Genomic DNA, 62,902 nt, shown 5'->3' with positions numbered 1-62,902 from the left:
GTGGATATCAAAGCTAAGTTTCCACCATGTTTGTAGTCTGTACTGGGACTCATGGAGCATCTCTCTATGAGCACTCAGTGCTTTAAACAGTGAGTCCCAGTTTAACCAGCAGCCTTCACACCACACATCACACAGACATGGAAACTTCAAACCTCAGACTGAAGACACCATCAGAAATAAACAGATTGTGATGAAGATGAAGAACTGGACCAGTTTGCTGTGGTTTCTTCTGTTCCTGTCAGAAATAAGAGTCTGGCAGCACTTTGCTCTCCTTCCACATGTTTAAGGAGGAAGTGAAGAAGAGCGAGTGAGTCGTCTTCCTCTGTGGGCCCAACATCAGGCAGCAGCCACGTATTTTTAAAAACCCAGCACACTGCTTCAGAAACACTGAGTCCAGGTGACCAGAGTCATGTGATCAGTGAGGTCTTCACTCAGGACGTCACTGCTTCAGGACCTGATTCAGAGGTTTATAAGGATCATTGGTGCTGATGTTGTGTGAGAGCTGGTGAACCATGGGGAACATAAATAACAACCAGGCCATCAGCAGTTCTACCCCCAGCTCTAACACCTACATAATACACTATACATATAGTTATTGTTAAGGTTCAAATATTGAGGAAGGAGAGTACAAACAACCAGGTCCAGAAGAGCTTGGTCAAACAATTGATTTTAATGAACACAGGCGTGGGGGGACCAGCGCCGTACGCAGACAGCGCTGATCTCCGACTAATCAAAGCATAAACAGATATTTTATACCATCGGGGTTTGAATTTAATGACGCCCCTTCAACGTCACACAGATACATACATACATACGTCAAATCAAAACCACAATGACTTTTAACACAGTTTGAAAAGAACATTATCTCTATCTTCATGGCAGATGTTTCCTGTCAACCTTTTGACTGCCGCTTCTCCAAAACCACAGACCATGCTCTGCAGTAAGATACCACTTCTGCACGCCCGCAGTTGCAAGCAAACATGATTAACCTCTCACCTATAACTGAATGTATCTACTATGTGTGTGTGTGTGTGTCACGACCTCACTTGGCACTCTGTGCCACCTCTCACCTACTAACGCTCGCAGTAAAACAGAGGCCACTCTCAAATGTGTTAGCAGTTTACTAAAACTATATATGTAGTATATTGAATAAATGTTTTAATCAAGAACCTCTACTAGAAGCTTAATAAAAGAATATAAAAGTATAAAAGATAATAATGAACAACCTGGTTATTCAAATAGCATCATCCAAACAGCTCCTCAGAATAAGCTGCACTTACACTCTGCTTTTAGTTTCACTTTTGCAAAAGCACGCTCTGCAAACCTGCAGTTTCCTGTCAAGACTTTGCACAGAGTGTCCTCAGAATCAACAGAATCAGCCCATACACACTTAAGATTATAACAAGCATTCAAAAGCATTTAAGATCATAGATTCAACTCAACAGTTTAAAGTGGTTATAACTGCACCTGTAGTAAAGGCTAATTGGGTACCAAAATGTTTAAACATCTGAATGCAATATCAATGCTGTAGATTATATTATTAATGCAATGGTAATGATGATGATTATTAACAGTAGCAACAAAATAATTTCCCTGATCTCCACATTATATAGGTTATAGTATGTTATATATAAACGTAGCTGAAGCGGTTTCATTTGCAGCTTCACGCTGCACTTCACATGTTTGTCCACCAGATGGCAGCACAGAGGCCTGTGTTGGAAAGCTTTGAGTAATGAAGCGTTTTCAATCCAAGCTTCAGAAAGCTTCATGTGGTCATCAAGGAAGCAACCAGGAAATATCTGCTGTGTGTAAAAACAGCAACACAAGAATCCAGGATGAAGACAAGAAACTCAAAGCTCACAAAACAGGTGGAGCTAATTTTGTGACGTGTTTGTGTAAAAACACCACAGAAGTGAATCATCAAAGTTTCCATGTGAGCTGATGATGCTGCTGCAGAGTTTCTGTGAACCTCCTGTGACCCCGCCTCCTCATACAGAGACATCTGATTGCTCTTCAAACTGCATCACGTGGACACATGTGATTGTGTGTTGTAGTATTGATCCCAATGCTGGTATCAGTCCTGGATCAATAACACTGGATGGATGCGTTCAGCATGGAGCCCTGAGCTGTGTTACAGACAAACATGGAAACTGACAGGTCTGTGTCATTCACAGTCTGTAACACTTCTAAACAACAGAGGCTGACCCAAGTGCCTCAGAGCCAGGCACGCTCACATCACAGCTCTCTAAATAAGCCAGTTTCAAAATAAGAGCTGAAAGCTGTGTTTGCTTGTGTTAGCTTATTATTGTGGAGACTAACATTCAGTGATCATGTGTTCAGACTCATAATGATTACTCTCAGAAATCCTGATCTTTGTATTTACTGTGTGTTGGATCAATAACTGAGATTCATGGTATCACACAGCTGTGCTGCTGCTGATGTCAGCACATCTGGAACAATACGAGGTATCTGCTACCAGACTGAGCAGGACGTGAGACCTGTGGACTGTTTAAAGCTGTCCCTCCACAGCTCACTCAGACCTGATCCACACCTCAGTGATATTCTCTGACTTCCTCAGTAGAGACAGAAACCATTCAGATCTGGGACCATCAGCTGACTGATGATGTCACACAGACTGTGTTTTTCAGGAACAGTGATTCTGATGTGAGCCTGCTAGCTGACAGCAGACCTGATGAAAGCACATGTTCACATCTGTGAGGACAGACTGGACTCTTTGACTGCACCTTGGTTCTCCTCAGAGGTCTGTACAGGAGCATGTCCACCCCCACTGAAGATCTCAGTCACTGTGAAACATAGAAAGCTGCTTGTGTGGCCTCTGCCTCACATGTAGATACAGCTACAGGTTTCTCTGTCAGTCAGACTGAAACAGTGTCCTGATGCTGCATCATTCAGCTCTGTGCCCCAGTCAGCATCACTGGGAGCTACCAGTGTTTCTGCCCTTTTCCTGTAACACTACACTCAGCACAGGCTCAGCTGGTATCCAGTGTTGGACTTTGGCTTCAGCTGCTGTGATAGATCCTCTAACATAGATCAGCTCTGCTACATGTTGTTAGATAAGTGCAGCTGCTGTCATGTCCTGATGTTTCTCTGGCTCAGCAGCTTCTCCATCAGAGGTTCACATGGAGCTGATCCAGTATCTCCAGTAACTGTGTTCTGTGCCTCACTGGTTCATCCTTCTGTCTGTGTGACGTCAGTCAGATGTTGAAGTTAAACTCTGTAATCTTCACTGTGTCACAGAGTTCAGTGAGTCCCGTTATTCACAGTATCAATCAGATCATCAGAGAACAGCTGATCAGCAATCAGTGGTGCCAACAGCGCCTCCTGTGGTGAGAGGATGCAATAATGCAATGTAGCATTTTTCCACTCAACACTTGCAGTCATGGAAACTGTCTGTTGGATCTGTGTGACGTTGCTTTCTTGGTTAGAGTTCCTCACAAATGTCCAGATGATTCTTCTAATGAGGCGTCGACCATGTTTGCAGCTCTTTGGAAGAAAACGTCGCCCTTTGCCATCCTTACTTTTCTTTGACTTCTTCAAATGCAGCTGAACTCCAGCTGGTATTTTCTTGGACTTTGCAGCTGTTTCTGGTCATCAGTTCATTCCTGCAAACCTCTGAAGCTGAACAACAATGATGCTGCATTGCTGGCTGATCCCAAAAGGTTGATTCTGTTCATCTGGACGTTTTCAGAAACGTTTGCTCACTGATCAGGTGACTTCTTCAGTCTCAGCTGACTGCAGCTTTACAAGCTTACAAACAGCACATTTGCACAATGACTGAAAGCAGCAGCACCTGATATATATGATACTAATATAATACATATACATATATAATCCATACTAATGATGAAGGAACTGAGCTCACAGTCCATTGTTCATTCAGTGAACTACTCAGTTTATTTTGGGCCTCAGAAATGCTCACTCTGTTTGTACATCACTGTCAGCAATAGACTCATTCTGCTGTGTGGACAGGAACACATGTGACATCACTTCCTGTTTGTTTGTGACTGAAGAGGAAGAAGTTTACAAGGAATCATTTAGAAGAGTTTCAAACATCAACTGATTGAATCCATGAATCTGAAAACGTGTTTGTGAGTGAAAGAGACAGACATGTACAGACTGAACTATCTGTTCAACAGTCAGAGTGTTTCTGTAACAGGAGACACTCTTTACACTCCACTCAGCACAGGGACACTGAGGAACCAGGAGGCCAGAGAAACAGAAACCCAGGATAAAGAGTTTGAGTGAATGTGGTGCTGAAGGTGTGGAGGTGGATCAGAGTGTCAGAGGAGACTCTGTAGAAGGACAGAGTGCCAGCAGGACAGTCCACATACACTGCTGCTCTGTTAGAGACAGAGGAGGAGGAGGAGGAGGAGATGGATGTGTAGCTGTTATTGTGACAGACAGAACGAGGACCATCATCAGTGCAGTACAGACTCCAGGACTGATCATTGTATCCAAACCAACAGTCAGCACTGCCTCCTTTCCTTCTGATGCTTCTGTAACTCACTGATATACAAACGTTTCCTCTCCACTCGACCTCCCAGTAACAGCGACCAGTCAGACCATTTCTACACAGCAGCTGATAAACATCATCAAATCTGTCTGGATGATCAGGATATGACTGAACCTCCTCCACATGTGTCACCTTCCTGTTGTTGTCAGACAGTTGGAGCTTTGTGTTCACTGTGTTTGTGTCGATTGTGAGTTGACAGGAATCTGATGGAGAGAACAAACACAATCCAGCTGCAGTTATTGATCCATCATCTGTTCATTGATTGACACTTTGATGATGACTCCTGACATGATGAAGATGGTTGAATGTGTGCTGCTTTGTTTTCATGAATCCCATTAAAAACACACTTACACTTCCTCAGACCTGGTCTCAACCATCGGACTCCAGCAGGCTCCACCCTGAAAGGAGGAGGGGGGTCAGAGCAGCACAGTCAGCATGCACACATGGACATTACATGGCTCTCACACACACACTGTTACACACTGAGCTCAAAGCTCGGCTCCACTGTTTTATTCAAAGAAATCTACATTTATTTATCAGCACATTTAAAAACAGCTTGAGCCAAAGTGCTTGATAATGTATGACACTTTACAGTGTTGTGGGCGGAGCTGAATTAACCCACCAATCAGGGTGGGATATGGATCTCAGGGGACACCAGCCGGGCTTGATGCAAGCAGGGAAACATTTCTCAATGAGTCAAAGTTCCAGCAGCGTTGCCCTGGAGTGTTTCTTTCTTTCCTGTGCCTGGCTGGCTTCCTCCTTTCTATTGGGCAAACGCCGACATTCGCCCCAGCGCGCTGCGTTCACAACACTTCAAAAAAAGTTGTTTTTTTAAGTTGCTGCCCAGCGGGACATTATACGTATATAGATTTATACACACGTCAGTGGGATTTAAAGTTATTTTTCCACAGAGAGAGATCTCATATTAACTCTCACAGTGATGCGTAGGCGGCGGGATAAAAGAAAAGTCATGAACTCAATGCAGCCCAATTTAGTCTGCAGTCACATAGCGACACCTGTTCATCGGCAACAACAGTCCCCGGTAACCCGGACTAATTATAGGGTCGCACCGTAATTTGTGGCTCCATGTTTTTATTTGCATCACTGCGTTTGCATTGCAGCAAACATGAACATTACATATATTTCAATATAATAGCAGTCAAAACAACTAACATCAGAAACAGCTGATGTTATTTGTTATATGTCACGGTGTCATTTCCGCTTCTTTCTCCTGTAACAACAGCCCGGCGCCGTGAGCAGTCGCCTTTTTTGCGCTCGCTATCCCTGCACTTTCTACCATCTGCAAACGCCACGGTGTTCGTGTCGTCATGAAAGACATGAACATCGAGCGTAAAAACAAAGGAGACTGCTACCGGCTTTTTATCTGCCGATCGCCGTGCTACGGTTGCAAGAAAAAGAAGCAGAAATGACGTTCTCTACGCGTTGAGACGTTCCCCGTCCGTCGGCTAAACGCTTGATTGAAACTTCAATGCGACAGTGACACCAAGTAGAATTATAAATGTCACATAGCCCCAAACATGTCTTTTTCAAAGCCTGCGGTGAAGAGAAAGGTTGGTGATGAGCACCGACAATTTCAGGAAAAGTCTTAAAACAGATCTACTGAGGCAGCAAGATTTCTCCAAGAAAGCAACCAAAGAGAATAATGCAGCAGTCGGAGCCACGTGGTTAGTGAGATGATTGCTAAAGCAGGGAAGCCATTCACAGAAGGTGCATTTGTCTAAAAGTGCATATTGCAGGCTGCAAATATAGTCTGTCCGGGAAAGAAAGGTCAGTTTAGCAACATCAGCCTTTCTGCCAACACCGCAGCAGATCGCATTTCTGACCTGTCAAGTGACATTTATGACCAACTGTGTGAGAAAGCCAAATGTTTCAGTGTATACTCAGTCGCTCTTGATGAGACCACAGACATCACCGACACTGCCCAGCTCCCAATGTATGTCCGTGGTGTTGATGACAGTTTTGAAGTGATGGAGGAGCTGCTCACAGTAATTCCAATGCATGGCCAGACCACCGCTCAGCAGATATTTACAAGCTGTGTGATGCCATTGAGAATGTTGGTTTGCCATGGAAGAGGTTTGTTGGAATAACAACAGATGGAGCGCCATCAATGACAGGGAGGAAACATGGACTGGTGGCACAAAACAAACTGGAAGAGGAAGGCGTGGAGGAGGCCATTGCTCTGCACTGCATCATCCATCAGCAGGTCCTTTGCAGCAAATGCCTGAAGTTTGACAATGTGATGTCTATTGTTGTGAAATGCATCAACCAAATCAGATCCAGGGGCTTAAAGCACCGAAGGTTCTGTGCTTTTTTAGAGGAAATGGAGTCAGAATATGGGGATGTGCTCGACTTCACTGAGGTACGTTGGCTCAGCAGGGGAAATGTATTAAAGAGACTTTTTGAGTTGAGAGCAGAAGTGAAGCCTTCATGGAGAAGGATGGAGTTAGTGTTCCTGTGCTAACTGATCCCAAATGGCTCATGGACTCAGCTTTTCTTGTTGATATGACACATGAGCTTAATGTACTGAACAAGACGTTACAAGGCCAGGGGCAACTTGTCAGTGCTGCCTATGACAACGTGAGAGCATTCTCCACAAAACTGGCGCTCTGGAAAGCTCAGCTCTCTCAGACAAACCTTTGCCATTTCCCAGCATGCAAGGCACTCGTGGATGCAGGCACACCATTCAGTGCTGACGAGTATGTTGATGTCATTTTGAGGCTACAGGAGGAATTTGACCACAGATTTGCTGACTTCAAGACACACAGAGCCACCTTTCACATTTTTGCGGACCCCTTCTCCTTTGATGTGCAAGATGCCCCTTCTGTGCTTCAAATGCAGCTCATTGAGCTGCAGTGCAACTCTGAACTCAAAGCAAAGTTCAGGGAGGTGAGTGGAAAAGCAGACAAGCTTGGACAATTTTTGAGAGAATTGAGCCCTAGTTTCCCTCGGCTTTCCCGAATGTTCAAGCGGACCATGTGCCTTTTTGGTAGCACATACTTGTGCCAAAAGCTCTTCTCCACTTTGAACTTCAATAAGTCCAAGTACAGGTCCAGACTTATGGATGATCATCTTCAAGACATACTGAGGGTCGCAACTGCTTCCTCCCTCAGGCCAAATCTGGCTCGGCTATGCGAGAGGAAACGCTGCCAGGTCTCTAGCAGCAAGGAGTAGGCAAGAGAAGCCATGTTCAGAAGAACAGTTCATTTTCTACAGTGTTCCATTCATGTTCAGAAGAAGGTTATAGAACTGTTAATACAGACATTTCAATCCAAATACAGCAGATATAGAAGACTGAAAGAAAAACACAAGTTCACTGACTAAAAATATCTTATTATTATTTTATTTATGTATTACAGATTGATTTATTTTCTTATTAATTCTTAATTTGTTTATTTATTTTTCGTATTTTGTGTTAAAAAATAAAAATAAAGAGATTTGAGAAGATTGGAATTTTTTAACCATGCCTTTCTTGTGGAAAACCTAATGCGGCCCAGCCTCACCCAGACTCTGCCTGCAGCAGCCCCCAGCTAAATTGAGTTTGAGACCCCTGTCCTACACCATAAATCAGTAAGAGAGGGTACGACCTCTCTCATGGCCCCAAGTGGTGTGTGCATGCCAGAGCACTCTGGAAGGCACACAGAGTCTTTACAGACTACTCAGGATCAAACCTCTATCATTATGCAATCGATTATACAACTCTAAGCATATATGAGTAAATATTTCTAAGCATAAATGACAATCAACAATATAAACCTTACAGCTGGTTTTAATAACAGAGTTCATTTGTTTCTCAAATGAGAAAGAGCTATCGAGAAACACTCCTAAATCTTTAGTTCTGAACTTTTTTTTATAGGGCTGCACGATTTTGCATAAAATGAGAATCACGACTTTTTTGCTTAAATTGAGATCACGATTCTCTCACGATTTTCTTTTTCAGTATAAATATTTATTGCACTTATTAACTGCACATCAACTTCGTAACAGTTGAGACTGAATATAAAAACAATAAATAAACATAAAAACAACAAATGTCTCACATTTTGTTGTTGCAGCAAAATGTTGTCCTGCTTGAAATTCCGTCTCCACCGTTGCTCGACGCTGCGTGTACAGAGCAGGTAGTGCAACAATAGAAAAATAGTTGCGGGACGGCACTGTGTAGCGTTTGTCTAGGGTGTTGATCATTTTCCTAAATCCCTCGTTTTGCACAGTGTTGATGGAGCCATATCTTTGGTCAGGTGATAAGTGATAGCCTCCGTGATGTCTTTGTGCCTGCGGGAGTTCGACGTGTATAGGGAAGCGCTGTATAAGGTTCCCGTTATTGATGTTTGGGTGGTTGACCGGGACGGATTTTCTCCTGTCACTTTCTCGTCATCCCTGACGTGCTCTCCGTTGTTGTTTCCCTGCTAATTTTAGCATCACACGGCACAGCTTCTGTATCACGTGGTATAAGGCTCCGCCCTTGTCATTTGTTGAGCAGGAAGAGTGAGCGCTTGTTTTCATGCAGATTACGTCCCGGATCAAAATGCGGTACAATCTTTGTCGTCTTTTTTTTTTTTTTTTTTTTAATTGTTGTCATTTGGAAATGAGATCGCACATAAGTATGAATTGAGATCGCGATTTTCCAACAATTAACCGTGCAGCCCTACTACTAAGGATAAACCTCTATCATTATGCAATCGATTATAAAACTCTAAGCATATATGAGTAAATATTTCTAAGCATAAATGACAATCAACAATATAAACCTTACAGCTGGTTTTAATAACAGAATTCATTTGTTTCTCAAATGAGCAAGAGCTATCGAGAAACACTCCTAAATCTTTAGTTCTGAACTTTTCCAGTGGGCCAAGGTCGACATTATCTGCTAATGCTAAATAGGCTGCCGTTATTAACTAATGCTAATTTGATGTGAATTAGCATTATGCAATAATGCTAACACTTACTTTTTAACAATGTGAGTAGCTAATGCTTACACTATTTCCCTTAACTTTATAACAATGTGAACAGCTAACGCTAACACTCTTTTCCCCTAGCATTACAACAATCTGAGCTGCTAATGCTAAGTAGGCTGCTATTAGCACCTACGTCTAATTTAAGGCAAATACACATTAGAACCTAATGCTCATATCGTTTTCCTTTGCTTTATAACAATGTGAGCAGCTACTTCTAAATAGCATTAGCTAATAACAGCAGTCTAATTTAATGCAAGTTAGCCTCATTTGCATTATAACGATGTGAGGAGTTAATGCCAAATATGCTGGGGGTGAATAATTATTACCAGCTAATGCTAATATCGTTTTCTCTTCCCTTTTAACAATGTGAGCAGCTAGTGCTAGGTAGGCTGTTATTAACTAATGCTAATTTATCCGCTAATGCTAACAATGTTTTTTCTTCCATTATAACAATGTGATGTGTGTTACTGTTAATAACTATTGCTAATTTGATGCGAGTTAGCATTACCCGATAATGCTAACACTTTTCCCTTCCTTTTTAATAATGTGAGCAGCTAGTGCTAAGTAGGCTGATGTTAGTAGCTAATGCTAATTTGATGTGAATTAGCATTGTATTAATGAGGAGTTAATGTTAAGTAGATTGCCATTAGTCGCTAATGCTAATTTTAGGTAAATAGAAATTGGCAGCTAATGCTAATACCATATTTTCTTGCCTTATAACAATGTGACCAGCTAATGCTAAGCAGGTGCCGTTATTAGCTAATACTAATTTGAGGTAAATTAGCATTGTCCGCTTATGCTAACAATGTTTTTTCTTCCTTTTTAACAATACACCATTAGTGGCTAATTCTAATTTTAGATGAAAAAGCATTAACAGCTAATGCTCATGCTGTTTGCTTTGTAAGAATGACAGCAGCTAATGATACGAAGTCTACCGTTATTAACTAATGCTAATTTGATGTGAATTAGCATTATCCGATAATGGTAACTCTTTTCCCCTGCATTATAACGATGTCAGGAGTTAATGCTAAGTAGGCTGCCATTTGGGGCAAACTCTAGAGGTGAATAATTAGTAGCAGCTAATGCTAATACAGTTTTCTCTTTCCCTATAAAAACTTGAGCAGCTAATGCTAATTTGATGTGAATTAACATTATATTAGTGAGTAGTTAATGGTAAGTAGGCTGCCCTTATTAACTAATACTACGTTGATGCGAATTAGCATTATGCGCTACTGCTAATACTGTTTTCCCTTACTTTTTAACAATGTGAGCGGCTAATTCTAAGTACGCTGTTATAAATAGGTAACGCTAATTTAATATGAGTAAGCATTATCCAATAATGCTAACACTGTTTTTTCTTACTTATTAAAAATGATAGTAGCTAATACTATTACTGCTTTTAGCGGCTTATTCTAAGTAGGGGTGAATAATTATTAGCAGCTAATGCTAATACCGTTTTCTCTTTTCTTATAACAATATGAGCAGCTAATGCTAATTTGATGTAAATTAGCATTATATTAGTGAGGAGTTAATGCTAAGTAGGCTGCCATTAGCAGCTAAAGGTAATTTGAGGTGAATAAGCACTAGTAGCTAATGCTAATAACCTTTTCTCTTGTGTTATAATGATGTGAGACGTTAATATTGTTCTCAAACTACAGAATGAGAATGAAATATTGATTCTAACAGGGTCCCATAAACAGTATTAGCTTAGCAGCATTAGCTTTCAGAGTTTCCATCATGGTCACACAAATCCTTAGCAGAGCAAAGTGGCCTACTTAGAAATAGCTGCTAAAGTTGTAGAAAGCAAAGGGAAAACAGTATTAGCATTAGCTGCTAAATGTGCACTTGAGAACAAATCTATTGTTAATTCAGCTGTGAATGTAGAGTTTGTCATTATTTAAGCTTCCATTTCCAAATGTTAGCTGCTCCTGTCTGCCTCTTTGTCACAGACACAGACTGAAATGACTCACAGCCTTGTTTCATCCTTCTGTCAGTGTCACTGACTGTCACTGTGACTGTGGACATACAGCATGGGAAACACACACATGGCTGACCTCTTATTAGGTACACAGTGGCCACTATCTCAGGTATAGTACACCTGTGACCTAATAAAGTGTATCTAAAGTTACAAAATGTTGTCTCTGTCCAAATATTTATGGACCTAACTGTAGGTCTACTTTTAATGAAACTCTCAACATGACTTCTCAGTTATCATTAATGTCCCTGCAAACAGACTCCTTGGAGACCCCTACACAAATATCCATGTACTATCCAGCTACACTAGTGTGTCTGTCCCTGAAAATATTCCTGCATGTGTGATTGTTCATGTCTCATCTGGAAATGTTTCCAGCTCTTCCTCCTCTATCAGACATTCTTCATACCTGAGAGTGTCAAGTCTCCAGCCTGGATCCTTCAGTCCAGCCGACAGAAGCTTCATTCCTGAGAGACCTGGATGATTGTAGCTCAGGTCCAGCTCTCTCAGATGGGAGGGGTTGGAGGTCAGAGCTGAGGCCAGAGAAGTACAGCCTTCCTCTGTGATCAGACAGCCTGACAGACTGCAGACACACAAAACAACAATCCATCTGTTATCCATCTCTATGGCAGCATAACTAAGGGATGGTTCAGGGTCACCTGATCCAGCTCTAACTATAAGTTTTATCAAAAAGGAAAGTTTGAAGCTGATCTTCAAAGTAGAGAGGGTGTCTGTCTCCTGAACTCAAACTGGGAGCTGCTGCCACACCCAGTCCAACATAGCCAGGCTTTCTTTGCTGCTTTGACAAAACCTCAAATCCCAGTCAGAGATGGTGAGCATCATCACAGTGATGATCATTTCTCTGTAACCCAGGCTTCCTGCTTCAGGATCTGTGCACGCTCACAGAACAAGGAGACCTTTAAACATCATTTCACTAAATGGATGGACTGAGCTCAGCCTACAGATGAACTGGTGCCAGAGATCATAAAGAACATCAAACAGTCAAATTCAACACTTTAATGGAAATATGAGATTAATGCTGCAGACAATCATGAACCTGCTGAATTCATGAACATCAAGAATGCAGCGAGTGGTAAAATAAAGATTTGACCTCAGTGTTCCTGTCTATTCCTAACATATTCCTAACATGATAGCTGCACTTTAGAGCTCTAAAACTGGAACTGACACATGTTTAAACTCTACATGTTACTCAGTACATTCAGTTCTGACACTCGCCCACAGTCCAACAAAGGAAACATGGAGATCACATCAGTTTGACACAAAAGTCTAATTATTGCAAGTTAACCAGTTATTGATTAACACCAACAATTATTTTATCACACACTAACACAGTTTTTAAAATCATGATTAATTTGAAAATGCGTGCTCACTGGCTCTGAATATAAAAATCCAAAAAGTAGGGCTGCTATGATTTGTCGAATATTAAAATCGTAGACGACTAATTAATTAGTTGACGTGTCGTTCGAAGCTTTGTAAGATCACAAAAGACGCAGGAATAAGTAGTAGGATTCAAGAGTGTAATAACGGACTGAAACAGAAGATGGCAGCACTGCATGTACAAGGATGCCAGCTGTAGTTAAACCCCGAAGAAGAAGAAGCTGTGTCAGGTATGGGTGGTTTTTAATAATTGATTCATTGATTAAAATCGATTCTGGCTTGGATAACGTCATATCGATTCATTAAAATCCTGAATCGATTTTTTTATATAAATGTATTTTGCCCAAAATTCCAGAATCAGTGAGATGTGACTTTCTCACTCGACGGCACGGACACGGTCGGGGCTGAAAGCTGACAGCTCGCTGATGCTGATGTTTCGGCGGGTCCGCGCTTTGTGTTTACGCCGATTCTAAAGCTGTTAGTTTGATCTCCCTCCAAACAATATTGACCGAACCAGCAGCAAAAGAAGATCCAAACTACGCTTCACATAAACATCGTCATGGACTCACTCTGACTTTTGCTGTTTTTCATGCATCTCTCTCTCTCTCTCTCTCAACAACAGTTTCCCATCTATCCCTGAAATCTGTTTTCTGCATTATTCGCTTGCTTGTTACGCACAAGTTTTTTCCTTTTACTTCTGAAAAGAAAACCTAATTTCTGCCGTTCAATAGGAAAATCACCTTCATGTGTTTCTGTGTTTATCTTCAGCTATTTTGACACAAAGGCATCTGCTGTGATGTTCACACCTTTGATAAAGTCTGGCATGTGTCAGCTTCCTTTTTATAGATACAAAAATATGTAAATGTACTGATCTGAATTATAGTAATCTGACTATAAGTATCTGACTGAGGCAAAATTTCCCCGATTCAAATCCAATTGAATCAAATCATGGATCGAATCGATTCAGGACCTTGTGAATCAGAATCGAATTGATTCTAGAAATCAGTGACGATACCCAGCCCTAGTGTCATTGTAGCTTGGACCAAATTGATGGGCTACATGAGGCCGTATGAAAAGGAAAAGAAAAAAACAAAAACGCTTGGACATAATGGACATATAGCATAATGGACAGGTTTTTGTCAGGGCGCTCACACAAATCCAAAGCAGGAGATGAAGCATCGCTGAATATGTTTCCAAACCAACCTTTTTTCAAGCTAAAGACTAGAAAATATGGTGAAGCAAATCTTCCCTTTGGCTTCACCTGCACAAGTGCCGAGGTAGGTCTGCCTGCAGAATTGGTTTTCCCTGCGTTGGGAGCAGCGCTGGGCTGTTTAAATCACGGACAAACAGGATCCCACATTCTTGATTTTTAGTTCACAAACACTAATGACTAACTACTCCTGACATTTTGGAGGTGTTAGCTCTTTACAGTAAAGTTACAGTGGGATACAAATAATATCAGGCTGATCCTGCCACGATTTGTTCCCCTGGTTCAAAGGAGTATGGGCCTTGAATCCACGGTCAGGGGATACAGAGCAGAGTTAATTTTAGGGAGATCAGCTTTTAAGTGAAATGATAAGACAGGTCCATTTCACTATAGATGCCCTCCAGAGCAAGATTAGCGAGACTCTGCAGGAACTGAAAACACTTCTACCCTCTCCTATCATAGAAGAGGTTCACAAGGTTGTGCACAAGGCTCAGTGGGCCCAACACTCTGAAGGAAAAGAAAATTCCACACTTTGTTAACAAAAATCTTTACTTCCCAGTCAGAACCTACACAACTCAGAGAAAAACACACACCTGAAGACAGTCAGGAAAAATGGCTGAAGAACTTTTCAGACCGGAATCTCAATGAAACTGAAAAGGACTCAATTTTGCTATTTCTCCGCAACAGTTGCCCATAGTGGACCTCATCACAGCCACAGAATCCGCCATACGGATTAATAAATTATCACAGACAGAAGCAGAGCAAATCAGGATGAAAGTCTCAGCCACCCTCTCCAGTGTCAAAGTCCCTCCGTCTAACCTCACAATACAAGAAAAAAAGGCCGTCGCTTCCCTGAGCAAAGACCACAACATCCCTATATTACCAGCTGATAAGGGAAGGTTCACCATGGTCCTTAACACAACGGATTACCACACAAAGATCACTACTCTCCTCGGTGACAACAATACTTACGAAGCCTTAAAGCGAGACCCCACAAGCAGCTACAAAAAGAAAGTTATAGCTTGTGTGGCACCCTGAGTATTTTGAGCATTAAGAACAAGTCTCAGATGTGTTCCTTATGTGTTCGTGCCCACCCCTCATCATCTTTATTTTGCTATTTGTTGTGACAATAGTTTGCATCATAACACAGAGCGAAAAGCTCAGTTGCTCCCACCTGATGTGATGTTAGGGCGATATTTAGTTTCGCCAGTAGGTGGCAGTGGCGGCTCAGACAAACGGGTACCTGGCAAAATAATTCTTCACAAAAGTAACGCAGGCCAGTTATTACAATGGAAGCCGCCAGTAACACTGAATTGTTTTGCTGTGTTTCAGGTGAGAGCAATATACGAGAACTACATACATTTATGTAAAGTTGATGCTTATTTAACATGTTTGGAGTGTAATTCTTGTTTATATGGAGTTTAATGTGAGCGAATAAGGGAGTTGTTTCACGTTATCTGTGGGTAATGCTAGTAACATTTGTGCGCTAGCTAAGTCATGTTAGCCTCCTGCATTAATCTCTGTAACCGTGTTGTCCCATCAGTAAGGTGAAAGGAAACTGTTAGCTGGTTTCAGTTAAAGTTATAGGAAATAGACCAGCCAGTACATGTTATGTTGTCTATTGTTACTGGTCATTTTCTCTGTGTGTTAAGGGCTGATTAATACATGGCCATTACACGTATGACACAAAAGTAACGCAGGCCAGTTATTACAATGGAAGCCGCCAGTAACACTGAATTGTTTTGCTGTGTTTCAGCGCAATAAATCTTCATGTGCACCTGAATGAACCCTGTCGTCCTTCAGTGTGTAACACTTGCCTTCAAGAACTTGAAAAGCACAAAATCATCGATCATCCTGCAACTTCGTCTATACCCAGGGGATGCCATAACCTGGATTTATGGACTTCCTAACATCTAAAATCCAGTTCTGAGATCCTCCCCAGACACCTTAACGCCCACTCACATCCTGGGCCATCTGACCTCAGGAAATCACATGATAGGGTGGGTCCAGGTTTCACAATGAGCTGAAACCCTGGCTGAGTGTGACCCACACCCATTTTCACACCTTGGCTCATGTGATTAGGTAGAGGATCATCAGGGGTCCTTTGTCCCTCTTTGGGGGGAAACTCCCACTGGGTTTAAATCTGGGACTCCCCACCATTTGACCTTAAAACTGAATGAATGAATGAAAGCTTTATTTGTCACAAGCAGGTTGCCCTGCAGCGAAATGGGAACCCCCCCCCGACCTTACACACATAACACGGGGTTACAAGTCGGAGATCGGTAGCGTTACAGAAAAACACTGAAATGTACACAACAACAAGAAGGTACAAGAGGAAAAAAAGAGACCTCCACTCATGCTGTGCTTCCATGGTAGGACAGCACGAGAACAGGAAACAAAAAAAACTCCTCTGCACAAAAAGCACATGAATGTCCACAGCACAACATTGTGAAGACATGACAAGCCACAGGGTTGGGTAGGGGATGAGGAGTAACCCCAGGCAACACAGCAGCCATCCTGTAACGGCGCCGTCTTTAAAAAAACAGCACGGGCCCAGACCCGCTTCGTGTTCCCAGGGGGCAACAAGCATCGAAGGCGTTGGAAAGAGAGGGGGGATGAGTGAGTGCTTATCAGTGTAAGTGTATGTGTGTGCGTGTCCATAGTTCAGCTGAGACAGTGTCCTTCGGCCTATCAGGCTAAGTAAACAGTCCTCCAGCCAATCCAGGTGGCCTTGCATGGGATAGGAAGAATAGCCATAACACGGTCGTTATCAGGGAGTGATTGTTCAGCTCCAGCCTTGGGCCTGCAGCTGGCGCCGTGATGGGGGTCCGCAATTTTGATGTTGATTTTGTAAATTTCCACGCGAGCAGCCCAGGAGAATTTTCAGGCTGCTCTTTAACACTCCGATGCTGGTCTCTCAATCTCCCGTTGGAGAGCCGCCAGCCTCCCCATGATGGTATCAAACTTCTGTTCCATGGTGTTATCATTCTTTTGATTCTGAGATCTCACAGCTGCAGTGATCCGTTCCGCGATGCCTTCCAACTGTCGCTCAAGGGTCTCATTCTGAGCAGGCCCCTCTCTGATGTATCCCATCATACGCTCAATGGTGTTATTTTGAGCCTTCATAGCAGCTGTAAGCGTCTCCAAGGTGTTAACCATATTACGTTCGTTGTGAGAGGTCGCGCCTCGTCCCATCGCTTCGATTCCAGCGGGCAGCCTTGGGGGGGGGGGGGGGTTTGAACAGCTGGTTCCGCTCTCTTATTTCTCCGATAAACCAGGGCTAAGCCAACTCCGATCAGCAAGAACCCTGTTATCACGGTTCCGAATAGATAGATATCTTCAGCGTCCTCGATCGACAGTCCCGCCAGGCACATGACCCTCCAGTTCTGCCACCCATCCATCGTGTATCCGGCAGGGAAAGTCCCTCCAGGGCACTCAGGCTCTCCCGAGCCCAGACTTCTCGTTGAGAAAAGGGTGTCAATTCAGAGACCAGTTGATCAAATCCATAATTCTCTTTTAGGTTTTAGAGAACGACAGTGAGAGACTGTTCCAGGGAAAGTAATACACACGAGACAAGACAGGACACAGAGGCTAAACAGGGAAGATAAGGGTGAGGAGGAGAGGAGAAAAGTGCGACCGCCTTCGCTGAGAGCCAAGAGCCAAGAAGCTTCTATGATGAGAGGTGAAACGTCTTCAAGTAACTTAAAGATGTCCAGACGCTTTTCTTTCCAAGCTCCTTAGACTATGATGACCTGGATGACTGAGAACCTTCACAGACATATTTCAACAATATAAAGTTTTTAAGTGATCATCAGCAGAAAGGTTTTAAATCGGACCTTAGAGTTTCCAGTGTACAGTTGGGACTCTTTACTCCAACAGACAGAAGCTTCACTCCTGAGTCCTGCAGGTCACAGTTACTCAGGTCCAGCTGTCTCAGACTAGAGGACTGGGAGCTTAGAACTGAGGACAGATCTTCATAGCCTTTCTCTGAGAGGTTACAGTGACTCAGTCTGAAAAATAACAGATAAATAATAAAACCAACACATTTCTTTAAGTATAATGAGTCGTTATTACATTTAGTAATATTTAATCCTGTTTTTTTTCTTCATTCTGTGAGTTGGTATACATGCATACATACATACATATGTACATATAGTTTGATCTGACCTGAGAATATTCAGTTTACAGTGTGGACTCTTCAGTCCATCAGAAAGAAACTTTGTTCCTGAATCCTGCAGGTCAGAGTTATTCAGGTCCAGCTCTCTCAGACAGGAGGACTGGGAGCTGAGAGCTGAGGACAGAGCTTCATTGCGTTCCTCTGACAGGTTACAGAGATTCAGTCTGTAAAAGTAACATTATAAAAAGTCTTAGTGGAGAATACAATTCATGGTTAGCTAAAAAAATACATTTATGTCTGGAAAAAAACCCACTTGTAGTTGGCTTAGTAAAAACATAGTTATAAGAGTAGCTAAATGGAAACAAATGAGGAGCTGGCAAATTGCCATTGTAGTGAACTTTGGAACATAATATATACTTTTTAATATTCAATTGGAAATAGTGGTGGAGAAAAGGTTGTTAAAAAATAAAGAAAAAATAGATCAGATGGAAAGACCCCTGACCGAAACAAGCTTTAGCTTCTTCCCTTTAAGTCCACCCTTCCTAAACACCCTTTTTCCATTGGCTAGTTTCAGGATGTATACTGAAGAGCAGCACTTAGTCTTTGTATCTTCACATGCTGGTTTAGAATGTGTTAAAGCAAACTGTAGACCTACTAAAAACATATTTTCTGACTCATTATAAAGAGTCCTATCCCACAGTCATGTCTGTCCCGTTTGTAACAACTGAAAATAAAATAAACTCATAATTATAATAAAGGTCAATCAAATGGACCAATATGGCAAGGCCACGATGATCCACTTGATAAAATAAATCCGCTTGGCATCTTTCTTGGCCTTAAGACAACAATTCTGATGGCTATAGATCCAAACGGGACAAAAATAAATAAAGAAATAAATAAAGAAAGAAATAAAGAAAGAAAGAAAGAAAGGAAAAGTCTCAGATCCATTTGCGAATTTTAGAACCTGATTCTGGAATATGACAGTGGGCATCTTAGTAACAAAGTCAGTCATTTCCTGCTTAAGTAAGTAAGTAAAGTTTATTTATTAAGCGCTTTTCATAGACAGGTAGTCACAAAGCGCTGCACACAGAGATTAAAATAAACAGTACGATAAATAGCAAAATGCACAATATACACAATATAGTTTAAATGTAAATTAAAAATATAAAAATGTAAAAAGCATTGGTCAATAGAAAGCTTGTTTAAACAGTAAAGTTTTTAACTGTTTTTTAAAGGATTCCACAGATTCAACCAAACATAGTGTAGAATAAGGAGGGGATGTTTTTCTCATTATCATTTAATATTTTAATATGCCATTATTAGTTCATTAGAAGTATATAACCAGCTTTGCATTAAGCATAAATTGAAGTTTTTGATCTTACATTATTCTTTGCATTACAGTGATGGTGATAACTTTAGTTTGATCTTTTCTTACAGGTACCAGAATAATAACATGATTTTTCATTGCAGATGTAACCATAATCATTCCATACACATTGCAGTTTGTTGCTTATTCTAGAGTTGTGCTCAAGGTAATTAAAGGTTAAAAGCTACAGCCAGCGCGAGTCTGGCTGATCTATGGAGGGCAAAGGCTTTGAGCTTGGAAGGCCGCACGCGCTTACACAGCACTTATAAGATGTCATTCTTGGTGATTTTGTGCTTAGTCATGTTTTAATATGTTTTAAGTAGAAGTAGCTGATCCAGCAATATTCATTTAATATTATATACTTGATTTAGAGCAATACACACTGATGGTCTTAATAAATGAAAGAGTCCTTGTAGCTGCCATGTTGTGTCTCAGCAGGGTACAGACGGTTCCAGGAGAAGGGGGCAGTTAGCATCTGCCCTCGGGAAGGAGACAATGTTATTCTTTGTGTTAAATAAAATTGTCAACATTGATTGTATTACACCTGTCACTACGCATGAGGGGGCGTTCTAATACCCTGATTTCATAAAACTATGGAGATGTGTTTTTTGAGATGAGATCTGAGACTGTCTGCATACAGTGTCCATCTCCCACGTGTGTGATCATTAAATCATCGTTTGACTCAACCCGACCGGACCAGTGTTGTTATTGTGGGTTTTTCCTCTGGTGTCCATCTCCAATATTTTTGAACCATAACAATAGTTGTAGAGGTAGACTGTTCCACAGCCTTGGTGCCACAGACTGAAAGGCTCCGCCCCCTTTCATCTTCAGACGTGTTCTGGGAACAACCAACAAACTCTGACGGTGTGTTCACACCGAACGCGATGGACGCGAATAGAGCGTCAGGTTTACATGTAAAGTCAATGGAAAGGCGCGATGACACGCGATTGCGGGTCCCGCGAAAATTCGGAAGCAGATTTGAGTCGCGAAAACGCAAAAACGCCTGAAACGCGCGTCAGTGTAGCGCGTCTGGCGCGTTTGACTCGCAAATAAAACCATGCGCGTGAGTTTTTGTGTTGCATTTTGTGCATACGCACGTTTTGCGTCTACCGCTTGAGTTGGAAAAATCTGAACTCCAGCGTCAAATCGCGCCGCGACAACCAATCAGGAGCCTGGTGACGTGGCTGTGACCTAGGTCAAAGGGGCAGATCCAGCCAAAGCCCTTCATACTTCGATGGAGGGAAGGCTAATCAATGCGGTAGCAAACAACCCGGAGCTGTACAACACCAGCTGTTTTCTGTACCGAGACAGGAATAAAAAGGACCGAGCTTGGAGGAAGATATGTGAAGAGATCGGGCAACCTGGTAAGTTCATTCATTTCTCTTTTGAAAGTCTTTACTGACCCGGGGAAGCTGCACAAAAGCTAGCAAGCCACCGCTATTTTCCCACTGACATACAAATACCGTTCTGCTTTTATGCATGTTGTCATTTAGGAATATATTTTATTGTTTATTAATAAACAGCACACAGTGGTCCCGCTGTTCATCCGTCACTGCTTTGCTTTTTTGCTGATTTTTTATTGCACAGTACAGCATTGCATTCTGCAGCCTGATTGACAAATCTCCTTCGTGTCGTGTCTCCTGCGCTTGCCAAATTTATCATGTTTGGTTTTGATAACCATCGCGTCCAATAGAAATAACAGCACAAAAACACCCATAACTATGAGCCTCATTCGGAAATAGACACCTGCACCGTGAGGGAAAAAGGCGCACGAAAGTGGCGGGCAGATGAAGACAAACCGCGGCATAATAATACTTTTACGTTTTGCAATCTACAAAGGTTTGCACTTTGAGAATCAGTTGTGAGAACTGTGACCAATGTTCATGTGTGTGTGTGGAAAAAAAGTGTATAAAGTGCGTGGCCAGGGGCTAGTTATTCTGAGAACCCCTGCTGCAATAAATGAGGGACCACTGTCTACTCTACGATTATTATATCCAACCTGTTAACATTTAATACTGTATTGATAGAACCAACTGATTCTGCAGCAGAGCATCCCCTGTTGCTTCTCCTGGCTCCCCAGTCCCTGAGCTCCTGCTGCTGCACCCACAGATATGTACAGCAAGCACTGATACCTTTTTAGTCGGTGGGATTCCCTTGTGATCACCTTTACTAAATATCTACAACCAATCTGATTATATCCTGTTATTGTTTTTTTTTTTTTCAATGTTGAAATTAAAATCTAGTAGCAGCCTTCTCATTTCTTTGTGTTTTGTGCTGTTTTACAGGCCCACAGAGGAGGACGGCTCTGAGGCAGATGAGGGACGGGTCCCAGGACGGTCCATCGGCGCTGGAGCTGGCCACCCTGGTGTCCCTGAAGAGTCCACACCAGTCTCCAATGGAGCATTTCCTCCTCAGCCTTGTTCCTGCTCTGGAGAGCAGCTGGTCCTTTTTATTCCTGTCTCTCTGTAAATTCTTATATTTTATATATTTATGTTTAATGTTTTTCTGTTTGAGACTTTTAATATTATTTCAAATAAATGTTTATAATGACTAATGTCTCAGTTCTACTACACAGCAAATGTTGGCACACAACTTGACACATGTAGAATTTATTTCATATTATACTAATGACAAAATATACTGATACAGTGGGATGCAAAAGTTTGGGCAATCTTGTTAATAGACATTATTTTCCTGTATAAATCGTTGGTTGTTACAATAAAAAATGTCAGTTAAATATCATACAGGAGACACACACAGTGATATTTGAGAAGTGAAAAGAAGTTTACTGGATTTACAGAAAGTGTGCAATAATTGTTTAAACAAAATCAAGCAGGTGCATAAATTTGGGCACCACAAAAAAGAAATGAAATAAATATTTAGTGTATATCAATGTGTGTGTCTCCTATATGATATATGGGGTGCCTTTGTCTGGATGTGCTTCCCATCCAGAGCTGCACAGCACAGAGGAAAGTTCCAGCGCTCCTGGAATCCCTCTGTGATGGACCGCCAGTCTCCAGGTGAAGGCACAGCCATGAAGTCGTCCACTAGACAGTCCCAGATGGCCGTCGCTGCCTGGGGGGTGATCTGGCTCACCGTGGACACACCGACTCTGTAACTGAACGCTTGGTGCTGAAGGAGTCCCCGGTGACAAGGAACCTGGACAAAATTGTTCAAAATCAGTATTATGTGTACTGCAGTTACAAAATACATTATTCAAATTCCAAAATACTTTTGTGATGTCAGATTTAACCTTGTATGGTGTTCGGGTCTGTGAGACCCGTTTTCAGTTTTTCTCAAAAGAAAAATTAAACAATGAATTATTTTTTCAACCTGAAATTCATTGGCTTTGGCTTATTTTCTGTGAAGAACATAAATCCAAACTAATTTTCAATGACCTCATACTGTACCTCCCCCCACGCATTTACATTACGTACAAGGTGTTCGGGTCCACTGGACCCAGGTCTAATAAAAGTGTTGAAAGTGCAGGTCCTGTGTTCCCACACTCTTTCTGGTGCTGCTGATAGTGTTTTCTTCCCCTCCTGCTTGCGCACAAAGTTGCAACATTGTTGAAAATTCAACTATCAACACAGTCTGCTCTTACATTCCCGCACATTTTACCCTCTTTCTTGAGGGATCCAAATTTTATTTTCTCATACCCTGTCCCACCTGCAAATTAGGGCCATAATACTATAAATAAGACTTTGCCAGTGTGGTTCCTTATCACAACTGATCAAGATGGCAAAAGATTATCTGCTGCGAGGGCCATCCAATTGATTTTGGAAGAGAGAGGGGCTTCTGATGATGATGTTGACAAAGAGGTTTCAGAATATTTCACATTTCTGAAAATTCAGAGTCTGACAGTGAAGAAGAGGATGAGGTTGAGCACCATTTAGTAACAAAACGAAGACGAGTACCCCATCTGCAGCCAGCTCCAGGACCAGAACAAGCCCACCAGACAGCAAGTGAAGAAATATGGATGTCAATAACTGGTGAAATTGAATGGTCTTCTTGCCAAGAAATGAGCCACCCTGCAGAGCTGTTACTGTGATAAGCCAGGGCCAACACGGCTGACAGTTACTCATGTGCAGGACATCAAGTCTTCATTTGAGCTTTTCATCCCAGATTCCATCCAGAAAATTATTCTGGATTGCAGTAATCTAGAAGGAAGGTGTGTTTTTGGAGAGAGGTGGAAGGAGATGGACCAAATTCATCTAAGAACTCCAAAGGCCTACTTTGGGGTTCTTATCCTTGCAGGAGTTTTCAGGTCCAAAGGGGAATCCACAGAATCCTGTGGGATGCAGAAACCAGCACGAACCTTTCCGTGCATCAATGTTTCTGGAAAACTTCCACAAAACTTCCAGGATTATCCGTTTTGATAACCGAGACGACAGACCAGCTCGACGGCAGAGAGACAAGCTAGCTGCCATCAGGACAGTGTGGGATAAGTGTGTGCACCACCTCCCCCTGTTTTACATCCCTGGGCCTAATATCACCATTGATGCGCAGCTGATCCCATTTAGTTGTGAAACATATTGCTTCACGTGTAAATGTGTTGTCTTTCCACTCACTCCACTTGATTACAACTGATTTATTTTTTTTATAACATTTTATAAAAAAAACAAAACAAAAAAAAACGAGAAGCACATTAATTCATAAATCTGATTTAACAAAGGTAAAGGGAAAAAATTAACCATGTTTGCTGTTCATATGGCTTGTAATTGGGATGAAGTAAACATCTGTTGAGTAATTTAACATAAAATTGTTTGATAGTGTTAATTTGGAAAGCCAAAACTCTAGCGGGTCCACCAGACCCATGAACACTGGCTGAGTAACAAAAATATGAACACCACACAAGGATTAAATCACAAAACTTAAATCTTACATAAAACATTTTGTAATTATAAGGATAATTACAAAATGTATATTAGATAATATCTAAAACAGTTGTGTTTTGTTTTAACTTTAACATATCATAATTTGATTGGTAGCAACTTTCACAACTACAGTGAGCCAATCACTCACAATTCCTAAACATGTCAATCAGGTAGGAATGAAGTGAGACATTAATAGAAATAAAGAGTTGTGTGTTGACATGTAGCCCTTTCCTTGCTTAAATCATTAATATTTTTGAAAAATTAATCTGTGATAAGACAGCTTATCAAGATAGAACCATGTAACTAGAGATGAACCAAACTGTTCACAGTTTTATCTAACTCTGTTTTAATAAAGGCTGGTGACCCCTGCTATAGAGTCTGACAGCTGCAGGGATTATATACAAATATTCAACTATCCCAGAATTAAACCAGGTCTAAATAAAAAGGAGTGAGTATCACTACAAAGGTTAACTCAGTGGTCCTAATGCTACAGTTTGATATCAGCAAACACCGAGCGCATACATTGATGTGACACCACAGCCATGCTATCATTCAAACACTGATAACAGCATAAATCGAATTAAATCAGGACTTGATGAGAGCTTCTGAGTATCACTAGAAATATTATAAACAGTCGACTATGTACCACAGTTTGCTTTCAGTAAACACCGACAGCATTCACTGTTAGCATAGCACATCCATGTTAGCAGTGTATAACTGGATGGTTTAGCATATATTAGCACAGGTATCAATAAAGGACTACCTTATTAAATACTTTTACTAACCTCAGGCAGACGGACAGGCGCTTTGCAGGTGGGATTGAGCGCCTGTAATTGGTGTCTAGGCGGGCGATGCTGGGACCGACGAGGGAAAGCAGGTCCTCAAACTGGCCGACGGTGATATCTCTGGAATCGGCTGTCATCCAGGCCCAGCTCCTGGAGCAAGTGGTGAAACTCACCAAACTGCTCACGCCTCTGTAGGACCTGATGGACCCGGGTACGGCGAGGACGTCTTTTACGCCGCTGCTCTGCTCTCCACAGTAAATAGAGAAGGGAGACTCTCTTCAAGTGCTAGCTCGACAGCTGCCATCTTCCTGCACAACTTCCTCCCACATTCCTCCCACATTTCCGGTTCACGCGCGTCAAAATATCCGCGCGATGGATTTTTCTTGGACATGCGTTGAGACGCGAATGTGCACGCGTCAAATTAGGGGCGTTTGGGGCGTTTTGTTCACGTCCATCACGTTCGGTGTGAACACACCGTGAGTCTGTGAGCGGAGACGGCGAGCAGTAGTGTATTTTGTGAGAAGCTTGGATAAATAGTCTGGGGCCATTTAGTGCTCTGTACGTTAAAACAATGATTTTAAAACAAATTCTAAAATGTATTGGGAGCCAAGGTAAAGAACATAAAATAGGAGTGATGTGAGCTCGCTTGCTAGAGCGAGTTAGTAGTCTGGCTGCTGCGTTTTGCATAGCTTGGAGGCGAGAAAGAGATGATTTATCCAAGCTGGTAAACAGGGAAAACCAATAATCTAAACGCGATGACACAAATGCATGGAAAAATTTTTCCAGTTCAGCTAAGGAGACCATATGTCGCAGTTTAGAAATGTTCCTTAAATGAAAGAAACAGGAACAAGACAGAGATTTTACGTGTGAGTCAAGGCCCAAAGAAGAGTCAAATATTACTTCAAGATTTCGAATATTTGGCTCAGCAGAAGAACAGAAAGGGGCAAGAACCTGACTGATTTTAGAATATAGATCAGGAGGAGCGATGATCATGGTCTCTGTCTTGTTCATGTTTAAAACAATTGTTAGAAAGCCAATCATAGATTTGAGTTAAAGCCTGGACTAGGGTGGACAGCCTATTCAGCTGATGAGGCTTAAATCACATATACAGCTGAATGTCATCGGCATAGAAATGATAAGGACAGGTCACTAAAAGACTGAATGAAACCAGCTAAAGGAAGCATATAAAAGAAGATAATAATGGACCCAATACTGAACCCTGTGGAACTCCGCAGGTTAGGGCAGCAGTGTTAGAGGAGAACCTATCAGTCCTAACAGAAAAGGTCCTGTCTGATAAGTAGGAAGAAAACTAGTCTAAGGCGGTGCCAGATATACCAGCCATAATGTCAATGGAGAATTGTACTTAGTAGTCAGTATAAGCTTTTAATGATATAAGTTTGCATATGATAGAATACTGACATGCTGACCTTTTGATGACTTAGACCAGCGGTCCCCAACCCCCGGGCCTCGGACCAGTACCGGTCCGTGAGTCGTTTGGTACCGGGCCGCGAGAGTTGAGGCTCGGGTGTGAAATGTATGGTTTTCAGGGTTTTTATCGGTTTTCAGCGTTATTTTGTTATTGTTTTTTATTGTTAACTCGGTTTTCCTGGGTCTTTTCACGTGTGTTATGAATAAATCTTCTTTTTTTCGGTACCGGTACTAGTTTTATTTTGTTGTATTTATCCGCGACACCTTAAAGGCCGGTCCATGAAAATATTGTCAGGCATAAACCGGTCCATGGCGCAAAAAAGGTTGGTGACCGCTGACAAAGACTATTGTTCACTACAAGACTTGTTCGGTTCTTTTCTCTAAGTTTCTTCCCACAGCGATAATAAGAGCTGAGAAAGCAGTTTCACTCCTGTTGCATCTTCAAAAAATAAAAAAAACAATAACTGAGCCTTACACCAGAGTATCGTTGCACTGGTTTACTGAACCTTTCTTTCAGGGCATGTACAGAACATCAGTATCCATTTTCTACTGCCTCCTACAGGACATGCTCTTCTTCCACTTCCTTACAACATTAATGTAACACAGAACCACTACTGCCTCTCCTGGCATTACCATTGTAGCAACACACTCATTCTGTTTCTTTCAGATGAATAACAGGAACTTAGGATGTAGGTATCTATGAATAATAACTATTATGCATACTCATATTTATATAACCTACTAATTTCTTGCGATACCACAACTCCCTACCAGGACGATGAGAGCTGAACACTTTTATCTTCACCCCCTAACAAGAAGAGGGGACACCCAGCTCTATCTATGAAACCAGGTAACACACACCAATTAGTTAAACTGAAGGAATGTCTTAAAGACAAAGGATATGTCTACACTAATCTGGATGAATTTGAAAACTCTGTTTTTGTCTAAAAACGCTCCGCGTCCACACTAGCGTTCTCAATCGTTTCCAAGCAGTTGTTTGTCCACACTGAAACAACTGAAACACTTATGTTCCAGTACTGCGCATGTGTGAAACATAACACGATTCGACCTGCCTCTTTCTGTTTGCCTTTTATTTACTTACCAGCTCTTTGTAATGTTGCGGCAAAATGTTGAGGAAAAGCAGCGAGTTTTTTAAATGGACTAACAGGGAGGTGGAGTTGTTGCTGCGAGTAACACAAAAGTACAAAGTTACAAAAGCGAGTGAGAATTAAAGAATTTGAAGGAAAGCTATCTGCAGCATGTACAGGCTGATATTCATCTTTAATAAAGCTGTCAAAACTGAGAGCAAACATTATGATTGCCCACTCTCCAGAGCTGAGTTGACAGCTTCTGTCTGATATCAGGCTGATATGAACATGCTTTTTTGTGGGGTTTTTTAGTGGTGAAAAAATTATCTTATGTTGATTTTAATAATAAATACTTTTGACGAATAAACATGTGTCATTGTGTGTTCTCTGTTTGCTTGTGACTTGATGTTTTTTATAAATATAAATAAAAACACACTAATATAACAACGTACAACACAATCATATAATAGGTTAGGAGTATGCTGTGAAGTCCCAGCCTCCACCTGATTTTGTAATTAAACAGTGGACGGGTATGTTTATATATTATATATTATAACTTCTATAATTATAACTATATTTATAGTGTATTTATTTTGTACATTTTAGACTTGGGAGCAGTTAACACTTAACACATGCATGTCACATTCACAACTCAGTTATAACTCACGTTTCTGTAGCACAGAACAGTACAGAGTCCATTGACTGATCACTTCCCAGAGACCAAACACTTCCCATGGATCCATAGTCGGACTCTGTTTCAGAAAAGTCCTTCCTTCTAAGAGGAGAGGAAGACCAAAAGGAACTCTCTGGTCTTCTTGCGGCTCTGATAGATGGAGAGAAAAATACATTTGTTAGTCATTTTCCACTGAAGCTTTTCTCTACTCTCCTCCCTGATCCTGGCTCTGTTAGAGATGTCCTCCTGTTAAAATGTAGTTTTTCCTTCCCACTGTCACTAAGTGCTGCTCATAGTGGATCATCTGGTTGATCCACTATTATTTTGTTTTGGTTCTCAATATCTCGAATCAGGACAGTTTTGGTGCCGAAACCTGGGATCGAACCAGGGACCTTTAGATGAGGGAAATATTTTGCTGCTACTATTCATAACTATCATCATTACCATTGCATTAATCATCATTTCATCAAAGCATTTATTGAAGCTGTTGGCATTATGTTAAAACTTGTATTACAGGTTAAATCTGCATGCACGCTTACAAAACACAGGCTATAGGAACAGGCCTTAGCAAAGGCCCGAATGTATTCAGCTTCTTGTTGTAACCTGTTGCATAGGAGTTTGCTTGGTAACAGGTGACAGAAGATGCGCTAAAGAGGAAGTCGAGTCCAGGGGGACTTTCAGGGCCCAAAGTCATCGCCATATTTGGAGAGAAGATGCCAGAAAGAGGAACTTCTGTGTCTGCAATCAGCTCTAAAAATTCATCATTGTCTGTACAAAATGCAAATTATGTTCTTAGAATGCGAGAGGGGGCATTTTAATCCTGACGTTATAATCAATCTGAAGTGTATTTTTGGGCGGAGATCTACAGCTGATGTTGCAGTGTACATCTCCCCACGCGTGTGTTCAATAAACTCATCTGTTTGATTGCATCCTTCTGGGAATCTGGTATTTTGCTTTGGTTCTCAATATCTCGAATCAGGACATTATCTCTCTAATATTGTACATATTTATCTTACAGTACAAAGTCAGTTGATTTTTGTTGTGAGCATATTTTAATCATTTGATTAGAATCTAAACTCAAACTGTCATTCATTAAAATGTTTTCAATGGATTGGAATAAATTTTGTTTATAATATTATTTAACTGTAAATGTTTTAATAAAAAATTAAAGGATTAATATTTTTTCAGGTGTCTGTACATTAGTAGCTTGGAAGAAATAACTTATGTAAATAGTACTTTTTCCACTATCTGTGTTTCACCCTTTCTGTCTGTGTAACCCAGGGGTCGGCAACCTGCGGCTCCAGAGCTGCATGCGGCTCTTTAGTCCGTATAGTGCGGCTCCGTGTGGTTTGGGAAAATAAATGGGAAGTATTTAGCTGAAGTGTAATTTATTTGTGTTTAGTTCTTTTTTAACTTGTAGTTCTACATTGGAAGATTGTGATTTTGAAATATAAAAATAAAAAATTTTTCATCGCTCAAAATAAGCGTCACACTCGCGGAAGCTGACATACCCGACTAAACAACCTGCATTTATGGAGACTTTCAGCCCCAGGTAGGCCAGTTATGGATCTTCGGATCCACATTATGTCAGTAGCTCCACCGTGAACTGTGTTCAAACAAACACGCTCACGCCTCACAGACGACAGCTTACAGTCTGTAGAGATAAAGTGACTTCGTACAGCCCCGACCTGCAGACGCTGTGCGCAGAGGTTCAGGAGCAGAAGTCCCGTTGTAAACATATCACGGCAGACCCGACGATGTTTGCATGAACGCGCTTTTCAGCATCTCTTTATTGACCACTTTACACACACAGTTGCTGTGCGCACACAGCCGGCTGTAGCTTTGCAGCTCACAGCCCGACACACACCAACAACAGCAGAGAGAGCACAGACGTTAAGGCGTGATTGCGGGTGCCGCTCAGGTGCGTCCGCCTCCCCTGCAGCGGCGCTGCAGACCACGCCCGCCACACGCAGTAACCAGGTAAAATACATACTTAGGCAGAATTTTGCAAATATCTATTTTTCATTTTGCAGCAGCATAGAGCTTTTTTCCAATTATTTTTTAAAAGTCAGGTCAAGGCTCCAAAAGTCCAAAGGCAATATGAGGGGGGCGGCTCACAACAGTTTTTGTTTGCTGGATCGTTTTAGTTCAGGTGGGTGTTTTTCCTTTGTTATATTTCTTTAAGAGTTCAAAATGTGTTCATTACATAAATAAAATGTAATTTTCTCTGTAGCACTTCATGGATTTCATAAGCACCTAAGTTGTTCACACAAAGCATAAAGGTAAAAACAATATACACAGTGTTATCTTCATTTTAGATGTCACAAAGTATTTGCGGCTCCCAGTGTTTTCCCGAACCCTGACCCTTTGCGTGGAAACCGGGTCCAAAAGGCTCTTTGGGTGTTAAAGGTTGCTGACCCCTGGTGTAACCTAATAAAAGGATCATTTACAACAAGAGCAGGTTTCAAGGTTAGATGACGTTGTAACAAATGTAACCAGGATTCTGCCACTAAGTGAGTCTTAATGTTGTTTTTGATTTAAAACCTCTTAACATGTGTGTGCTGGACACAATTGGATATAAGAGGTCATCATGTAAGAGTCAGAGGTTTTTTGACCGACCATGTTGCATACATATTTCTCGGAGTTCCTTCCCGAAAGAGCAAAATATAGGGAGGAGAAAGTATAAATCAAGCATTCAGTCAATGGAACTTGGAAAGAAAAGCATCTGGACTTCTTTAAGTTAACTTAAGGAAGTCCAGAAGCTTTTCTTTCCAAGTTCCATTGAACCTTCACAGGCATAAATCAAGCTTAATCAAATTTACTGTCGTGTGTGACATGCAGTGTACTGCTTATGTCAAAACCTAAAGCAAAAAAAAAAAAAGTTGTGTAGTGTGCAAATACATGTGTATACTAAGAAGTTGGACTTGTCTCTTCAATTAAATCGTTTACTTTATTATTTCAGACAAACAAAGAATTGAAAAACATGTTATTGGGAACTGCTAATGAATTCCTGCTACTGATAATTGGATTGGTTCAACCATCAAAGGTAACTAATCCTATTGAACAGTTCATTAAGCAGAAGATGAATGGACATCCAAGAGGCAAAAAGTCCAACATCAAAGATTATTTTCATCATTTTAACAGATTATTGTTTCATTTTTATTTAGTGGAGTGGAGAAATATGGGGAGAGGGTTGTTGGGGATGCTTTCTCCTCTCTGGTCTTTAGACAAGATGTTCAGTTCTTATGTTAGGACAAAGTTTGATTCCTTTGTGTTTAAAGACAAATGCAATGATTATATTGACTCCTGAACCGGTTTGATAAACAGCTGATATTTAATTTCTTTAGAAAGTGTCTTGTAATTTTATTTCCTGGTAGAAAGGTGTCTTCCTGGCCTGAAAGACAGAAAGCAGCTTACTATTGTTTTCTATGAAAACTAGGGTTCAAACTGAATGTAATGTAAGAAATAATTACTGATGGTCAGGGTGAGTTTTGAGTATAAGTGATATTTATGCTTTACTGAGTTTACCGCTAACTTCCTCCAACATACAGCACAGCATGACTGATGAAGAAAACAAGATCATGAGCATCACTTCCTGTTTGCTGAAGTGGTTTTTCAGTTGCTTAGAAACCAAAGGCTTGTTTTTAAGAGACAGTTTAAATGGGATTGAGGGAATGATGTGTTTGCAGTTTATATCCAACAACATCAAGCAGTTTAATCAAAGAGTTCATGTTGCTAACAACTCACCTATCTGCTAAGGAGACTGCGTTTCTTCTAAAGCTGTAATCATTGCTACGATTGTATGACACCACAGACACACAGCTGCGTCCAGGTTCAGGTCCAAAAATTCTCTTAGAGAAGATCCTGTTAGAGAAGAAAAACGTGTTTTTCATTTTCAGCCACAGAACCCAGATTACCTTCGTCGTTCCAAAAATAAACTTGTTTGCAGTCTGAGCATGAGCAAAAGGAAACTCCAAACTAGTGTTGACAGTGTAAGAACAGAGCGCCACCCAGAGGTAAACAGTTATTTACACTGTAACAGCTCACCTCTCTGCAGCAGAGACTTTGAAATCAATGAGGTGCTCTTTAGACCCGTCACTCTGTAAGGACACAGAGCTGGGTGGAGGTCCAGGCTGGTTCCTGTGAATAATGATGCAGCAGTGATGTGAGTGCTGAGCTGTGACATGGAGAAGAGTCATGGACAGTTAGAGATGGTCATCTCACCTCTGAGCTTTGGTCTGACTCTCATGTTCCCCACACAGAGTGCTTTTAGAGGGAGGGACTCCCTCCTCTCTGTCCTCACACTGATCCATGCTGCTCAATTCAGCTCACACACACTTTCTACCTGCAGAGGAAACACAAATCATTCATGTGCACATCAGCTGAAATCCTCCTTTCATCATGTGTGCTGTCCAAATATCAGCTGCTTCTTTCCTGCTTCATCTCAGTGTCAGCTGGATGCAGTCAGACAGCAGTGTGAGGCAGAGGAAGCTGCCATCAGCTGCTCTGCTATCAGACCACTAGATGGAGCCTGAAGCACACACGATGCATTCACTGACACACACTGATTCACTGTGACTGGAAGCTTCAGTCAGTCCAACACGTGTGACTAACCCATTTTTAGATCTGGGCTCTAAAAATCTGCTTATTGGCTCTCAGCTATAGTTAAGCAAGATGTCTTTGGTGAATTGAGGCTGTTTTATACAAGCTAATGACACTGACTTATTCTTCACTCAGATATGCTGTGACATTCAAATGTTACAATGTTTTTATTCTGGGACTACAGGAATGATTTTATATGATTCAAAGTTCAAAACAATCCTTTCTATCCTCTCTGTCACTTAGCCCAGTTCATCCTGTCTGGAAGCATTTTGAAGCCTCCTTTAAGTCCGGCCTTTCCACTGAATCTGCTGATGGAGACACCATCTCCTCCACCTGCAGCTGTGGAGGTTCAGAGAAATAAATCTAACCTAGAGGTATATCTCTATATCTACAAAAGAAAGAAAGAAAAATGAATCAAACAGATTTTCTCTTTTGTTATTGGAAACATTGGAAACAATATCAGAGTCTACAAGAGAACAAAGATCCCCGCAGGATGTCTCTGTTTGGGAAATACTCCAGTCATTCCCATGAACCTGGTTAGTGACCTGAATCAGTGCTTTTTCCATGAATCCTACCGATGCTACCATGAAAACATGTTCAGCTTGTGTTTGAAGATGACTCACATGCTGACATTAGATACAGAAGAACTGAGAACATAAAGGGAGCAGCTTATTGAGGGAAACCCAAAAAAGCAGAACACAAGCAGCTCTGTCCTCTGTCTCACATCATGTTCATGAGGAGAAAAAAAGCCCCTAAAGTTCCTAAAGACAAACTGTTATAGGAGGAAACAAAGCAAACTTACAGCCGTCCTGGAAGGAGGCAGGACTCCACCTGAAGCTTAGCACAGGGGGGGAGGAGGCAGATTTTCAGAAGAGTTTCTGACTGTTTAACTTGGTGATATCAGATTTAATCTCGTCTCATTTGTTACGTTCCCCTGAGGGGTCTAGGCGGTGAGGGGGAAGTAACAAAAAGTGTCCGGGTCAGAAAAAGGAGACAAGAAGGCAAAGGGGTTAAATTAAAGAGTTTTATTAAAGTAGCTCAACTAAAAGAGACGGACAAGCCGCTATCACCATTTAAGAAAACAAACAAAACTCAGGCGTTGGTCAATAAAGTAAAACGTAAGCCAAAAAGAAAGAGAGCAGCTCACTAGCTGTAACCACTCACATGGCACTCTGGCCCAGAGCTCACCTTTCCCTGGGATTAAATACTTTTGATTACTGACGAGAGTCAGCTGTGTAAAAGGGAAAGCTGGCACCTCAGGCAGAAGCCATTGAAGGACACGCCCACACAGGCACCTTCAGGAGGAGGCCCTGCTAGGGCCGTAACACATTTCTGTTTGTCCACTGAGCAGGTTCAGCTTTTATTAAAATAAATATGTTTGTGTCTTTCTCTAAATTCTTAATTATCAGTAATGTTCCCTGAGAAATCAACATTTCTTGGTTCTGATACAAGAATGTCGTTTTCATGGCCGCCATTCACGTGACCCAAAGTGTTTCTAATCTCTGGAGAACCGAGGTTTTACTGGTGCTCCTGAATGCAGCATAAGAAGGAATTTTCCACTAAGTTTCATGTGACATGAACACAGACGGATGACGTGTCTGTGTCAGTCTTTTTCTTTTGAAACAAACTTTATTGAGACCTATGAACAGTCCAACACCCATGAATGAAATTTAGAGGATTCAAAGAAATATTGATAAAAGTTCTCGGAGCTGCTGTGCAAATATTTTTAACTCACTATGGAAACTCCTGGTTTCAAACTTTAAGCTTTTTTGCTCAAGCAGTTGAACAGAAATAATATTAAACTATAACAGTACTGATATACAGTGATCCCCTCAAAAATAAACACAGAGATATGAAACTTCTGTCCATTCTGCCATTAAAACGGTAAAATAGATCCACTGATCTGATTTTTTTACTGTTTATGAAGAATAAGCAAATATATTATAAGATGATGAGAGGTGAGAAAAAAATGCTCAGAATCACTCGTTTGTATTCAAATGTCAAAGTTCGTGTTCATCTGTTCCTCTCCTACACGTCACTATAAAGTTTAATCTTGTAAAAGTCAAAGTTTGAGTTCATATTCACTGCAGTTTAGTACAATATCTACATGTTAACGTTTGTTTGTGCTAAACTGTTCATTTGTTCTGTTTCATAATAAAATATAGATATAAACATCTGTAACATCCGCACTTTAATATCTGGTATTTTGTACAGACAGAAGACAAAAGGTTTACTTTAGTATTAAAATATGAGTCCCGTACAAATCAAATATGTATATAAAACTTAAAACTGATTTTTTTCAAACTTTTTTCCTCACCAGGAAAAAAGAAAAACTTTTTTCACGCCAAAGCTCAACATCTGACTTACTATTAATATAAAAACCGTGACTGAAGCATCTTTAAATGTTCCGATTTATTAACAGTGTTTTAAACTTAATACAGTAACGTTTGTTCAGTCTGAGAAATGTAAAACATGTTTTATCCTCCATCTTTGTTTCAGTGTGAACAGTCTGAGCGGACAGTTCGTGATATTTTTAACAGAGGCCGACCTGCTGAATCAAATTTGTTTTAAAGAACAAAGTCCTCTGCTGTCCCTCCACCTGCTGCCTCTGAACACAAAGGGTGGGAACTTTAAATTAACACTGTGGCAGATATGTAACCATCTTTAAATGATCTCACTGACTTACAGACAAATGAAGGAAGACATCTGTGGTGGCTGAAACCTCCACCCGAAACATATCCACAGACAGCAAGGTTGTTGTAGTTTTGTAATTTTTAATTAGTTTTTATTTCCATTTCTTTTTCACTTTGTGCTTTTAATTCTGTTTAGTTTCAGTTAGTTTGCTTGTTTCAGTTTATATTTGATTTTTTATTTATTATATATTTACGGGGTCAGAGGCTGGACTGACGTAGATTAATGTAGATTTTATGATAAAAACGGAACTTTTTGAAAGCAGTGACTCAGTCTTTTTTTTTAGCCAAACTAACAACACTAACAGGCCATTTCCTGTAAAATGTTAATCAGTTTTCCAAAATCATTTCATTGATCATTCTCAATAATTTAGTTTTAGTTTGTGTTTGCAGTTTTTATTTCTACTTTAACTTTTTTCAGATCTAGCTGTAGTTCTAAGTTGAGTTTCAGTTTTGTGTGTTTTGTAACACTTCTTCCTGTTGGAGAGGAGCCAACAGTTTGTGACGCAGTATTTTTAAGACCGACATGTTGAACCTGAATCTGACACACATCTATACGAAGTATTCATTTACAAAGTGCGCTCTCTGTCTCCTGCTGTGCGTGTAAATAAAAACATCCGGAGCTCAGCGGCTCTCCGGTTGAGCTCAGGCCACATTCAGTGTGTTTAGTCTGATTCCCGGACTCTGATCACACAAGCCCAGAAAATGGCGGAGACACTCGGCCTTGTTGGAAAACATTACACACTGACTTTAATGGAGAGACCGGAAATACAAACACACACAGTTTGTTGTGTGAAGAAATCAAATACGAGCTGAACAAACAGTAAAGTTCCTAAAGACAAACTGTTAAAGGAGGAAACAAAGCAAACTTACAGTTTCTTCACACACCAACAACAAGCTCCACTCCACACCTGGACACTAAACACGGACACACAGGTGAGCTGCTTCCTGGAAGGAGGCGGGGCTCCACCTGAAACTCAGCACAGGTGGGAGGGGCTCAGCTCTGTGTGTGCTGATGTGTTAACTTTAAAAATATGCCGTCTGACTGCTCAGACTGAGTCAGAGTAAAGTTCACATGCTGACGTGTGGAGACATGAAACCTTGTTGTAGCTGCAGGTGTGAACACACTGATCCCAGATCAGCTCTGCTGTATTTGTAACATGAACATTTCTGCTGCAAAGCTTCAAATGTTCAGCATGTTTCTCTGTTTCCAGTCTATAGATCCAGTCACACTTTCTACCTTCACCTGTGCAGTAAAGACTGAGAGCAGAGCTGAAAGCAAGCGTCCAATCAGTGAGCAGCATCAACACCTGAGCTTCATTCAGACTCTGTTATTGAAGATGTTGTTGGTACAAAGTTCATCTGCTGCTCACATGAATCCATGAAAGATTTATTTCACTGAATGTTTCTTCAAAGCTCATTTCAACCTGTTGAAGTCATGAATGAAAGTGCAGACTGAGAGTGGATCACATGATGTTTGAGGTGTGTCATGTGACATGTTCAGTATTGTCACACATGTCTAGATTGTCCCTGATATCATAACTGCTCAAACACTGATGATTATATTTGAAGAATTATTCCTGATGGCAGCAAAGTTTGAATGGAGCTCTCTGTCTGTGCTGATTTGTCGCCCTCTGGAGGTCAAAGCACAAACTGCATGATGTCACTGTAACCACCACAGAGACAGGAAGTGTTTTTATGACTGAAACACTGAAATGATGCTAACGGCTGTCGTTAGGCTCACTGACAGCAGTGCTGATGTGTTCATGTCAAACACTGGCTCAGGTCAGACTCCTTCATCCTTCTCCAGCGTGAGGCCGCCCTCAGACCCACAGGAGCTCTGACCTTTGACCTCCTGACCCTAACCATTTTAGTCTTGTTGCATCTTTAAATGCAAGTCCATCCAAACTGTAGCCGAGCAAAAGAAGCTGGAAGCTGTTCTATGAATGATGTTGTTGAAGGAGCTTGGAAAGAAAAGCGTCTGGACTTCTTTAAGTTGCTTGAAGAGGGACATGGACGTCTTAACGCCCACTCACATCCTGGGACATTTGATCACAGGAAATCACATGATAGCGTGGGGCTAGATCTCACAATGGGTTCACCCAAGACCTTGGCTGATTGAGACCCACACCCGTTTTCACGGAGGAGGAGGAGTTTCACATCCTGAACATGTGACAGCCTGGTTTAAAGGGACCAAAAGTAACTGGACACCTGATTCAGTTCAGGTTTATTCATCCGCTCCAAACCACAGCAGCAGTCACCTGCAGGGAACCAGCTGATCCATGTAACTGGGGACAGACCACAGCCCAGAGCACTGGTTCATGATGTGTTTGTGGACTGTAGGTTGTTTGGATAGAGATGAGATGTACTCAGCAGTCTGTCTCTAATGTTTAATGAAATGTTCTGAAGATGATAATAACTTGTGATTTTCTTTTGAATGAATCTTTAATCGTGTTGTAGGGCCTCTGACTCTCATGAAGATTTTCACATCAATGTGCTTTTCACAAAGATATTAACAATGAAAATGACGTGCAGCCCTGAACTACTCATGCGTTAACTCAGCGGTTCCCAACCCCCGGGTCACGGACCGGTCCGTGAGTCGTTTGGTACCGGGCCGTGAGAGTCGAGGCTCGGTGTGAAATTGATGGTTGATAGGTTTGTAGCATAAACCTGTTCGCTGAATCGTTCAATCCAGCTACACAGCAAAGCAAGACACGAGTAGTTCTTTATGTTTCTCGTGCACGGGAGAGACCTGGACCAATGCCGTTCCTTCGCTTGACCACAGTCGCTCTCGTCCGTTCCCTCGTAACACTGTTCTTTTATTGAGGTTACACGAATATACATAGGTTCATTAACATACACGTGAACAAAGGTACCAGTCTGTATGTTATGTAGGTGTGTGTGTGTGTGTGTGTGTGTGTGTGTGTGTGTGTGTGTGTGTGTGTGTGTGTGTGTGTGGAATCAGAGTGTGACCCCATAAACGACTTCCCTAAACCTGCTGGTCTGGAAGTCCAGCAGTTCATCTAAACAAAAGGCACTTAGACTAAAACAGACATCCTACCACAAAACAATAAGAAGGTAGCACCTCTCCCATGATCCCAGGACGTGGGTGTGAATGCCAGAACACTCTGGAGTCACACAAAGTCTTTAAAGACTACTATCATTACACAATTGGTTCTACACCTCTGAGCATATATGGTTAGATATTCCCCAATAACAATGACAATGATAAAATATAAATCCAACAATGGTTTTCAGGGTTTTTATTGTTAACTTCGTTTCCCTGGGTCTTTCCCGTGTTGTAGTCGTGTGTCTTATTTTGAAAGAAATGTTTACGCGTTACCATAGCGACCAGAGAGCATTAAGGGTGCAGACAGGTGCATCCAACAACATTTTATTTTCCCTTATTTGATTTATGGACCTAACTGTATGAACTGGACTTTGGCTGTAATGCTGCTCCTCTTCATCATTGCTGTGTTGCATTTCCATCATTCTGCTGCTGGATTCACTGCAGGCTTTAACACTGGCAGTCCCAGGCTTCTACCTTTCTACCTTTAAAACCCGGAGAGCAGCCAAATGGCTGGTAGGCTTTTAGCTAAGCTTTAGCTTCAGGCAAGTGGAAGCTAAATTCACTAGTCATTCATATGTAAATTGGGTTGTTACCTGGGAATTCTGGAGGGAGGGGAGTGGGGGTGTGTGGATGAGGGGGTGGGGGAGCTGCTAAAAGCGGTGAGCTTCCTTTTGTGTTTCATCTTGATGCATTCTCAATCATCCAGGGAAACAAATCTCCAAAAGTCACCAACTTGGAGTGTTTCAGTTTGCCATCTTAGGGAGAAATCAACACACATGGGTGTATGTCCTTTGTTGCTGAGATTTATTGATAAAAACAGTACAAAAAATCAACCATTTGTACACATTTTTACAAATAATTATAAAAAGTGAGTGAGTACATTTCAACATTTTCAGCAATCACTCACAATCCTGGCACTGCCATGGTATCTGTAGTCTGCATTTACCACATGTGTATCTGTTGCAGTGAACACATCGCACAGTGGCATGATTGTTCTTGCAATTGTGTTTGACCTGACACATGGCTCTTTTTCCAGGGCTCGGTGTGGAGGGTTGTGTCAAAGGCAACTGTTCTTTTCTTGCCTTCTTCGCAGCTACATGAGAGTGAGCCAACTCCCTTGCAAGCTCCACCAGGAAGTCCACCCGTCTTTCCTTCATCCCGGTGCATGCTTGATACAGCACATGTGCATTCAGTGCTGCCATGTCAATCATGTTATAAAACACGGCAACTGGCCAGCGCCGTGTTCCTCTGCGGACAGTGTACTCCCGAACCATCTGGTCCATCACATCCACGCCACACTTTGTTTTGTTGTAAAGGGTGACAGTGTTTGGCTTCCTTTTGGTAGTGTTATCAGTCTGAACCACGCTGTGCATGCTGCTAAGAATATAGACTGTCTTCTTCCGTTTGGCCGCATACGCCGTCAGCGTGGCAGCAGAGGTTGAAAACACCTAAGAAATAAGATAAATTGTTATTTCCATAGCACTTTTACACACAATGAAACACATAAACATAGAACCAGAAAAGACCTGCAACATACCTGAGTGGTGAATTCATTGCGATCTGTCTGTCTAGTGGATTGAGGAATTTCCCTGCGAATCTTGTTGACTGTGCCGAGGATGGTGGTTTTCCGTCTAAGAAGTTTTTGCGCAAGTGAAAGCGATGTGAAAAAATTGTCCGTGGTAACATTTCTGCCCTTGTCTAGGAATGGTTCCATCAGCCTCATTACTACATTGGCGACTCGTGATATTTCTCCTGGCCTTAGCCGTTGGCTCTCCATCTGCAGCGTACGCTTCTATTGGGGTGAAAGGGAGACAGGTCCCCACCTGTTCTTCACGCCACACTGTGCCATCTTTCGCTGTCTCAGTCCCCAAACAAGCTCTCTTTTTAGGTGCAGAAGCAGTCTCCTCATCTGCAGTGTGAACAAATTCAAATTGTGAGCAATGGGAAGGTCCAGTATCTCCTCCTCTGTATCAGAATAATGTCTGAAATATCTTACTTACAAACTACATCCACTTACTTATTTGAAATGAAATAGGAAATAACATGAAATGCAACTAACCGGAAGACTGATCAGACAGCTCTGAGTCCGAATCCGGCTGAACTTGTAGGTCTTCTCCATCCGAGTCACAAGGGTCGACTTCCCTCAGGATCATTTCCAAGGCCTGCTGAGTGGTGAGTCTTCTCTGCATTTTCTTTCCTTGGAGAGGAGGTCCGTACACCACAGAATTCTTCAGGGCAATGAAGGATTAGGCTAAGTGTAGTGAGATTGTATCATATATATAGGGCTTGGCTTCCTGATCAATGCTCCACTACCAAAAGGAAGCCAAGCCCTGCCACCCTTTACAACAAAACAAGGTGTGATCACATTGATGCCACAATGGACGACTGATCAATGCTCCACTACCAAAAGGAAGCCAAGCCCTGCCACCCTTTACAACAAAACAAGGTGTGATCACAGGGCTTGGCTTCCTTTTGGTAGTGGACAATTGATCAGGAAGCCAAGCCAAGGTAAATGCAGACTACAGATACCATGGCAGTGCCAGGATTGTGAGTGATTGCTGAAAATGTTGAAATGTACTCACTCACTTTTTATAATTATTTGTAAAAATGTGTACAAATGGTTGATTTTTTGTACTGTTTTTATCAATAAATCTCAGCAACAAAGGACATACACCCATGTGTGTTGATTTCTCCCTAAGATGGCAAACTGAAACACTCCAAGTTGGTGACTTTTGGAGATTTGTTTCCCTGGATGATTGAGAATGCATCAAGATGAAACACAAAAGGAAGCTCACCGCTTTTAGCAGCTCCCCCACCCCCTCATCCACACACCCCCACTCCCCTCCCTCCAGAATTCCCAGGTAACAACCCAATTTACATATGAATGACTAGTGAATTTAGCTTCCACTTGCCTGAAGCTAAAGCTTAGCTAAAAGCCTACCAGCCATTTGGCTGGTGGCGGGTTTTAAAGGTAGAAAGGTAGAAGCCTGGGACTGCCAGTGTTAAAATCCCATTCCTTACATCACCGTCCTCTGCTCTGACTGCTTTCATTTAATCACAATCAGAATACTTTGTTGATCCCCAGGGGAAATTATTTAGGTTACAGTGCTGCAGCACAAACAGGAACAAAGACACAACACACTAAGTAAGAAATAGCACAACATACACAATATATACATGCATATATATACATATGAGTCACTTATAAGTAACATGTGAGTGCTGGGGTCTATGACAGCAGGCAGGTCTGTATTTATGTCCAGGCTGACATGAACAGCTAGTAGTTCAGGGTTCAACACTCAGGAAAGTGTGTGACCTTCCACACTGACAGAAGATGCTAAACATGACTTTAAACTGTTGTTTGTTAAAGCCTCACAGATCTGAGAGCAGGGCTCAGTGGGTACATGAGCCTTTATACATGAAGGCTTTCTGTTTCCAGGAGAGGAAACATGTGATCCAGCTGTGTTTGGTCACATGGATCTGCTCTGCATGGATCACCTGACTAAAACATGTTGTTATTATTGTTCTTACAGTCTTAAATCGGTACATCAGGCGGGTCACATGACACCCGGGGGTGACAGCAGCATCTTTCCTCTTTAGAAAGCTGCTCTCTGTCCCAGGAGCTGTTGTCACAGTAACAGCAGGAACAGGAAGTCACATGCTCTCTGCTCTGTGATTGGCTGCTTCTTATCTCAGCTTCCTGCAGAGGGTGGGGTCTGCTGATAACGCACACCAACAGAAGTGTGACTTTCACTTCCTGTTTATTGCTGTTGTTCTTAAAGCTCTCAGGCCATGCTGCAGCGCCCCCTGCTGACACAAACTCCTCCCTCTGTCTCAGAGGTCACAGGTCAGCCTGCTGCAGAGGGTCTGCCTGTTCATGGACTTCCTGTTACAGAGACGGGTCTCAGCGTCAACACTGGTTTCTGATTGGACGGTGTGGAAACCGAGCTTCCTCCAGCCGAGTGATGTGTGGATTCATCACTCTCTGTGGATCAGTGTAAGTCTGTGTGTGGGTCAGCTGCAGGACTTGCTTGACCTTTGACCCTGGCAGACAGAGCTGGTTACTGCTGTGTGACTCCTGCCGTCGCTCCACTTTAAATTTTACTTAAAATAAGTCTTGACATGGCCCCGCCCCCTCTGACCTGCTGCTCCTGGATGTGCTGAGGACACAGCGGCGGCTCAGAGGGGGCGGGGCTTTTCCCGTGGCGGTAACCAAACTGCATTAGGTCACTGCACTGCCAGTGTTTAACCACACCTCTTCTGACTGACCTTTGACCTCTGACATGTTGATTCGATCCTTATTTAATGACGTCTTTTATCTAGTGATTTAATTCTGTGTATTTATATGTGATGGTGTTCCTGCGTTCAGCCTCAGCTGATATCCACAGACGCTCCTATTGGCTGGTTTTAAAAACACATTTTTCCATTAAAGAGACTCTTTTAAAAACACGTCTGCCTGAAATTCACATTTCATTGATTTTGGGGGATTTTAACAGAGAGATAGAACTTTATGAATCCCTCATGTTTATCCTCCAGGAAATCCAGTTTGTAGCAGCAGAACACCGACAAACTTTTACACAGCACAGAATTAGGATATCAAATAAAGGGGAATAAGAGAATATGAATATAAGCATAAATATGTACATATATACACAGACCTCACACAGAGACAGCAGCTACACTGTGTGTGGATGTGATCCACAGTCACAGCTGTGGGTTTCAGTCAGTGTGTCTCTGACTTCATAGTCACATTTCAAAGCTTATTGCAGCCAGAAGATGTTCAAGTAAAAGATTTATTGCTGTACTCGTCTACCAGGATAACAGGAGGTTCATAAAGCTGTGTCATACTTCAGCTTTACATCATGCAGTAGTAGTTTATTAAACCCCCCAAAATATGACTATCCAGAGTTGGGACCAGGAAGCAGAGTTGCAGTCTTACACGCCTCTCTGCAGCTTCTCTCCTCCTGCTACCCCCCAAAAACCCATCTCCATAGAGACTGTGTCAGCTCCCAAACAGACAAAAAACAAACTAAAAACCAGCAACAAACAACTTAAACATAAACAATCACAAAGAAAGAACAATACAGTATCCACATCTGAACCAAAGAGTAAAACAGTGAAATGTGGATTATTAAACATTAGGTCTCTCTCCTCCAAGTCTCTGTTAGTACATGTTAGTAAAAACATTTCTGCATTTTACCCATATTTTATTTTTAACTCAAAATCAAAGATTCCAGATTCTCCTACATGTTGGTTTTGAATCAGATAGGACGACAGATTTCAGGTGGCCCTGTGTCTTTCTCTATTACATTTGCCACTGTGTAACTCAAAGTTATTTAAGGACTAGTTTATTTCAATGGATGAGTTTACTGACTGACGCGCAGAAGAAATAGTTCTTTATGGAGCCTAGATGGTGTGAATGATGAGACCAAAGACTGCAATATCTTGTACCAAAAATATATTGAATAAATGGAGGAAAGGGGAAATGGAACAAAATAATTAATACAACACACAACATAAATGCCCACAATTAAATAATAAATCAATGCTGTGATCTTTCTGTGCAAAAGTCCTTTTTGGTCCTCTTCTTTTTAAAGTTCACTTTTAAGGTATTCCTCCTTAGAGTCCAGCTTCATACAAATGGGGAAATATGTCCGTAATCCAAAGACGGCTAAGTGGGGGAAAGAGGGGAAACAAAGAATGGTCCTACCGGCTCGCCACTTCAATATGAAGAAGATTAATTCAAAGGGAGGGAACAAAACCTGACCTGTAGGTCAGAAAAACATCCATTAGCACATCAAGTTCGATTCAGTTTACCGGTAAACAAATATATTTTTCTGCAAGCCTATGTAACAATGCAAATCATCATCAACCAATGTACAACAGTTAAATTATTAATTATCTTGGCTACGTAGCTTAATCTATACATTCCAGTAGCGTTTGCTACAAACAATACAAAAACAACAATAAAGGAAAACAGCTGTCTAACAGACAGCATAGCCGAATTCAAGGCAACACATAACAATAATCATTCAATCGCACTTTGTTTCAAAGTAAGCCCATTAAAGTGCTTAAGTAAATAAAAGTGTTCAAAAACAGCGGTTTTTGAGCCGGAGTTCTGCTCGCGGTGGGAACGCCGCCGCACAAAGTCATTTTTTAATCGCGAAAACGATCGACTGGTTACTGACAACCAAAAGGTTGTTTTTGGTAGATATTAAAGATCATGGGTGGGCGGGGCAAATGGAGCAGTTTTCTACAGTCGAGTAAAATTCCAGGAAAGAGCTGGGTGTGGCTTTCCTTTAAATCACATGATCAACAGCTTTAAGATGGAGGCAACTCGCTCAGTGTTTCCTGTTTCATTCTTAGACTGTGGCGATGGTAAGTAGCAGCTTTTCACTTGTTACCTGGCATCTTTTCAGCCACCAATGATAGTCATTGTATGTTATCAACATTTCACTAACTATGTTTTCTCTCATGTTTAAAATAGGCCGACCAAGAGCAAAATAGGTATGTCTGCAGACTCTGCTGTAGCCAAAGTTATCAGATCTCCTGTGTTTTTAAATCCCTAACTGCTCGATCATTATCATTTTAGAAGACAACAATTTCTCAAAGGAGGTTCAAAACTAATGCCTACAAGATTACCAAGAGGATGGTTCGGGGCTCTTACATGACTCCGGGAAGTCAACACTTGGTGGATGAGGTGTGTTACCTTTGACACTTTTAAGACAGTCCTGTTTATCACTACTAACAATAAGCAAATATGTTTTCACTCAACAGATCCTTCACAGCATGTTGTTTCTGGGCAAAATCAACAACATCCCCTTTTCTCCAGAAGAAATCTTCCCTAATCCTTTTGTGTTGGGTTCTTTAATGAGAAGATATCCCAGGCCTTTAAAGTTGTATTCGACTCAGCTTCCCAGGCGAAGTCCCTTCTCCTGTGTGCTCGACATGGTAAGATAACTCTTCTCACATTTTCAGTCAATCTGACAAACTTCCAGTTTTTAGGAAAGTATAATGCAAAGTGCTTTTTTACTGAGAAATCCAAAGAAAATCCATACTGTACCTTATACTTCAACATATGCTTCTAGCTATACTTCTCCACCAAACACAGAGACTGCAGGAGAGCTGGAGACTTGCTTCAGAATTTGTTAGTTCTAAATAATGTCTAACAGACTCATTATTGGAGATGCTTACAGTCTTCAAGGCGTATATGATGCTGTCACTGTGTAGCTGCTGGATCTGTTAAGTCAGCTCAAAGACTCTAAATTCAGCGTGTTTTGACAGCCCGGCATAGCAAAATAGAAAAAAAAGGTCAATTAGCAAATTTAATTATAAATTAGTGAGAACAAAGATGGATTTTTGCTTATTGATTTAAAATTAAATAGATTTTTGTGACTTGTTTCACCCCCTATCTTAAAATGTCTAAACCAAAAGCATCCAATGGTCCTGCATAGTTAAATAAGTCAAGCAGCGAAACAAACATGTTGATCAACTTTCTATGAAAAACAACTATATAATCAGGTGCAACACTTTGACCAGATCTGTAACTGTTTTCAGATCGTCCTGCAAAATAACTCAGAGAATGAAGAGCAAATAAAGCAGAGTCTGCAAGATCTCCTCACAGACTTGGACTTAGAAGAGAATAATAAAAAAACAGCTTTCGTCTCGTCCACCATCTGCATTTCTCAAAAATCCCAAACCAACAAATCAGAAAGGTACTGCGGAGTCTCCATGTCCACCAAAGGTCCTAACGCTGGGAAAATTATGATTGCTGCCTCCTGTCTTAGCAAATGGCATAAATATGTATCTGGTGCGGTGATGACCTATTATCCAAACACAGTCCAGAAAGATTACTTTGATGGAACAATTGAAGTACCTGGAAATATCAGGTGTGAGGCTTTTTGTCTCCGTGATGGTGCCAGAATGAAGCCTTGCAGATCATGTAAGAATTTGTTTGGCTTGAACACAGAAGACCTCAGAGAGTGGCCATATGGTAACTGTGCTGAAGCTGAGAGCCTGAGCAATTTGCTTGAAAATGAGAGAGAAGTTGAAACACATGTGGATGAATACTCAGCTGAAAAGGATAACAGGCAGAGAGCTGAGGATGAGGTTGGTAGGGTTCTTAGAACCGTGTTGCAAAGGATTCGGTTTAACTGGACAGGTGAATTTTACAACCCAGAACAAGAGTGAGATTTCATGAAATCATTTGCATTCATCATTCTGATAAATCAAAGATTCTCTGCTCTGACAGCATCTGTGTGGATTTTCTGTAATCACAGAGACGTGTATAAGCATGTTTACTTTCCATCTCCATGTAATTGTCACATTTAATAATTAAAACTGGCTTCTATGGGTTTTTGTTTGTTTGCTTACATATCTAGTGTTTAATGCAATATGAAGCATTATTAGACAGCATTTATTGGGAAGAATCCCATGTTTATACTGGTCTGTACCCAGGGTACACAGAAAATAAAAACACATGTTTTCTTATTATGATCCCAACTATAATTTACTTAAGCAAAAGCACTACATGTGTAGTTATAATATTTATAGCAGTTACTGTTGAGCTTTAAATTTATCATCTTAAATGTTTATATGCTGATTATATTGCTTTATATAAGAAAGGCCTAACTCTGAGTACACTCTGTGCCAAAAAGTGCTGACAGGAAACTGCATGCTTTTGCAGAAACGTGCTTTTGCAGCTAGAAAGTGAAGCTGATATATATCAGTTTTAATTAGTTTTTACCAACTGCTTGCTAGGGCAATCCCACGAGTTTGGTGTTTTTGTATTGAACATGATTCCAAGTGCTTTCTATAACACATAGCAGAGGTGCCACAACAAAGACTGAGAAGAGGACAGGAAGAGACAGTGAAAGAGATGCACTCCTTCGCCATTCATGTTAAAGCGTTGCATAGCTTTAATTTTAGAGAGTGTTGCATAACTTCAGTCATTTTTCTACCACAGGTGAAGCCAAGAATTGTGAAGCTCTCTTTTGGCCAAATACCAGAATCTGTAAGAAGAAGAAAAAACAAACAATCAAATAGGTCATTATTAAGAGAACAACAATCTCTTGATGATTATCCACAGTGTCTTTGATAACTCTGAGATACAAACTGTCAAGGATATACACATCCCAGCAAACAATAGCTGTGTTTGACTAAAGCGATTAATAACAAGGACAGAGCTACAATCACTACAGTCAAACATAAAGGGCTTAATCCTGAATCCAAGTCTGAGCTGTGATGCCGTTGGTGCTGAAAGCTGCTCAGATCCTGAAGCTGCACGTTTTGTCTCTCTCTAACCAAACCAGCAGCAAAAGAAGACACATTTCGCTTGACATAAACATTGTCATGAATTCCCTCTTACTTTTGCTGGTTTGCTTCCACCACCATTAAAACACACACAGAAAAACAACACAGCACAGCTCTCTGCCTCTCTCAGTGTACTTTAAGAACACCGTTTCCCATCTCAAATCTCTGTTTTTGGCATTATTCGCTTGCTTGTTATGAAGCAGTCTACCGTTGTTTACAGCCATTTTTTTTTAATGACTTCCGACAAGACAGCCTCATTTCTGCTGTTCAATACCAAATTTTATTTATTTTTTTCAAATTAAGTGAAACTGCAAAATGCTCTGCTGTGTCTCTATTAAAACCTCTTATTAAAACCTCTGAATCACTTCAGCAGCATCAGCCAATGTACATTTGTTGAGTCGTGGTTCTCGTCTGCTTTTGTTCTACTGCAGAATAATATTTTTAAGGTTATCTACTGTAAAAAGCTAGGCCAGGAAAATCTGCTTCATGGTTTTGTGTTTTATCCTCAGTTACTTTGTCACAAAAGCATCTGCTGTGATGCTCACACCTCTGATGAAGTTTCACAAGTGTCAGTACTGATAAATGATCAGAATTATAATGTTTCTGACTCTCTGAGTAAGAATTAAATGGAATCTAATTGGGACCTTGTGAATTGGAATTGAACAGGTTCTAGAAATCAGTGATGATACTCAGCTCCAATACCCACCTATGATATTAGGCTTACGAACGCTGACTGGGTTTCATTTACCAGCTTTTTATGTTCTTCCTGCAGTTTCCTCCCCACATCACTCATCTTAACTTTTTTCCAGTCCTCCTCAGTCTAAACAGAACACACAACAATACAAAGAAAAGCTCAGGTGATTGATCTCTAACACTAGGCATCCCCAGTCTTATTCTTAGCAGTCTAACTTCTCACCATATCTTTGAAGGCCTCTCCATTGTAGTAGCGCTTGGATGCTGGATACTCTATCGTTTTGTCACATAGTTCCAGGAAACTGGAAGCCACCAGATGCAGCTCCTCTCCGTCATAGCCGTACAGCTTTTTGTCCTCACGCGTCATCAGCACAAGCTCGTCACATGGACATGAGGTGCCCTTTACCACACCAATAACCTGCATTTTTACAATCTCGGGAAGGTAGAATTTTCCCCAGGCGTTAACTTCATCATCATCCCCGTTGTATTTGGTGTTCTCAAGCTCTTCTATCCACAGGTCAGCACCACTTGGCTTCTTCAGGTGAACGCACATGCTTTTGTTTTTGGAAACAAAATCTTTCACCCATTTCAGGTACTTTTCACCTGGAAAGAAGCAGACAAGGAAATATGGATGAATGTAGAAGTGTTGGAAAAGACAAATAGCAAGGTTATCCTACAGCAGTTTGTGAAAATGTTGTATCTTGAAATAAGCAGGCAAAATGAGGATCTCACTTATCTCATATGTTCTGACTACCGACTTTCTTCAGTTAAAGGACAAAAAAAGGGCACACTGGAGGCTGACAGAGTGTGCAATGGTGGGAATCATTTTGCAGAACTCACTAAAGTTTGTTTCTCCTGGAACAAGCTTTTTACACTTCGGCAAATGAAAATACTGTGTTAAACTAAAAAAGAGCACCAGACCAAGGTCTACAGTACTAACAGAAAAGCATGCCGTTACCTGTTGCCTGTCGACACAGCTGCTGATCTTCCTCACCAAAAAAATGAGGATCCCTGAAAGGAATAGAAAGGTTATGTTAAAATGAATGACTGTCACGGTGATCATGGGAAGCTCCGAAATATCACAACAATAGCTACGAAATCACAAAATGCAGTGTGATGTCTGTAAGCACCAAACATGACATCTCTGCAAATTCATCTTGAAACATGTAGGTACCTCACACGTACAGCTGCAGCCATCTCAGCCATTTATCACTGTGGCTGCCAAGTGGCTGCCACTTCACAAGCGCATGGCACAACATAGAAGAGCCACCTCCACAGGACAAGACTCAGCAGTCCATCTGCATCTTAAGGATAAAGGACACTCTTTCGAGGATGCTAATGTTCACATTTTGGACAGAGAGGACAGATGGTTTGTAAGAGGAGTGAAAGAAGCATCTATGTCCACTGTGAGCGACCATCTTTGAACAGAGGCGGGGCTTACGACACCAACTCTCTGCCATCTATAATCCAGTTTTGAGATCCTTCCCAGACGCCTTAACGCCCACTCACATCCTGGGCCATCTGACCTCAGGAATTCGCATGATAAGGTGGGGCCAGGTTTCACAATGAACTCACCCGAAACTGGCTGATTGGGGCCCACACCCAGTTTCACACCTTGGCTCAGGCAATTAGAGGATCATCAGGGGGTCCTTTTGTCCCTCTGTGGGGGGATACTCCCACTAGGCTTATATCTGGGACTCTCCACCATTTGACCTTAGAACTGAAGAAGCTTCTCGGATGAGAGGTGAAACGTCTTCAAGTAACTTAAAGAAGTCCAGACGCTTTTCTTTGCAAGCTCCTTTGACTACGATGACCTGGATGACTGAGAACCTTCACAGACATAAGGTGAATGTGACAAACAAAGCGCCTTCTTGTTCTCTGTGATAATGTAAAGTTATTAATGAAAAAACAAACGAGTAAAAAACGGACTGGAAACATGTCTTCAATCAAAACTCGACAAAAACAAAGAAACAGCCTCACTTCTCTGCGACGCTCCCTAAAAATGACGTTACGTGTTACGTACCAGAGATTTCTATACAGCCCTTTATCAAGCCGAGAGAAAGTGACGCAAAACCCTCCAACTAATAACGACTAGCAGAGAGGCTCAGCTGAGTGTAGTTACCTGGTTTGCAGACGCATACAGACGTTTCCTGTCCTCTCGGACGCAGCTGTGATAGAACATGTGGTGCATTACCGCCACCAACTGGCTTGGAGTGAGGACCGGAAATCGCTCATGCCAAATCAAAAAAAAAAACATAAAGAAAGATTAAGTGAAGAGATAAATGAATACATTAAATCAAGAAGAAAAAACCCCACCACCGGACATATACATCCTCATATCCTTCTGTACAAATGAGTTTGTTTTAGAAACTGAAAAAAGCCACAAAACCTTCACATCTAGAAATCCTTTGCAGTAAAACGTGTTCTTTGGCAGGTTCCACAGGTTTTGAATCAGTTTTCTTCTTTATTCCTGATAATTTTGACAATGAAAAAGAACATGTTCTATAGGGCTTTGGAGTTGACATCACGCCGCAATGCATTGTGGGAGCGCGGCACCATTTTCGAGGTCTACGAATCAAAACAAACACACTGTGTTGGAACGACGATTACAAGATGCTTAAAAGCAGCTCAAAAGAGAACGGACTGTATAGAGACCGATTGCGTTCAGAGGCGAAGCGGCGGTACTTGCAGAAAATAGCGTGCAGTGGAAATGTGGACCCGTATGAAATACGGCCGTGGAGTAGAAACCCTGAAGACGTAGCCTGATATATTTTCGTACCTTATCTGTGGAGTCAGCGCGTACAAGTCGTCATTCAAACAAAGGTAAGTCAGCTCAAGTACTGCGTGTGAAATGCGTTTGATTTCCCTGCAAACATTCACATTAGTGCAGCATAAATTCATTCATGAGGGGAAATTACAGTGAGAACATGTGGAGGCTGTTAGAGGGAGAAGATAGTGAGTTCAGTGCAGGGCTGTGCAGAGAGGTTTAAAGGGGCGGGTGCTCAAAGTTAAAAAGGGGCACATTGAACCAGGCTGAATAACAACAACACACATTCATCAAGAATCTAATATGGGAAGGGCAGGGCTGTGTTGGTCTGAGACTGTAGACATTAAAAAGTCCACAGGAGAGATGGTAGCTGATTAAACAAGTGTCATGAGATAATAACAAAATGCAAAGATTGGTGACAGCGCTTGGAACCATAAGGCAACAAAAAACTATGTATGTAAAAAAAAAAAAAAAAGAAATATATATATATATATATATATATATATATATATATATATATATATATATATATATATATATATATATATATAAAATTTCAGATCTGAATTTGGACTGTTTCCCTCTGGATGAACCAATTCTGTCAAATCTATTGATCCAACACAAACAAACACATTGGCTCACAGTCAGATTGGCTTTGTATGGATGGTGTAACAGGGGCTGGGAAAGGATGCTGAAAGCTGAATATAACACAGAACAATAACAGGACATATAATAATGTAGCAACATGATCTTCAACAGGCACACTTCTGTTATTCATGATCACAAACACAAAGAACTTGTGCAGCCCTGATATCAGCCCTAATATATGAGTGTGTTTGCCCAAAGACTGAAACAGCATCAACATGACAGCTGTAAGAAATCTTCTCTCAGCCTTGTTTGGCAGAAGATCCCTGCAACAAAGATTGTAGCTGAAAGATGACGTGTGTAAAGTTTGCTCTGTGGGAGGGTTGAGGCTGTTTTTAGACCTTTGATAGTTTCCAATCCAGTTCTGACAGACAGGAATAAAAACAACATCATTAAGATCAGATCATGGAGCTGTTTGCTGCCTTGTTTCTATCTTCACATTACAAGACTTTACTAGGAGGAGGTAAGTGACGGAAGTGAGGTAAGTGACGGAAGTGATGTTGTAGGTGACGTCAGACGCCGGAGATTTTGGCGGAGAAAAAGCAAATGGTAGCATAGAGTTTAACAAAGGTTTTTCAAGCTTCAGTATTACCAAATATACTAATCAATTGTCATATAACTAACAACATCTGTTCTATCATCTCTAACACCCTGGAGGACAACGGGGAGAGTTTAGACGCTCTCCAAGATTACATCGACCGCTGTTTTCAAGATTTAGTAATGCATAAGGCCCAGAGTGCATCTTCCCCGGCCAAAATCGAGACGCCGTCATCGAAGAGAAGTCGCCAGGCAGACTCCCCCGGTACAACATCGCCTGCCGGCAAAGACATCGCAGAAATCCTGGAGTCAATCGACAAGCGATTGTCCAGTTTCGATGCGAGGCTGTCCCTGGTGGAGATTTTACACCGGGAATTTAAATCTCTAAAAGAATCCCTGGAATTCAGCCAGCAGCAGGTGGAAACGCTTGCCGCTGAAAATGCCACGCTACGGGAGTCGGTCAAATCTCTCACCGATAACGTGACCCAGCTAAACATTGAAAATAAAAAAATAAAAGAGTCCGTTATCGATCTACAAGCCCGTAGCATGAGAGATAATCTTGTGTTTTCTGGTATTCCAGAAACTGCCGGAGAGGACGCAGAGGCAACGGTGAAAAACTTCATTAAAATCCACCTGAAGCTGCCGGAGGACACCGTAAAGAACATCGACTTCGATAGAGTACATCGCTTGGGGGGCGCGCGGTCGCGGACCGGGAGACCACGGCCTATTGTGGCCAAATTCAGTCAATTCAAACAGAAGGAACAGGTGAAGAGTCGCGGCAGAGAGCTGAAAGGAACGGACTTCAGCGTGAACGACCAGTTCCCCAAAGAGATCCTGGAACGACGCAAGGTCCTGTTCCCAGTTCGACGTAGCTTCATCCAGAAAGGCTCCCGTGCTGTCATCGCTGTGGACCGGCTCTACGTGGACGGACAGCTGTACCGCGACCCCGGCACCACACCGTGGTTATACTGACTGCACTCCAGATAAGAACCCGCTACACTCTTTTCTTATTCATTCACACTCTCTCCTTTAACATGAGTTTAAGCTAGTAATATCAGTAGGATGTCATAGCAGATATAACACCGTCACCCTCCGTCATTGCTTTAATTGGAATGTTTCCGTTTCGTTTCCTTTTTTTTGTTGTTGCTCACAGTTCATGCGGTTTCTTTCTTTCTCTTGTCTTTCACTGCTGTGATCACCTACTTCCCCACTCACCTACAAACAACACCCTCTATTTCTCCATATTTTCACAACACGATCACGCAAACACATCAGCTCAACGGCAGCACATTCACAACAGCCTCACAGCACGCACAGACTTGCAGGACACATAAGCAAGCCACGCTTGTTCATATTAGTGAATATTCACACACATAGTCAGACTTATGGAGCCTCTCACCACACTTCTTTTTCTCTTTCTATTTACAAACAAGGGATGTTTCCATATTCTCTCCACCTGCCTAAACGAAACACCCAGCATACATCATTAGACATACACGCACAATTAAGGGCATGCTGAGGTTTGTCACATGGAATGTAAATGGAGCTGGCTCCAGAGGAAAGAGGTTAAAAATATTTAACCAGCTTAAAAAACTACAGGCAGATGTTGTTTTATTACAAGAAACTCACAAACCTGTCACAGGTTTAAACGAACTTAAAACACCTGAGTTTCCTAACGTGTTTGCAGCCGGTTATAATTCTAGACAACGGGGAGTAGCAATTTTAATACATAAAAATGTTAATTTTACAGTACTCGATACAGTTATAGATCCAGAGGGTAGATTTCTAATTATTAAACTATCAATATTGAACAAAAAACTATGTATTGTTAGTATATATGGTCCAAATGTTGATGAACCCTCATTCTTCCACGGTTTTTTTAGTGCACTCTCTGAACACCTTGATTGCACACTCATTCTTGGCGGTGACCTCAACCTTGGACTAAATGAAGACATGGATAGGCTCAATACAACAGGAACTCAGTGCAATTGGCAATCCACAAATATAATCAAACAGTATATGAACGACTTTGGTCTTTGCGATGCATGGCGCTCTCTTCACCCCACCAGTAAGGAATATACTTTTTTCTCGCATGTTCATCACTCTTACTCTCGTCTGGATTATTTTTTGGTCAGCAGCTCACTGCTGTGTGACATTTCAGACACTGAGATTCACCCTATAGCTGTCAGCGATCATGCTCCTGTATCTTTAACACTAATGCACAAGAATAATACTACGCCAAGTAAAAACTGGAGATTTAATATATCACTACTTAAAGATGAAGACTTTATTAAATACTTTAAAAAGGAATGGACTTCATATTTAGACTTTAATGACACTCCCGGAATATCAGCTTCTGTTCTATGGGAAGCAGGGAAAGCTGTGATGAGAGGTAAAATAATTTCTTTCTCATCACACAAAAAGAAAGAAGAAAACAAAAATATTCAGGAATTAGAAAAAAACATCAAATCACTAGAAGAAGCCTACGCGTCCCACCAAGATCAGGAAACATTGAACAAAATATGCAAAACAAAACTAGAATTAAATGAAACTATTAATAAAAAAACACAATTCCTTATACAAAGACTTCGCTTGCAGAATTTTGAACACAGTAACAAATCAGGTCGATTTCTAGCTAACCAGCTAAAAATAAATAAAGAAAAAACAACTATATGTGCTGCTAAAGATTTATCGGGGAACACAATATATGATCCAGGAAGAATAAACAACATTTTTAGGGATTTCTATGAAACTTTATACTCACCACAAATAAACCCATCTAAAAATGAAATTGATCTGTTTCTTGACAACGTAACTCTTCCAAAATTACTAGACAGTCAAGCAATGGAACTGGATTCGCCACTGACGCCAAGTGAACTCCAGGAAGCCCTGATAAGTATGCCCAATAATAAGGCTCCAGGTCCAGACGGCTTCCCTGCAGAATTCTACAAAGAATTCTGGACAATTTTGGCACCAGTATTCCACAGCATGTTGCAGGAAATCGAGGAAAAGGGCAGACTACCACCAAATATGAATTCTGCCAACATTAGTCTCCTGCTAAAACCAGGCAAAGACCCTTTATTTCCCTCAAGCTATCGTCCAATTTCTCTTTTAAATGTAGACCTTAAAATAATCTGCAAAGCTCTCTCAAAGAGATTAGAGAAAATGACCCCCCTCTTAATTCATCCTGACCAAACTGGTTTCATAAAAGGTCGGCACTCCTCAACAAACACTCGTAGATTACTTAATTTAATAGACTACTCATACGATAAAAACATCGAAGCCATAATATTATCTCTAGATGCAGAAAAAGCATTTGACAGAGTTAATTGGAAATTTTTATTCGCAACTTTACACAAATTTGGTTTTGGAAACTCTTTCATAAACTGGATAAGAATATTATACAATTCCCCAACAGCTCGTATCAGAACAAATGACCAGACATCCTCCAGCTTCTGTCTCCTGAGGGGCACCAGACAGGGATGCCCACTCTCTCCTTCACTTTTTGCAATTTTTATCGAACCTCTAGCAGCAGCATTTAGACAGGCTACAACAATTAAGGGCATAAAATGTAAGAACATAGAACATAAAATCAGTCTCTATGCGGATGATGTGTTGCTTTTTCTGCAAAACACACAAACCAACCTCTCTGAGGTAATTACTTTAATAAACTGGTTTTCAAGAGTTTCAGATTATTCAATTAACTGGCCAAAATCTACAGTTCTCCCCATTAACTGCTCCTTCCATAATACTTCCTCTGCCCCACTGCAATCCGGAACTATTAAATATTTAGGTATTAATGTCTCTCCTAAGCTTTCAGACTTAACTAAACTAAACCACATCCCACTTCTAAAGAAAGTAGAAGGCGATCTGACTAGATGGAAATCTTTACCCATATCACTCATGGGAAGGGTCGCCACTATAAAAATGATGATCTTGCCAAAAATAAATTACTTATTTTTGATGATCCCTAACAAACCATCACAAGATTGGTTCAGATCTCTGGATTCATATATTTCCAAATTCCTTTGGAAAGATAAACCCCCGCGTATTAGCTTAAAAACGCTACAAAGAACCAAGGATAGAGGAGGATTAGATCTGCCTAATTTTCACCAATACTTCTTAGCCAACAGGCTTCAGTTCATCTCAGAATGGTTAAAACATACCTTCTTAGTTGAGCCCTGGCTAGATGTTGAACAGGCACTATGCAAGGATCTAGAGATTTCAGACCTACCATTTATTAGCTCAAACATCAAAAGACATGAATGCTTTAAAAGTATCAACATCAGCTTTTCTCTAACAGCATGGTGGGAGTTTCTAAAAATAACGGAGTCTTCATTAATCCCATGCAAACGTACACCTATCTGGAATAACCCTGACATATTACAAAACAATAATATGATTAATTTCCCAGAATGGAGTTGTAAAGGAATTAAATACTTAGAACATATATTAGAGGGAACAGAATTTATTCCATTTGACAGACTAGTTGAACTATATGGGATCAACAAGACAAGGTTTTTAGAATATCAACAAATTAAATCCATAGTAAAAAAGAAATTTAACCTCAGTCAAGTTGAATTACAAACACCACTAAGTGCGGCACATTTTCTTACTCTTAAATCCCCCAAATTATTATCTAAAATATACAGAACACTTTCTAAATTAGATGAATCAATATCCCTTCCTACTGCAAAGTGGGAAGCAGATTTATCAGTCAACCTAGACCAAAACTTCTGGTCTCAGATTTGCTTAAAAACTTTTAAATTAATTAAAAATCCCAGTCTGCAATTAATACAATACAAAATACTTCATAGAGTGCACTATACAGGTCATCGGATGTTCAAGATGGGCTTTACATCTTCCAACAACTGCTCACACTGTCAAGGCAATACACCAGACAATTATATCCACGCTCTTTGGTTCTGTCCACCAGTGCAAAAGTTTTGGCGCGAGATATGTGAAGACTTATCAAAGTGTCTGAAATGTAACATTCCAACTTCCCCCTTAGTGTGTTTGTTGGGCAGCTTAGATAATGTCACTTCAGAAAAGAATATAGCCCATATGATCTTCACTGCCCTATGCATAGCCAAGAAAACAGTCCTCATGAACTGGAAAAATAAAAATAATCTTAATTCTAACCAATATAGAAATTATCTATTAGATTACATTAGTCTTGACACAGCCTCTGCCACCACATTAGATCAATTGCTCTGGGCCCCTTTTATCAACTCCATCACCTAGTGGGGGTGGGGGGTCATAGTTTGGTCCCGCCTTCACTGTTGTGATTGGTGACGGGGTAGGGACAGGCTTAGGGCGTCGGGGGGTTCCCCGGAGGCATCTTCCTTGGGGGGCTCAACACGGGGTAGCGGTCACGTCCGGTTGAGGGCTCTGTTGGCTCTCAGGTGACTGTTTCCTCGCGGCTGCGTGCAGCGGGGCTAGGGGAGGGTCTGTGCTGACGGACGTGGGTTACTGACCTGGCAACCTGGCTGCCCCTGGGTGGGTCCGGGATGGGCGTGAGGTTCTGGGGGCGCTCCGTCTCTGGGCTGGGGCCCGGGCCGGGCCTCGGGGGCTTGGGTCCTGGTTGGTGTGTTGCCGGGGTTGTGGGCGGGTGGGTGCATGGGGGCCCGGCCCTGGAGCAGGGTGCCGCCGGTGCGTCGAGCCGCCTGGGGGGCTCTTCAACTGGTGGGGGGGATGGTCACATCTTGCAGGAGCTTTCTTCTCTTCATGAACTCTCTGCAGGAGGGGGAGATACAGGAGAGGTGGAGGAAGATCTCAGCCTGGGCGTTTACCGTCTTATGTAGTCTGGAAGATGTGTGGTTGGTGGGGTGGGTGCAGTTTTCTCTGTGGTGGGGTTGGGTGGACTGTCCAGGGCTCTGTGGAGCCGGGGGGCGCTACTGCACTGGGCCCCGGTCTGATGGGCCTGGGCCCCCCTTCCCTTCCCAGGCACAGTCTGTGTTTCTAAACTACACACTAATGTTCATTGTTGTGCAGCTAAATCCTCCCTCTGGATGGGAAGAATCCCTGTCAGGCTTCAAACACCTGGCTTGGTGTTCTGGAGCTAATGTGTCACCTGTGAGGACTCTGAGATGAACACACAGCAGACACTTCAGTTCTCCGTCTGTGTGTCCTCAGTTTCCCAGCATGCCTTGGCTGTGGTGGTGGAGGTGAATGAGGGGGAACATGCTGCTCTGTCAGCACTCAGGTTTCATACCTGGTGATCTCAGAGGACAAAGCGGCGTTACAGCAGCGCACGTTGATGAGACCTGATGCTCTGAACAGTTCAGACTTCAGCCTCACTCTGAGAAAACAAACGACTGACTGTCAGCAGCAACTACACCTGCTCCATCAGTGACGGAGAGAAGAACTGAGACTGAGAGACATACAGCTGCAGGTCAAAGGTCAGAAAGGCCCGCTCTTTGTACGGGTCAGGAGTTAGTACTGCAGAGGTCAGAGGTCAGCTTGCTGACAAACCATTTGAAACAGTTTGGAGCTAAAAGCACAACAGCAGAGGAAAGAAGAGACACTGCAGAGATGATGCAAAATATTGTGTTTTGTTCTCAGCTGTCAAAAAGTGTAACACACGTGTTCCAGCACAGCCTTTGTGTACTTTCACTTCTCCATACTGTCCATTGGAAATCCTGTTTGTTACTTTTTGATTTCAGTCCATGTGTCCAAAGCAAACTTCTGTCCCACACTTTCTCTGCTGACTCTTCACCGATGCTCAGATGATCTCAGATGATTTCACCAGAACTCATCAAAATTCGGGCTCCACAGAAACCCAGACGTCACTAAACAAGCGTAACAAGCAAAGTGAAAACTGGTCGTTCAGCTTTATTGACCAAAGATAAGCTCACATGTCACCTCATGACACAGACACTTATTTCCACAGCATGCACGAGGACTGACAATAAGTGTCTATAAAGCCACTTCTATCTGCCACACCTGTGCTTCTGTCATGGTTGCTCTCCTCTCACGCTGTCATTTATCCACAGTCTGCCTCCCTCTGCTCCGTCAGCTCACGTCCTCTCTACACCACCTGCTGTGTTTTATCCTGCAAAAACACATTTAAGAAGCGTTGCACCGAGTAACGGGAGGAACTGCTATAAAATCCATTTAAAGGAGGTGGTGCTGAGTGCTGTGACTGGGGTCCCACCACTGACATCACGGGTGGAGGACATGTTGGAAAACTGCTACAAAGTGCTGTGCAGCCAGCAGAGCTTACAGTCTGTCCTGTGTGTCATACAGGCTCTCACACTTAGTGTTTCTGTGACACATTGAAGACAAGTTTGTGTTGTTCACAGTTGTGCTTGTACTGAGTGACAGCTGACATGACCTAACAGGAATAATGTGTCTGTGCTGAATGAGAAGTAACACACAATGAAGTCTTGATGCATCTCAATCATCCAGGAAAGTGAGTCTGTTGCTTCTGTTCATCTGGACGCAGCGTTTTGTGGGAGAAACGTGTCGTCATCATCAGGTGACGTCTTCAGTCTCAGCTGCAGGTTTCAGTCTTACAAACAGGACATTTGCATAAAGACTGAAAGCAGCTGCAGGAACGATGGGCTGGGAGCTCCGTTCCTTCATCTTAATTATGCAGATTCTCAGGACCATTGATCAACAACCACTGATCCATGTCCATGAGTCCCATTCACAGAGATGTGGGAATGGCTGCAGTCACAGCATGTAAGATGGAAATAAATGAGAAGTATTTAGCTGAAGTGGATTTGATTTATGTTAGTTCTTTTTTAACTTGTAGTTCTACATTGGAAGATTATTGTGATATTGAAATATAAAAATACATTTATATTCTATTATTTTCTCAAAATAAGCGTCACACTCGTGGAAGCCGGTGTAGCCGCCGAAACGCCTGCATTTATGGAGACTTTCAGCCCCAGGTAGGCCAGTTATGGATCTTGGGATCCACATTATGTCAGCAGCTGTTCTCCACCGTGAACTGTGTTCAAACAAACACGCTCACGCCTCACAGACGACAGCTTACAGTCTGTAGAGATAAAGTGACTTCGTACAGCCCCGTCTTCAGTCTTGTGGAGATGATCTCGACGCTTTGGTGGATGTTACTAGCTCCTGTGCAGTATTTTGTAAAGACATGATTATACCCCGTAAGCGTGTTAAAATTTACGCTAACAATAAGCCATGGGTCACTAAAAGTGTCAAATCCTGTTTAAGGAAAAAGAGACAGGCCTTTAAAGAGGGGCTGTTACCGATTTTCAGACAGCTACCAAGGAAATGAAAATCGAGATCTTGAAAGCAAAACAGACAAAAACCTTCTTGAAAGCAAATTTGCTGCAAAAACTTTTGGGTCTGCCTGGACTTGTATGAAAACCATAGCAGGGTTTCAAAACCCCCAGAGCAGCAGTCAGGTCATTTTAGATGGTTTAATTCAGACAGAGATTTTCAAATGCTTTAAACATGTTTTCTGCTCGTTTTAGTTCTTCTGATTTCAGCGAGGATATTTGGGAACTGAAACAGAAACTGAGAGATACTCAGCACTTTATCATTGAACTCAGCGATGTTAAAAAGGCCTTTCATACAGTCAATGTGAACAAGAGCCAGGTCCTGATAATATTAGTGGCCGCCTAATTAAATCTTGTGCTGATGAACTCAGTCCTATATTTCAGGTTATTTTTAACAAATCCTTGCAAACACAACATGTGCCCTCTCTTTGCAAAGAAGCAGTCGTGGTTCCTGTCCCTAAATCTAAACGACTTCAGGCCTGTTGCCTCACTTCAGTTGTAATGAAAGTCTTTGAAAAAATCCTCAGAAATGTGATTATGAAGAGACTGAAGGTCAGCTGGATCCAATGCAGTTTGCATACAGGCCCAACAGAGGAGTGGAGGACGCACTTTTGACTTTACTAAATCTGATTCTTAAACATGTAGAGAGTAAAGGGACTTTTGCAAGACTTCTTTTCATTGATTTTTCTTCGGCTTTTAATACAACACAGCCCCATATTTTAATTAAGAGACTTTTAGAACAGTTTGAAATCAGGAAAAACCTGGTGGGCTGGATTTTAGATTTTCTAACTGACAGGTCACAAAGAGTGAGAATAAATGGGGTTCTGTCTGACCCAGTGTTCTCCTCCACAGGTTCTCCTCAAGGCTGCGTCCTATCGCCCTTATTATTCACTCTCTATACAAACATGTGTCAGGGCAGACATGAAAACAGGGTCATTATTAAATATGCAGATGACTCTGTTATTGTCAGCTTACTGAAAGAGGGTGAAACTAACCACGGCCCAGTCATTGATGACTTTGTTCAGTGGTGGGAGGAGTCTTATCTCCAGCTGAACATATCTAAAACAAAAGACATGGTTGTTGATTTTAGGAAACAACAAAATGGGCACGGAGTCACTTTAATTAAAGGTCAGAAAATAGAGCAAGTACAATCATATAAATATCTTGGGACCATAATCAATGAAAAACTGAACTTTGATCAAAATTGCAAATCAGTTTGTAAAAAGGGTCACCAGCACCTTTATTGCCTTAGGAAACTTGTTCATTTCCACATTGACCAAAAAATTTTAACTTTGTTTTCTCGTTCTTTCATTGAGTCTGTTTTATCCTTTTGTTTGGTGGCATGGTTCGGTCAGACCTCTGTCACAGAGAAAAACTCTCTGAATCAGATAGTGAGATGGTCCAGTCGTCTGATAGGTGAGCCACAGTCTTGTTTAGCCTCCCTGTACTCTGAGCAGGTACAGAGGATGGCTTTATCAATCCTTAAAAATGGTTCCCATCCTCTAAGGGGTGAATTTCAGCTTCTTCCCTCAGGACGGAGGTTTCTATTTCTGAGATGCAGGACAAAGCGTTATAAAAACAGCTTTGTCCCCGTTGCTGTCACTGAATTAAATAAGAACTGTTTTTGATTCGAAATATTAAAGTATGTGTCACAGTGAGCTTTATATATTTACTAGGTATGTGTGTTTTTAAAGGGATGTCAAATGCTGCCATTTGTCTGTAAAGCAAATTTACCTTGCCTTTGGGTATAAATAAAGTTACCTTACCTGCAGACGCTGTGCGCAGAGGTTCAGGAGCAGAAGTCCCGTTGTAAACATATCACGGCAGACCCGACGATGTTTGCATGAACGCGCTTTTTTTAAAAGTCAGGTCAAGGCTCCAAAAGCCCAAAGGCGATATAACAGTTTGTG

At 41.6% G+C, this 62,902-nt stretch overlaps 1 protein-coding gene and 2 long non-coding RNA genes across 3 annotated transcripts; 1 reads left to right on the top strand and 2 right to left on the bottom strand.

Moving 5' to 3' along the window:
• Window positions 1-3,216: 3,216 nt before the first annotated feature.
• On the bottom strand, window positions 3,217-28,564 carry LOC143420429 (uncharacterized). The gene is made up of 6 exons (XM_076888612.1): window positions 28,413-28,564; window positions 18,252-18,425; window positions 17,921-18,094; window positions 11,889-12,062; window positions 4,886-4,932; window positions 3,217-4,737 (listed from the first exon to the last, which is right to left on the bottom strand). Exons 1-6 carry the CDS (start codon window positions 28,478-28,480, stop codon window positions 4,199-4,201), a joined length of 1,176 nt encoding a protein of 391 aa, XP_076744727.1. The 5' UTR covers window positions 28,481-28,564; the 3' UTR covers window positions 3,217-4,198.
• Window positions 28,565-32,187: 3,623 nt separating this feature from the next.
• On the bottom strand, window positions 32,188-36,642 carry LOC143413473 (uncharacterized). Its single transcript, XR_013094085.1, has 4 exons — window positions 36,584-36,642; window positions 32,643-32,763; window positions 32,466-32,558; window positions 32,188-32,282 (listed from the first exon to the last, which is right to left on the bottom strand). It is a non-coding gene; the product is annotated as an uncharacterized LOC143413473 (long non-coding RNA).
• An 8,396-nt stretch (window positions 36,643-45,038) lies between these two features.
• Window positions 45,039-47,178, top strand: LOC112434268 (uncharacterized). Its single transcript, XR_013100195.1, has 4 exons — window positions 45,039-45,287; window positions 45,373-45,480; window positions 45,558-45,731; window positions 46,338-47,178. It is a non-coding gene; the product is annotated as an uncharacterized LOC112434268 (long non-coding RNA).
• Window positions 47,179-62,902: the final 15,724 nt, after the last annotated feature.

Source organism: Maylandia zebra, linkage group LG2, assembly GCF_041146795.1.
Source record: "Maylandia zebra isolate NMK-2024a linkage group LG2, Mzebra_GT3a, whole genome shotgun sequence".
Lineage (NCBI taxonomy): Eukaryota > Metazoa > Chordata > Actinopteri > Cichliformes > Cichlidae > Maylandia > Maylandia zebra.
The sequence above is the reverse complement of the archived record's forward strand: the minus strand, read 5'-3'. Positions and strand labels throughout refer to the sequence as shown.

Coding starts and splice junctions, on each gene's coding strand:
- LOC143420429 (XM_076888612.1), bottom strand. CDS start 28,480: ATGGGAAGTGTTTGGTCTCTGGGAAGTGATCAGTCAATGGACTCTGTA. Junction 18,095..18,251: donor TGTAAACTGAATATTCTCAG/GTCAGATCAAAC, acceptor GTTATTTTTCAG/ACTGAGTCACTGTAACCTCT. Junction 12,063..17,920: donor TGTACACTGGAAACTCTAAG/GTCCGATTTAAA, acceptor GTGTGTCTGCAG/TCTGTCAGGCTGTCTGATCA.